The sequence below is a fragment of the Dipteris shenzhenensis genome, chromosome 18, assembly GCF_047967505.1.
Source record: "Dipteris shenzhenensis isolate YYH24624 ecotype China chromosome 18, Dip_SZ_1.0, whole genome shotgun sequence".
NCBI classification, from domain to species: domain Eukaryota; kingdom Viridiplantae; phylum Streptophyta; class Polypodiopsida; order Gleicheniales; family Dipteridaceae; genus Dipteris; species Dipteris shenzhenensis.
In genome coordinates this window covers 2,246,228-2,318,316 of record NC_141613.1, presented here as the reverse complement: position 1 = coordinate 2,318,316, position 72,089 = coordinate 2,246,228, and the positions used below count along the sequence as shown (strand labels likewise).

At 41.6% G+C, this 72,089-nt stretch overlaps 1 pseudogene; it reads left to right on the top strand.

Annotated features, from left to right (window-relative positions):
* The first annotated feature begins 15,525 nt into the window (after positions 1-15,525).
* Positions 15,526-68,308, top strand: LOC147890699 (subtilisin-like protease SBT4.3; annotated as a pseudogene).
* Positions 68,309-72,089: the final 3,781 nt, after the last annotated feature.

The window sequence follows — 72,089 nt, the reverse complement described above, 5'->3', positions numbered from 1 at the left end:
ACATGTGAGTTTAGGATTCCTTGTGCATGTTTTCAGGTCATGGTATGAGATTGGCACCACTGCCATTTTGCACTGGTGGCATTCTCCACAGAGATTGACACAATTCCATATGATCTCTACATAGCGGAGATAGTGATCACTACATAGAAGAATGCACATTACCACTAGCGGGGAATGTCAGTTGGATAATGGCAAAAGTGCCAATGCACATGTGAGTTTATGATTCCTTGTGCATGTTTTCAGGTCATCACTACATAGAAGATTGCACATGTGAGTTTAGGCTTTCCCAATGCCATTTCTTATGGCCTAATAAGAGATTGGCAGCATTGCCATTCTCCACTTGTAGAAATGTTTACCCTACTATCCTAGGAGGGGTATTCCAGTGATCATAGTAGAGTGGTGTCCTATTCCATTCCACATGTGAGTTTGATGATCTCAGTGTCATTATGTAGTTGCCAGCATGAGATTGGCATCACTGCCTTTCTCCGCTAGTGGCAATCTAGACAAACTGAACCTATAGATTGACATTCCACTAATTTTATTGGCTGCAGTAGGATAATGGCAAAAGTGCCAAAGCACATGTGAGTTTAGGATTCCTTGTGCATGTTTTCAGGTCATGGTATGAGATTGGCACCACTGCCATTTTGCACTGGTGGCATTCTCCACAGAGATTGACACAATTCCATATGATCTCTACACAACGGAGACAGTGATCACTACATAGAAGAATGCACATTAACACTAGCGGGGAATGTCAGTTGGATAATGGCAAAAGTGCCAATGCACATGTGAGTTTACGATTCCTTGTGCATGTTTTCAGGTCATCAATACATAGAAGATTGCACATGTGAGTTTAGGCTTTCCCAATGCCATTTCTTATGGCCTAATAAGAGATTGGCAGCACTGCCATTCTCCACTTGTACAAATGTTTACCCTACTATCCTAGGAGGGGTATCCAGTGATCATAGTAGAGTGGTGTCCTATTCCATTCCACATGTGAGTTTGATGATCTCAGTGTCATTATGTAGTTGCCAGCATGAGATTGGCATCAGTGCCATTCTCCGCTAGTGGCAATCTAGACAAACTAAACCTATAGATTGACATTCCACTAATTTTATTGGCTGCAGTAGGATAATGGCAAAAGTGCCAATGCACATGTGAGTTTAGGATTCCTTGTGCATGTTTTCAGGTCATGGTATGAGATTGGCACCACTGCCATTCTGCACTGGTGGAATTCTCCACAGAGATTGACACAATTCCATATGATCTCTACACAATGGAGACAATGATCACTACATAGAAGAATGCACATTAACACTAGCGGGGAATGTCAGTTGGATAATGGCAAAAGTGCCAATGCACATGTGAGTTTAGGATTCCTTGTGCATGTTTTCAGGTCATCACTACATAGAAGATTGCACATGTGAGTTTAGGCTTTCCCAATGCCATTTCTTATGGCCTAATAAGAGATTGGCACCACTGCCATTCTCCACTTGTACAAATGTTTACCCTACTATCCTAGGAGGGGTATTCCAGTGATCATAGGGGACACCACTCTCCTAAGAAATGGCATTGAGAAGCCTAAACTTACATGTGCAGAGATCATATGGATTTGTGTTAATATCTGTGGAGAATGCCACCTGTGGAGAATGGCGGTGGTGCCAATCTCATACCATGACCTGAAAACATGCAAATTTGCCATTATCCTACTGTGCATTCTTCTATACAGTGATCATCGTCTCTGCTGTGTAGAGATCATATGGAATCCTAAACTCACATTTGGATTGGAATCGGACACCACTCTCCTATGATCACTGGAATACCCCTCCTAGAATAGTAGGATAAGTGGAGAATGGCAGTGGTGCCAATCTCTTATTAGGACCTAATAAATGGCATTGAGAAGCCTAAACTCACATGTGCACTCTTCTATGTAGTGATCACTATCTCCACTGTGTAGAGATCATATGGATTTGTGTCAATCTCTATGGGGAATGCCACCAGTGGAGAATGGCTGTGGTGCCAATCTCATACCATGACCTGAAAACATGCACAAGGAATCCTAAACTCACATGTGGATTGGCACTTTTGCCATTATAGAATGCCACCAGTGGAGAATGGCAGTGGTGCACAAGGAATCCGAAACTCACATGTGTATTGGCACTTTTGCCATTATACTACTACAGCCAATAAAATTTGTGCCATTTTCTAGCAAGTAATAATTCAAGAAAATTGATAGCACATGTGAGTTTAGGCTTCTCAATGCCATTTCTTAGGGCCTAATAAGAGATTGGCACCACTGCCATTCGAGAAAGACAACGTTCCTTATCTCAAAATTCATACATTGGGAGGCAATGTGTATCAATTGGATCCTGCTTGTTTTGATCATGCGAGGATGAATGCTACTGGGGAGGACACGATGATATCTAGGGGTTGGATTAATGAGCCAGAAAATTATACCAATCAACAGATATTAGAAAGCTTTGATTTGGCAACAAAAGGGATAAAGCAAGATATAAAAAAGAGTAGAAAAGTTTCGAAAAGAACCAAGAAAAGTGATGTTGAGGGATCAAGCTCTCAAGTGTCTCAGAACACATTGAAAGAGAAGGCTAGAGAGACCGGTGAGGAGGAAACAACAAGTGAGAAGAAATAAGGTCAGATGGAAAAACAAGCATTGGGGATAAACTGGAGGCTAAAGAAAAAGAGACAACTTTAGGAGGAAAACAGGGAGGTATGGGAATAGTCACTGATGGAACTGGAAGTGGAGGTGATGCAACGGGGAGTGGTGAGACACATATAATAGGACATGGTGAGAAATCATCTGAAGCAACTATCATCCTGTATAAGAAAATCCAGCCAGATGTTGACTTTAAGGCACTACAACAAAAGAAATTGGAAAGGAAGGACACAAGTATGACAGGTTTGATGGAGTACGTAGAGTACTTCCCATTTGGTTTGGAGTTTGAGGTGTTGATCCCAGTGATGAATTGCTTTAGAGCACCAAGCCAATATGTGTACAGGACATTGACCCTCAGCTATGTCAGTGACTTGGTCAAGAGTTTTGCAATGAATGCACGACTTCCTGCAACATGTGCATATCTTATGCCTTACCACATAGGCACAAATACTTTGATGTGCAAGGAAGAGATAAAGGTGGAAAAGTTAAAGGAGTATAATTATTGGATTCTCGCAGGGTAGCATTCGATTTATGCTGCAAGGATATTTATAACTAAAGCACATGGAGAAGCCTTCAATCAACGAAAAGGTTTCTATACACAGAGGAAGGCGAGAATTGTTGTCAATGCACCAGTTGAAGCAAGTTGTAAGATATCATTAATGGCCAACATGGAGGCACAGACCGTTTTGAAAAATCAACCATATATCGATATCTTACAAACCTAAGGGCACAATGGATTACATTCGGACGACCAAAGAAACCAGCCCAAGGCCTTGTCAAAGGGCATAAAGATCGACAAAGTTGGGATGTGAGTTACAATAAACTTTGTTTTGTATGCATTTTTTATTTCAAGAATGTTTATGGCTTTGTAAAAGAAATGATAGTAGTGTCAATTCCCTGATGTGAGAATGGCATTAGTGCCATTCTTCTAGTTACCAAGTCATGCTTTTGACATGGTAATGGGAGAATCGCACTAGTGTCATTATTATCTCTATTACATGATTTGGATTAGAAGAATGTCTAAGATGAGTTTGATTTCTTTATATAGAATTTTGTAGGAGTTGCAAGCGTTTCGATGGGTGCAAACTTTGTTACCAAGGACACACACATGGTCACATATGATGATGACATCTACAAACAATGGATTAGGATTTTGACATTGGTGAAGCAGGGTGATCTTGAGGGTCGAAATCCCACAATAACATATATGAGGTGTCTGCTATGATTGGAAGACGAAGATGTACGTGCACTTCAAGCAGAGATTGAGTCTAAAGAAATAGTCTTGGTCAAGTCAAGCAAAGACAAGGACTCCATTGAAATGTCTCAACGGGCAATGGAGATTAAGCATGATAGAGCCCTGAAAGAAGCGCTCATCAAGGAGTTCAACTCACGTCACCCTTCGCCCCAACATCAAACATGGGATGCCCTTGCAACTTACTTCAAAATTGATTCAATTGTTTATCAGAGCTTCAAGGGTTCATGTGAGTCATGGGTCAAAGAGAAGCTGCAAGTTGGCAAGTCCACACCTGATTTCCCAAAAGCCGCGTCAATCTATGTTGATTGGGTGATTAGTTCAATAGAGGGTAACAAGTCTACATCGCAGTCTTGTTTTCCTTGGACAATTATTCAAGTGAACATGGAGATGGAGGGGGAGAGCTTTCTAACACGTCACTCCAAGGGACAACTTCCAATCAGCTTGTGTGTGCTTGACACCTTAGAGGGATCTGCCAAAGGCATGTGTTGGGATAAGGATGACTTCAAGAAGTTGCTCTGTGGCTTGATGGAGACCATTGTCACTCCGTCACAGTATGTATTGCTATCATTTATGACAATGATAGAGATGGTAAATCTCAAGGAAGCAATGATAGAGGCTCGATTTTGGCATAGAAGGTTTGTGGGTGTTATCCATGAATCGGATAGTTCACAAAAGGGTTTGTCTGAGACCTTCTGTTTTTTGTCATTTGTCAACTCACATGATGGGTTTGATGGATTTGAGCACATGTTAGAAAACACAAGGCCATACACAATAATTAAGGACAATATTCTTTATTCTGATGAGGGCGATGAGTATGAAAAAGAGGCGGTTGTGAAGCATGGCATCATCAAGGAGTGCATCAGGTGCTATTGTAGTAGGGAACATGAAGTTATTGTTGACGTCTTTTACTAATGGATGTGTGGCATTACAAGCATTGTCAAGCAAAAGAAAAGTGATCTCACTGGTGAAGACATCCCAACAGGCGACAGAGGTCGAGGCTATGTGTGTGGCACATGCATCAAATAATCCCCATATTAAGATTTGGTCTAGCATTGAGAGGCCTCTTGAGACACATAGAGCTGATTCACCTATCGATGAAGGAATTAAAGAGGGTGAGCATCACATTGAAGACTTGCGACCTTTAACTGAAGTAGATCTTGAAGTTATCCCAAAGATTACATTGGAAGATTTGGAGCAAGGTCTTTAGCTACTCATTTATGCCTTGTGTATTCAGTTTCAAAATAATATGACTTTTATGGATTTTCTCGATTGCACATACTCTCATTATATTAAAGATATTAAACATTAGGTATGATAAAATTGTGTGACATAATGACATGGGGAATGGTACTAGTGTCATTCTCCCTATGTCGGGTTGTACGTAAGAGGTACTATTAACATTTTATGTGACCTCATATGGAAAATGGCACTAGTGCCATTCTCTCTTTGTGGTTATGTAGAAATGGTAATACTGTTATGTTCCTTTCTTGAATCTATGCTAGTTGAAAGCATTACAGAGATTAAAAATTGTATAGTATTAACTATGCTACCAAAGTTTTGATTTGGGTGCTTTCTACAAATCTATTGGACCAAAGTAATACAGTATCTATGCTTTTAGATCATGCATTGTACATTTCTTTTGGGACATGGGGGGAGGCACTAGTAGTATTCTCTCCTCCCAATGAGGGTATAGAGAAAGGCACTAGTGGCATTCTCCATAACCTTATATGTAAAATGGCACTAGCACCACCCCAAGAGAAGAATGGCACTATTGCCATTCTCTCTATGAGTTCAGAGAGAAAGGTTGCACTATTTGCATTCTCAATCGACCTTTAGAGAGATTGGCACTTTTTCCATTCCCCAAAAATACAATGGAATCTGTGAACGATGATGTTTAATGTTCATACTTTATTGTTATTTATTAGTTTCATATGCTTTTGTGCTTCGACATTGTTGAATACACTCTAAAGAATCAAAATATTTCTATATTCCTCAACTTCCGCAGGGACCAATGATGCATGGAAGGATGTGGAGACATCAAATGTAGAGGACAACATACCACCCAAAATGGGGACTATCAATTATGTGATGGATACAGGCGGTATTGAAGAAAACATAACCCCAAAAATGGAGAAAATTGCAAGGAATATCACGAATCCTATACTTTTAGAAGAGAACATGGATGAATGTACTGTCTCAACATTGGGGACAAAACTAGATAATCTTATTGTTGATGCAAACATGTATGAAATCATAGCACCTGACAATTTGGATGAGTCAGAAGCCAGCAACTTCAAGGAGAATTTGGATGATCTATATCCACATACAATTTCTTTGGATATGCCACGATTAACAATCATATTAGACTTGAATGGCCTGTTATTAAGTTGCTGCCTATTCAAGTCTCCAATAGATCCGTCTATTATGCATGGCAAAAATAGTTATATGGTTGTTCGTCCTGGGTGCATAGAATTTCTTAAAATCTTGCTACAAAGATTTAATGTAGGTATTTGGTCAACTGCGATGGAATATAACGTACTTGATATGGTAGGAAAGCTGCAAAATTATGCAAATGAGAGCCTCCCTTTCTTTGTTATATGGTCTCAGCAAGTATGCTAAGACGAGGATAAATAGGCCTGACAAGGTTGGTGTTGAGGCAATGTTCAAACCCTTAGCAAAAATCTCAAAGGCATTCGGATGTGATGCTAGAAGGACAATCCTTGTTGATGACTCCCCATACAAGGCTTGCATTAGCCCTCCATCAAATTGCATATTTCCTTCAACGTTTGATATACAAGACAAGGATGATAATATTCTACTGAAAGAGTTGATGCCGTACTTACTACAACTCGATGAGACTAAAGATGTGCACAACATGAGTGAGACAAATCAGTATGGACAATTACCTATGATGGAGGGGCATAAGGATTTCAACCTTGTCCAGAAAGTAATTGATGAATGGAGGGAGGAAAATCATGCATGGTCAAGAATGGAATATAAAACAAGAAATCTTCTCTTGCAGATCAACTAAGAGAGAGGGATATAGGTGGTAGGGCAACCCATGGTGGTGATGGCCAGGTGCCTAAACTCAATGCATCCCAAATAAGACTTTTAAGGAATGCTCCGCAACTCTCTAGCATGAATGCTATGCAAGTTTCTCAATTGGCTATAGACCTAGGGTACAAAGGTCGCTATATCAAGAAATACATTGCTAAGGGCTACATAAATCGACTACAAAATGCGTATTTTTCATGAAGGTACATATGTCAAAGTGTTTTTTGATTTTATCTCAATATATATTACTATTGTTGTAGCTAATTGAATTTTTCTTTTGTGATGTAGATAGATATACGTTCAAATCAAGCTTGAGTAGGTACATACCAGAACGAGATCCATTTGGACCACCAAAGTTACCTGTCCCTATCAACGAAGTGTTCTGGATAAAAAATGTTGCTTTCGAGGTGCATGAGTCAACCATTACAGGTGCTGGCTTGGGCTTGTTTGTGCATGGCTCCATCAAGAGAGGGACTACTATTCTCCATTATGGAGGTGACAAGTACTCCTACAGAGACTGGAAGGAATTATGTACAGTTCATCCAAGGCTAAAGAAGTACTCTATCCAAGAGGACCCTACTGTCCCTATGAAGGATATGGTGCATATTGTTGGTGATGTTCAATATGGCAATGTGGCAGGATTTATTAACAGCAATAGAAATACCAATGTAAAGCCAAATGTTTGTTATGTATTTTCCCCTGCTGTTCCACCTTGGTATGACCCCATGATGAACATAGATATTGCAGAATATGGTCACATTTGTATTGAATCCATAGATGATATACATGCAGGAGAGGAGCTATTTGTAGACTATGAGTTTTGAATAACAACATTGTATTTCTTTATACAATCATTACTTATGGGAATTACTACTTTCTTACCAACTATGTAAATTCGTGCGTAATTATTGTGTGTGAATAATATGCAAACATGTTCATAACTACATTCATAATGTATTTTGAAGGAGTGTCTCTCGTGCCATTCTTTCTGATGCCATTCTCTTTGGGGCTAGAAATTGAGAGTTTCTTTGGAATCATGATTTATTTCACGGATTTCAATGGTGTATCAACAAGTTGTTATGTTTTCATCCTAAAGTGTACTTTTTTACTTTGCAATGAGTAATCAACATGACAATATGTAAAGTTATTGTTTTACAATAATGCTAGTCACTCTAAACATTGAAAGTGCACAATAAATGATTGTCATTGCCACCTAAATTACATCAAATGCTTGTCATTGCCCATTGATTTTCCATCAACTACATATCTTGCATACATTCTCCTCAACTACATATCTTGATTTTCCATCAACTACATATCCTACTAAGTTAAAGAGCCTGTGCATTTTCATTGCAATACTCATGGTTATTAATTACACTCTACATTTTTTAAACTGTGTTTTGGAGATTTTCAAATGAGAATGCTCACAACAAAAGCGAGTCTCAATATCAATGGAAATTCCAGAGACTCGCTATTATGAAGGTGTTTTTGAACATCACTATGGCTCACGAGATGAATCTAACTCAAATGGGTTTCAAAGTTTATTATTTTGTTGATGATAACGTAGTTTAGACATTGATATTCTATTTATTATTTGAGAATGTAGTTGATATTTCACACTTCATGAATGGCTATCTAGTCTATTTTCACATATTTCTCCTATTTTTTCATGGAGGGGAGCTACAATTTCTTCCAAAACTGCCATTCTGGGAATTGAATTTTTCCCGAATTGGGAATTGGAAATGGCATTGAGAAGCCTAAACTCACATGCTCATTCTTCTATGTAGTGATCACTGTCTCCGCTCTGTAGAGATCATATGGAATTATGTCAATCACTGTGGAGAATGCCACCAGTGGAGAATGGTAGTGGTGCCAATCTCATAACATGACCTACAAACATGCACAAGGAATCCTAAACTCACATGTGCATTCTTCTATGTAGAGATCACTGTCTCCGCTGTGTAGAGATTATATGGAATTGTGTCAATCTCTGAGTTCATCAAACTCACATGTGGATTGGAATCGGACACCACTCTCCTATGATCATTGGAATACCCCTCCTAGAATAGTAGGGTGAACATTTGTACAAGTGGATAATGGCAGTGGTGCCAATCCCTTATTAGGCCCTAAGAAATGGCATTGAGAAGCCTAAACTCACATGCTCATTCTTCTATGTAGTGATCACTGTCTCCGCTGTGTAGAGATCATATGGAATTGTGTTAATCTCTTATTAGGCCTAGGAATGTCAATCAATAGGTTTAGTTTGTCTAGACAACCACTAGTGGAGAATGGCAGTGATGCCAAACTCATGGTGGCACCTACATAATGATACTGAGATCATCAAACTCACATGTGGATTGGAATCAGACACCACTCTCCTATGATCATTGGAATACCCCTCCTAGAATAGTAGGGTAAACATTTGTACAAGAGAATGGTAGTGGTGCCAATCTCTTATTAGGCCCTAAGAAATGGCATTGAGAAGCCTAAACTCACATGTGCATTCTTCTATGTAGTGGTCACTGTCTCCGCTGTGTAGAGATCATATGGAATTATGTTAATCTCTGTGGAGAATGCCAACAATGGAGAATGGTAGTGGTGCCAATATCATACCATAACCTGAAAACATGTACAAGGAATCATAAACTCACATGTGGATTGGCAGTTTTGCCATTATAGAATGTCACCAGTGGAGAATGGCAGTGGTGCACAAGGAATCCTAAACTCACATGTGCATTCTTTTATGTAGTGATCACTATCTCCACTGTGTAGAGATCATATGGAATTGTGTCAATCTCTGAGATCATCAAACTCACATGTGGATTGGAATTGGACACCACTCTCCTATGATCACTGGAATACCCCTCCTGGAATAGTAGGGTAAACATTTGTACAAGTGAAGAATGGCAGTGGTGCCAATCTCTTATTAGGCCCTAAGAAATGTCATTGAGAAGCCTAAACTCCCATGTGCAGAGATCATATGGAATTGTGCCAATCTCTGTGGAGAATGCCACCAGTGGAGAATGGTAGTGGTGCCAATCTCATACCATGACCTGAAAACATGCACAAGGAATCCTAAACTCACATGTGCATTGGCACTTTTGCCATTATCCTACTACCACTCTCTGCTAGTGGTTGAGATTTTCTTTGGAATCATGATTTATTTCAGGGATTTCAATGGTGTATCAACAAGTTGTTATGTTTTCATCCTAAAGTGTACTTTTTTACTTTGCAATGAGTAATCAACATGACATGTAAAGTTATCGTTTTACAATAATGCTAGTCAGTCCAAACATTGAAAGTGCACAATAAATGATTGTCATTGCCACCTAAATTACATCAAATGCTTGTCATTGCCCATTGATTTTCCATCAACTACATATCTTGCATTCATTCTCCTCATTGACAACTACATAATATCTTGATTTTCCATCAACTACATATCTTACTAAGTTAAAGAGCCTGTGCGTTTTCATTGCAATACTCATGGTTATTAATTACACTCTACATTTTTTAAACGGTGTTTTGGAGATTTTCAAATGAGAATGCTCACAACAAAAGGGAGTCTCAATATCAACGGAAATTCCAAAGACTCGCTATTATGAAGGTGTTTTTGAACATCACTATGGCTCATGAGATGAATCTAACTCAAATGGGTTTCAAAGTTTATTATTTTTTTGATGATAACGTAGTTTAGACACTGATATTCTATTTATTATTTGAGAATGTAGTTGATATTTCACACTTCATGAATGGCTATCTAGTCTATTTTCACATATTTCTCCTGTTTTTTCATTGAGGGGAGCTACAATTTCTTCCAAAACTACCATTCTGGGAATCAGGTTTTTCCTGAATTATCTAATACGGTCTTGGATGGAGAGCAAGCTTACCAACATACTTGTGATGGGTATGCATCTGAAGAATATTGATTTGTAAAAACTCAATGATTAAAATCGCTCAACATTTAAGAATATTCATTCAACTTATATGGGAACTACAGTCTCTGCAACATAAAGGTTCATCATCCACAAAAGTAATGCATGCCAAAGGATAGACGGTTTTTTGATAGCCAAGCCCATGAAATCAGGATCCAAGTTATGAATGTGCCCTCTATCTTTAATTTGTTGGAGTGCGGCTTGTGCATCTCGTGCTTGTTGAGAATATGCTGCAAAGATGTGGCATTGCTCCGGCTCGTACACATTTTTGATGTCTTGCCTATGTCCGAACTATTGGAGAAATGCATGCAGGTGATTCAATTTCAACAAGGAGATGCTCATTCTCAATTTCATCACCTATCAATATTCAAACATAGCATCATGAACTATGATGCTTGGATATGCCAAATCTTCCCTTGCTGCACTTTTTGGTGTTGGTTAAGGGACCTCAGCATCATCTCCCCATCTACACCTTCATCTTCGGTGGCTTCACACACATTCATAAATAGTTCAAAGCTTGTCATAGAAACTACACAGATGCAAAACATGGCTAATGAATACATTATCCATGATATAACAACTATGAGCACAGATGGAACAAATTGGCATGGACTTTACTGACATGAAGCTGGGCTTCCTACATTAGCAGGTGGTGATGCAACCTTGGTAATAGCGATGGCAGTGGTTGTCCTTGGCTGCAATGACCATCATTTGCTACATGTCCGATGAAAGGAACCAAAGTCTACAAGCAAATCGAGTATGAACTTTGCATATAACATCTTTGCAAACTAGAGTGGCATGGCTCCACTATGAGGTTTCTTTGATTTGATCATGTAATGAATATAATATGCATTCTCCCTCATAGATTGGTGGTAATAATTTTAGATGGGCTACCATCCATGTGAGGCATCGCTGCAATCCTAGACTACTGCTATGTTATCGTTTGAGACCATGATGTTGATGTGGTCGTACTTCCAACTGTTCAGACCATGAAAGATACTTGCGTTAGCATTTACACAAGCCTAATCTTTCCTTGTTGGTAAGAGGGTAGCATCAACCACATCCATTATATGTTTCATTGCTATCTTTGCCCTCACGTTTTGGTCCTAAGACTCGTATGTAGCTTGTGTTGATTGTTGAGGTGAGGATGCCATGGCGAGTGAGAGAGCAAGTGAAGATCTATCACTACAAGACATAGGCCCTATTTCGATGAAAATATCAACGTTTTTTACTCTCTTTTTTTTGACGACCGTAAAGGTCGTTATTTACATCGCTATAAGGATCAGAAAAGAACGATCGCTATATAACCATTGCTATATAGCGACACTCATAAAGGTTGCTATATAGTGACACTGGTAAACGTCGCTATATAGCGACACAGGTAAATGTCGCTATATAGAGACAATTAATAGAACTTTAAAAAAAGCATTAGTGGGGCTAAACAGGGCCACAACAAAGACTGTTTTGCCCCACTAATGTTTTTTTTTTAGTAATTACAAAAAAAAGTTTTTTATTAGAAAAATTCCCTTGTGGAAAGGGTGATACAGAATCGCTCAAATGAACCGATTGAGCGACAAAAGCATATACATGTCGAAGATATACAACATTGTTTGTTACAAAATTACCCTTTCAAAAAAGGTGATACAAAATCGCTCAAATGAGCCGATATACAAAAGGATATACATGGCGAAGTATATGCAAACTACTACTACTACTACTACTGCTGCTCATTCGAATCATCATCGTCATCCTGCTAGCTTGATCCTTGGCCCTCGTGAGCTACACCTGATCCTTGGCCCTCGTGAGCTGCACTTGATCCCTGGCCCTCATCACCACTCATCTCCGTTGATGGGACAATCAAGCTTTGATTCTAAGAGTGAAACTATATTAATTGAAAATTAGATTGGAACTTAAAGAATAAAATAGTTACAAAAATGAGATTATAAGTAGGAGTAGACTTATACCGTGTGAGCAGCCACCTCAACCCAATCGACCGTTGCTCCCATTGCCTCCTGCTCAATAAACCATGGCTTTGTTCCTACACGAAATGCGCATCTCTTATCTGCATCTGTAGGAAGGCGACCCATTGCAACTTGCTGTGGACACAATTTATGAGAGTTAGATAAAGTGCATTAAATATGTATTAAAACAAATAGAACAATATATTAAATGAGAAGTAGACTTACCACGGTTGCCTCGAACGCCAACTGTCCACCTGCACCAAAGTGCAAAGTACCTATGGTGTCCAGCCATCTCCTTGCAGCCCTCCTCTAACCCTCGAACATTTCGGGATGGTCCCTGTTCTATTTCTTGAAAAACTTCTAATCAACTTTATCTACCCAGCTGGGTTTAGCCCTCCCCTTTGCAATGGAAGTACGCAAGGTTGATCTATGATGCTTCAAGACCAAACCCATGCACTCTCGCATGTAATTCTCATTGAACTCCCAATTTTGGGGGTTAGGGTATTTTGCTTTCAATTCATCAATGACCGCTTGCTTCTTTTGGTCATCTTGATACCGCTAATCAGTAGCTATGCCGCTCTTGAAGTGGTGGCTCATCAACCGCCTCATGGTGGCCATCACTGCTATGCGCTTTTTATCTTCTATTATCTCTCTAACACCCGTGATTTGATAGGATAGGTCCTCGATCGGGTAAGGAGGACTCATGGTAGTGGCGGAGTCAGAGCGAGTGGTGTTTATGTGACTGCTTCCGAAGTGAGGAGTAGCAGTAGGAGTAGGAGAGGGCAAGGGACCTGACTGGTACTGGGTCTCAAGACCAAGTGGAGACCTGTAGGGATGTGAGTGTGCTGACTTGTCTACATCTCTTGAGTCATCACAACATAAGTGACCCCTCCTACTCTTCCTTCCCTTACAATGGGCACGCCCAAGTGATGACCCCTCAGTCAAAGCAGGTAGAGGGGACGATTCGGCAATAGGTCTAGCCATCGGTGTAGGAGAGGGAATTGCTGGGGTCCTCTGGGATAGCACAGAAGAATCTCGCTGCCTCCTCATCGGTCATCTGTGCCACAAACTCGTCGGGACTCTCGACAAAGCCATGGGCTGCTAGCAAAGGAGATCCCCAAGGGGTAGTCAAAGTACTACGTCTGAGAGGAGTCGGGCCAGGAGTAGTCATAGGGGTAGCTACTAAGTTGTCACCTGAGGGGAATCAAAGTCCTCTAGAGAATAAAGATCATGATGTCTTCTCCTATGAGGGTTTTCGTACTCGTCGGACGTGCGACGTGATCTCATGTCTAACATAGACACAAACACAAAATTATAAAACAAAAAACAAGAGAATACATTGAGAAAGCATATGAGAATACTGACAAAACATGTGTGCCTCAGGATCTATGGAGCACTCTAAGGTGGATGGAACCTATGTGGAAACATGATGAAGAGAGTGCTCATGACATGTACCTCAAGTCAATTAGGTTCCAAGATAGATTAGCTTGGACTCATAAAGAGAATCTTGAGATAGTGCAAAGTGCTTGATTGATATTACTTCAAATGGGCCTCCCTTTTATAGGTGAGGGTACTTACATCCATTTGCTTGCTCACATGTGGGATATCTCCTCCATGCCATGTGGCAGCTTTCCCTTTATTCATACCTTTGCTCTACATGTGCTCATGGCACCACAACTCTCAACACCTCCCCTTGGTGCCATGATTCTTTGGCTACTGCAAGGTGGTCAGATGTGAGTTACATTCCATCACCTCCCCTTAGTGCATGTATTGCTACTTAAGGTGGTAAAGTGTGGTTTTTACATGTCAATACCTCCTTGGGTGCTTTCATAGCTACTCTCAGGTGGTTAGGTTTGATTTACAAAATATAGGCAAGGTTGGCAAAGTTTTTTCTTCTCAATACATGTTGTTCCTGTCATTCTGCTCATGGCTTGATGATGACTCCACGTAGTTGACTTGTTGGTTCTTCAATTTGCAATCTTCTTTCTTGTGTAGCTTCATGCATGATGCTTTGTTCTTCCATGTGCCTTGATGCTTTATGTGTGGATGCCATGCTTTCTACTTTGGTCATCTCATGCACTTGTGCTTTCGGCTTGCTTATGACAATGATGTGTACATTCATGCTTTGATTTGTCATTTGTTGCAAAGGTCTTACCAATTGATTACTTTCAATATTGGCAGTGTCTAATTGCATACAATGATTATGACTTGACAAGCACGTAGATCTTGAAAAGACGACCACTTTTCCTTTTTGGAGTGTGGCCAAATTCTTCCTGGATTGGAAGTTACGGCTTGTCGAATTTTTGTGAAGAAGAGGAGGCCTTGATGATGTGGCACAGGGATTCACATGTTGAATTCCATACTGTGCTTAGCAAGGGACTTTGTGCTTAGGTGGCACTGTGCCATGTGGCAATCTTTAAACCCAGCTTGGTTAACCCAAGGTTTACACAAATCTTACCATGGTTCAACTAACACAGGCAACTGAACCTAACCATAGTTAGCTTTGACCACCTTATCTGCCATGTGGCCAGAAGGTGACCTAGCCTCTAAACCATGGGTTAACCTTACCTAACCTTGGTTAGATGCTATCTGCCACGTGTCTCTTTTGTGAACCTTAGAGAAGGAAGGTTTGAGGTGACGACGGCGATGATGCGGCCTGCTGATTGGAGGAGACGTGCTACGATGTGGAGCTGTGGGAGGTCTCATTGCGCAAAGGTCGTGGAGGGGACGCTAGAGAGCTTTGTCACCTTCAAGGATGCTTCACTGTTGAGGTGCATCAGAGGTGCGCTGTCGAAGAGTTATCGGTTGCAGGCTAGTTGTTGAAGAGCCGTCGATTGGCTGGTCGATGCAGTAGTTGGAGAAGCTGTTTGAAGAAGGCTTGGCCTATTGGAGCAGCTGTTTGAGTTGTTCGGTCGTAGTTGGCAGGAGCTCGTTGGCTTGGTCGCCTGGGAGCTGCTCGCTGAAGTGGGTTTGCTGGTAGAGTTCTTTGTAGAGGTCGGTGGAAGAAGCTTGCTAGCTGCGCTGAAGGAGATTTGTCGTCAATGGAGGCGGTTGGAAGAGCGTCAGCTAGCTCATTGTAGAGACTTAGTTTGTTTGTTGTTGGAGCCTGGGCTAGAGCCGCATGGCCCGTTGTTGCATATGGAGAGCAAGATGGCCATAGGATATGCGGTGTGCAGGAGGCGTTGGAGGTCGTTGGGCTATAGAGTTGCTTGCTAATGAACTATGGCGCTGCTGAGAGTCGGTCGGCCATTGTAGATCTACTGCAGATGAGTCATAGAGCCGCACGAGCTTGTAGAAGTCTTTTGTTGCAGTAGGTTCTAAGCCCGTTGTAGAGGCTTGTTGTAGAGAGTCGCTTGCTTGTTGTGTGTCTTGCTTGTGTCGCCTTTTCTTCTGGGCTGGTGCTTGTGATGCACACGAGCACTATTTGGACAAAACATGGAATGGAACCAAGGATCTCTCTCACAATCTAGAAAGCATCACTATATCTCTCACAAAGGAAAGAGTATATGAACGGAAATATTCTAAAGAAACCTATGGAACGGAAATTTTTCTCACAAAGAACACTCAAGAACAACACTCTCCATCTAAAACTAAAACTAACCTAGGAGAAAAAAACATGAGCTCCTAAGGCATGCCTACAACTAATCTAGGAGACTAGACCTAAGCTCTGATACCATGACAAAACATGTGTGCCTCAGGATCTATGGAGCACTCTAAGGTGGATGGAACCTATGTGGAAACATGATGAAGAGAGTGCTCATGACATGTACCTCAAGTCAATTAGGTTCCAAGATAGATTAGCTTGGACTCATAAAGAGAATCTTGAGATAGTGCAAAGTGCTTGATCGATATTACTTCAAATGGACCTCCCTTTTATAGGTGAGGGTACTTACATCCATTTGCTTGCTCACATGTGGGATATCTCCTCCATGCCATGTGGCAGCTTTCCCTTTACTCATACCTTTGCTCTACATGTGCTCATGGCACCACAACTCTCAACAAATACATTGACAAAGCATAAGAGAATACATTGAGAAAGCATATGCTTATGCTTATGCATAAACATATGAGAATATGCTCATGCATAAGCATAAGCATAGGCATAGGCATAGGTATAGGCATATGCTTATGAAAAGAAGAGAAAAAAAGGGAAAAAGAAGAGAAGGAAAGGAGAAGGAGAAAGAGAAGGAGAAGGACATGCATATGAAAAGAGATTGAAAGAGGGGAAAGGGGGGGGGAAAGAGATAGGAAAAGAGGAAAAGAGGAGAAAGACAAGGAGAAGGAGAAGGAGAAGGAAAGAAAGCATATGCTTATGCTTGTGCATGAGCATAAAAGAAAAAAAAAGAAAGCTTAAGCATAGGCAAATACATATGCTTATGAAAAGAGATTGAAAGAGGGGAAAGAGGGGGGGAAAGAGAGAGGAAAAGAGGAAAAGAGGAGAAGGAGAAGGAGAAGGAGACATATGCTCATGCATAAGCATAAGCATAAGAGAAGGAAGAGGGAAAAAGAGCATAAGCATAAGAGAAAAGGAAAGAAAGCATATGCTTATGCTTATGCATGAGCAAATGAGCATAAAAGAATAAGAGAGAAAGCATAAGCTTGTGCTTGTATGAGCATATGAGCTCATCCATAAGCAAAAGCATAGGCAAAGAGGGGAAAGAGAGGGGGAAAAAGAGAGGAAAAGAGGAAAAGAGATTGAAAGAGGGGAAAATAGCATAAACATAAGAGAAGAAAGAGGGGAAAAGAGATTGAAAGAGGGGAAAAAGAAGAGGGGAAAAGAGCATTAACATAAGAGAAGGAAGAGGGGAAAAGAGATTGAAAGAGGGAAAAAAGAAGAGAAGGAAAGGAGAGAAAAAGAGATTGAAAGAGGGGAAAAAAGAAGAGGGGAAAAAGAAGAGAAGGAAAGGAGGGAAAAGGAGATTGAAAGAGGGGTAAAAAGAAGAGAGGAAAAGAGATTGAAAGAGGGAAAAAAGAAGAGAAGGAAAGGAGAGAAAAAGAGATTGAAAGAGATTGAAAGAGGGGGGGAAAGAGATTGAAAGAGGGGGAAAAAGAAGAGGGGAAAAGAGATTGAAAGAGGGGAAAAAGAAGAGAAGGAAGAGGGGAAGAGAGGGAAAGAACAGGGAATAGGGGAAGAGAGGGTTCCTACACCCATCACTACAGGCGCTAGTTGCAAGCCAATGCAAATAACAAAAATAACAAAAGGAAAAAAGAGGAAGCACTTTCTTACCTGGAATAGTCCCACTCAGTGTTTTGTGGACTGGCCCTACAAAAGAGAGAAAACATACCTAGTGATATCTATTTGCTTTTTTAATCCCAACATCTCAACAGCAGATTACTTTCAACAGCACGGTTGTAGAGGAAGGAGGAGTTTAGAGAAGCAACTGGGATTGGATTGAGGAGACAAGAATAAGCCTACAAACAAGAGAAAAGCATAAGCCTACAAATAAGGAGAAAGAGAAGGAAGAGAAATACCAAAAAAAGAAGAGGTGAGTCTTCTTTCTTTCACAAAATCTCGTTTTTGGTCCTTAACCTCTGAAAATCAAGCATGAAAACTAGCACATAGGCTTAGCAATACAAGGAAAAACATGCTTCAACACTTACAAAATGAAATCTCACAAAAAATGAACCTACATTGCTTAAAGAGACTCACCTTCTTGAAAAACTTCTTTTCACACAAGCAAAGAGGGAGAAGGGTGGAGAGGGAGCACAAGTGTTAGGAGAGGGGCTAGGTAGAGGTGAGGAGTGGAGAATAGGGAGGAGGAAAGCGACATCCTCGAATATAAGGTGGGAGGACAGATATTTGCTTTTCTCGCGATAGAGATGCTAAAGAAAGCATCGCGCGGGGTTTTGGGTTTAAGCCCCCAGCGTCGCTATATAGCGACGCAAGTTAGTCGCTATATAGCGACACTAGTTAGTCACTATATAGCGATGCTAGTTAGTCACTATATAGCGATGCTTATATCCTAAAAGCATCGCTATATAGTGACAAAATAGAGCAAAGCATCGCTATATAGTGACTAACCAGCATCGCTATATAGTGACTAACTAGTGTCGCTATATAGCGACTAACTTGCGTCGCTATATAGCGATGCTAGGGGCTTAAACCCAAAACCTCGGAACAGAGCAAAGCATCGCTATATAGCGATGGTTCAGGGCACTTATTATGAGGAGAGAAAAGGAGCTCATGGGTGGCTATTTTTTGGATCTTAATAGATTTCCTTGCAACTCATGTTGTGATTTTGGAAGTGTGTAGATGGAAGGGACAAGTGGAAGCTCATCAGATGATGTGCCAATGCCCGAGAGCACAGAGTGGCTTATGGACAGGTTGTATTGTCATTGCACTCATCGCAAGCGAGAAGTACGCCATCAATGTTGTATTATGATGCACCACTTGCAGATGTATGGGGAGGAGCCCGAACCAATACCCATCATTGGTGTTACACGTGGTGATGGATCATTGGTAAGTCAATGCTATTTGAGTTCGTGGATAATATTGGATACCATTATGACACGAAACCTTGAGACAAGATCTTATATTTACACGAAATCTTGAAACAATAAAGATGAGGAGGGTGACAAGGGTGCACATATACCTTCACACTTTGAGCAAGACTATAGTCTAGGAGATGATGACAAGGTATGGTGGACATGATGGATTCTATTTTTAGGGGCACTGCATCACATGTACACGTGATGTTAGAGTCTGAGGTCAAAATGTGAGAGCTGCAATCAACATAGCTGTACGAGGATGCTATTGTCTCTCAATTTTGAATCTACAAGTAAAGTATGGGTGGTCGGATACAAGTGTCTCGGCCTTAATGAGGTTAGTTCCTATATTAATTTGACTCATTATTTGGATATTTTTTATTTTGAGAATCATCATGTATGTTTGAGAATCATCATTATTCGAAGACTTTGTATCCCCACTTTTTCTCTTTTCACATTCTCTCTTTTTCTCTCTTATCTCCTCTCTTTTCTCCTTTTTCTCCTCTCTTTTCCTCTCTTTTCTCCTCTCTTTCCTCCCACGTGAAGCTTCAATAGCCTACTATTGAGCAAACAGATACAGACTTTTGTCACTCTAATTCAAAGAATGTAGGAGTCTGTAAATGTTTGCTCAATGTCAGGTTGTAGGATTCTAAGCTTGCTCAATGTCTTATAGGTATTCTAAGCTGTAGGATTAGTGTACCGAATCATCATTATTCGAAGCCTATGCATATTTGAATTGTGATAGGTTGCTCCTGAAGATGTTGCTTGCTCAGGGGGGTCACTATGTATAAACCCTCTATATCACGTGCGTTCAAGGCCTATATTTAAAGTCCCTTATCTGTAAAAAATTTCATGAATAAAATGTACCCCTTTTCTATACAAATCTGTAAATTTTTTCCAAAATTATTTTAAATAGTCCCTTATGAATATTTATTTCTGTAAATTTTAGAAATAAAAAAAATCCTTCTGTTGAACTCACGTGATAGGGTTACATATGATGAGTGACCCCCCCGAGGTTGCTTGCACCAAATACCATGCGCGCATCAAGGGATGAAGCGAAGAAGATGCTAACAATTCATGGGTATGGATTATGATACCATCCATGCTTGCCGTAATGACTTTATTCTCTTTCATCATGAGCATGGAGATTTGGCTAGTTGTCCAAAGTGTGGGGAACAATGATATAGAGATGACTTGTAGGGTGAGAAGATATCGGTAAAGATCTTGAGACACTTTCCCATCATTGTGAGAATACAACACATGTTCTGATGCAAATCCAGCATGTAGACAATTAGTGGCCGGACTTTGCGAGGGAGCCACACAACTTACATCTTCGGCTCGCCATGGATGGCGTGAATCCTTTTGGGTTATGCTCGACATCTTGGTTGACATGGCCCATAGACTTGGTGAATTACAATATCCCACCATGGCTAACAATAAAGAAGGGACACCTCATGCTTGCACTACGTGTGCCAGGGAAGTACAAGGCAAAAAATATGGACGTGTACATGGCACCTTTGATAGAGGAGTTATAGATCTTATGGAGAGAAGTGCGGGTCTTTGATATTTCCAAAGCTCCTAGACATACCAATGATATTTTGATCAGGGGTATCTTGATGTGGACCATGCATGACTACCCAGGATATGGAGAGTGCGCAAGTACATGGTTGTGTCTTTACATGTATAATATAGGATTATGCTTTTATGACTCATTTCGCATGCATGTCTTATACTAACACATTCATGCACGCGTGCAAGACTTGTTACAAGTGGGTACCATGCTTGTCTTGTTTGTGGACCGCGTTTGAAATCTCTTGCATGATACTCCTAACATATGAGGAAAAATGTTTATGAAGGTCATGCTTGATACCTTCCGCTGGACCATCTCGCACGTGGAGGTCAGCTTGATCCACCACCACCATATTTGAAGGCGAGTGACTGGATTTAGCCTTGGAGGGCAAATGGAGAGGAACCTCCTCATGGTTTGAAGAGGCTATCGATCTTGCACAAGCTTCCTTATTGGGGTCAGTTACAAATCAATCATCTCTTGGATCCCATGCATATCTTCAAGAATGTGGGGGCTACTATTTGGGCACACTTGGTTGGTTCCAAAGACTTGAGAGGAGTGTGAGAAGACTTGCATGCTATGAATAGGATGTCTCGTTTGTGGCCCCAAGTGCATGCTTCAAGAAAAGTTATCCTCCCAAAAGCAACATGGATCCTCTCTACGAGAGAGGAGGCAGCAGTCAAGGTGGACATTGCCTCTTTTCAAACACCGATAGGGTACATGCATTGCTTGAAAGGAGCATTTTCAAAGGACAATAAGCTTAGTGCAAGTCCCATGATTGGCATAAGGTCTTACAGGTATTCTAAGTTGTAGGATTAGTGTACTCATAATTGATGCGTCAGTGTAATTATGATTATGTTATATTGTTGACATGACTTCTTTGTTCCTTTGATAGTTCATCCTCCAATTATAATAAAAGGGTGCTTACAAGAAGATGTTAGAAATGATATATTCAAGATCAGTGGTATTGTGAGGTATGCTTACTATCAAATTGCATTGATTGCATTTTCTTCAACTTAAGCTAAATAATCTGTAGACTAATTATGAATATATCTTACATGGGCATGTGAAATAGGTGGATAATCTTCATATCGAGCATTGAGAAGGCTAGGGTGGAATCCATCGAAGCCGTATGCTTGCTTGAGAAGCACTTTCCCTAGAGTATTATGACAACTCAAGTGCACTTGCTTGTGCACATAGTTGATGAGGTGGCCATTGTAGGTACCGTTCATAGTTAGTTGAAGTTTTTTCTTGAGTGGTTTATGAAAGCTTTGAAGGGATTTATAAGACAAAGAGCTAGACGAGAAGTAAGCATGGCAGAGGGATGGCTTGTACAAGAGTCATTAGTATATATCATAGAGTTTCTTGCATCCACGGATGCCGATATGCCGCAAGCTTGGCATAACAACGATGATTATTGCATCGTTGGCAAGGTTCCCCAAGGAAAAGGGATTGAAAGAAAGATGAGTGAAGAGCAAATGGAGAAATTCAATAAGTTTTGTATCCTCAATAGCAAGGAGATGCAGAAGTGGATTGAGAGATATGAAGCGACCAAAGCAGAAAGCATAAATGCAAGGATGAGATTCAAAGTAATGTACAAGTGATTGCAACCATATTCACGGGATCTCGCCCTCCTCCCCACTCACATGTCCCTTGATTGGCTACAATTGGCTCTATGTAAAGGCGAACATGATGGAGAGACAATAAATGAGTGCAAGCGAGAGTTATCATCTGGATGTATGATGCATGTAAGTTTCTTACCTCTTGACACAATTAAGTAATTATTTGTGGCAATATACACTATAAAATAGTTGCATCTTCATATTGTTTTAATGATGCTATTTTACAGTACAAAAAGTACAGTGCATTATGGTCATATGGATGACATTTTCACGTGGAACACATTGATTCAAAGAGAGTCACGTATGATTGTGGAGTCATGGCTAACTTCACACAAGATACCCGAGCAAGTGCTTCAGATACCAATCTTCTCTCCTCACAATTGGATTATTGTGGAACCATACACGAAATCTATGAAGTTGATTTCAGACGATTTAGTATTTTCATTCTTGATGTAAAATGGTTTAGAACTATTTACAACGGTCCCCATGCGATAGTGAAAAAAGATAGTAGCGGTTTCTTTGCAATAGACTCCACCAAACTTTGGACCGATGAAAGTGATACTTTTGTTCTTCCCGAGCACTGTGAGCAGGTGCATACTAATGATCTAATTAATCGAAGCTTTCATTTTTAAAGATCCATTGATACATGTACTTAAGCATAATTTCATATATATAATTGATGGCATTTGGCACCCATCTTCAATATAGGCAGTTTTTCATCCGGATTGTTTTGATCCAAGATGGTGGTACATGATCCAAGTTGCACCACGAAGTAAGAAAATTTTTGAAGATAGAGATGTGGATATGAAGATGCCAGTACCAATGCCAGATCCAATTGATCCAGAGGGATCTAGCGAAGAAGATGAAGATCACAATATGAGCCAAGAGGAAGATGTGCATAATGACATCATATGAGAGGAACACTACAAGGCACAGGCACTTTTCTGATGAAAATATTGACCTTTTTTACACTAAAACGTTTTTTTTTTAATGGGCACAAAGGTCGGTATTTACGTTGCTATAAGTGTTGAAAAAGAACGGTTGCTATATAAGTGTCACTATATAGCGACACTGGTAAACATAATTATAAAGTGACACTAGTAAACGTCGCTATATAGCGACAATTAATAGAAGCTTTAAAAAAACATTAGTGGGGCTAAACAGGACCACAACAAGCCCTGTTTTGCCGCACGAATGTTTTTTTTAAAGTAATTACAAAAGAATGTTATTTGTTACAAAATTTCCTTTGTGAAAAGGGTGATACAAAATCGCTTAAATGAGTTGATGATGTCTGAGTATGAGGCTATGTACATGGTACCTTTGATAGAGGAGTTACAGATCTTATGGGTAGGAGTGTGGGTCTTTGATATAGATGAAGATCTAATTGATCCAATTGATCCCTCGGGGGGGTCACTCATCATATGTAACCCTATCACGTGAGTTCAACAGAAGGATTTTTTTTATTTCTAAAATTTACAGAAATAAATATACATAAGGGACTATTTAAAAAAGTTTTGGAAAAAATTTACAGATTTGTATAGAAAAGGGGTACATTTTATTAATGAAATTTTTTACAGATAAGGGACTTTAAATATAGGCCTTGAATGCACGTGATATAGAGAGTTTATACATAGTGACCCCCCCGAGATTGATCCAAATGGATTTAGACAAGAAGATGAAGATAACAATATGAGTCAAGAGGAAGATGTGCATAATGACATCATATGGGAGAAAGATGGAGTATTGAGGAAGAAGATGACGTAATTGATCCAATTGATCCAAATGGATTTAGACAAGAAGATGAAGATAACAATATGAGCCAAGAGGAAGATGTGCATAATGACATCATATGGGAGAAAGATGGAGCATTGAGGAAGAAGATGACGATCATCAAGAATCACCCGACTTTATTGAAGAAGATGATCAAGTCTATGGTGAACGTACGATGCTAGACTACAATGATGATATAGGAGATCAACTCAGTATAGAGTTGGAGATAGACTTGTTTGGCGCACTAAACGTGGCTCAGGATGGTCTCAAACGTGGACATGAATATATGAGCTTCAAACTTGATGTACATGCTCTTATACTTTTATTCTTTCAAAGTATCAAACATGTATGAAAATAAAATTTTTTTGTCATTGGGTAAAACTATCTTCAAAGGTTGGTATGGGGAAAAACACTCTTTGTAAAACATCGCTATATAATGATCTTATACAAGTCTGGCAAGTGTCGCTATATAGCGACACTTTTATAAATGTCACTATATAGCGACGTTTATAAAAGTGTCACTATATAGCGATGTTAATAAAAGTGTCACTATAAAGCGACACTTTTTAAGCCCACTTTGCATACTGATGATTAGCACCCCACGCGTGCTAAACGTCGATGCATAACCATCGAAAAAGGGCCTATGCCTTCTAGTGGAAGATGGAGATCACGATATTAAGGAAGAAGATGACGATCATCAAGAATCACCACACTTCATTCAAGAAGATGATCAAGTACTCTTAGGTGAACGTACGATGCTAGAGTACGATGATGATATAGGAGATCAAGTTGGTGCAGAGTTAGAGATAGACTTGTTTGGCGCGTTATGAAGCCGTTGATATAAATGCTCTTCATTGATTTTTTTCGTCTCAAACTTGGACCTGAATATATGAGCTTCAAGGACTTGATGTACATGCTCTTGTACTTTTATTCTCTCAAAGGATCAAACATGTATGAAAATTTAAAAAATTTTGTCATTGGGAAAAACTATCTTTTAAGGTCGGTATGGGAAAAAAAACTCTCTGTAAAACATCGCTATAGGAAACTGTCTCAGTGTTGCTACCAATTTGATAAGGGTCTCTATATAGTGACTTTAGGCAAGTGTCGCTATATAACGACGCTTGCCTAAAGTCGCTATATAGCGACCCTTAACAAAGCCCGCTTCCCATACCGATGATTAGCACCACATGCATGCTAAACATCGATACTTAAGCATCGCAATAGGGTTTGTGTGTAGTAGTGTATTAACCATGTCAATAACGAATGAGCGACACGTTGAAACATTTATTGATAACATACACATTTAAAAAACAAGATGTGAGAATTTCTTCGACAACCAAACCAGCTGTGACTCTTTCCACAAAAGGCAACAACCTACAATGTCTACTGTAAGGATAGTGTCTAATACATGCAACAATCTATGTTCCATAGTAAGCAAGCCTACTACTTAAAGCATTGACAACTATCCACAACTGACTAAGCTATCTTCTATGACCTTAGCAGCACCCCAAACAATACAACAAAACTAAACAGCTTTCATGCTCATGCAATCCTTCAACTGATGGCAGCCCTCCTACAAGCTCTATCACTCATGCTCCAATGCCATCTACCACACAATAATGCAGAGATAGTTTCTACAATGCATTAACCAATGACCACTGCAACCTCATGGGCTAAACGATGCCTCAAAGCATAGCTAAATGAGCTCCTCCATCACCACGTGATGCTCAATGCAACAAGCTATAATAGTGCCTCATCAATGCTCTAGCGTAGTAACCAAGTCTCACATGCAAAACACCACAAGTGGTTGAGATCAGATTCTCACACTGGTTGAATCTAATTATTTTAATTGTGGATTGACGATGATCGCTTAAATTGAACAAATAATGCTTGCAAACTCTTGCAAATTGTTACAATTGAGTTGAAGATACATGTTATAGGAGCATTTTTAAATCCATATGTACAATCCAAGGACACTACAAATTTGACAATCAAAATTGTGATCATATGGGTTAAGCTCAAAAAAGATGCAACCTATGTTCAACAACATGTCTTCATTTCCTCAGTGGGTCACATGTTCAAAAAAGAGGTAGCCTATGTTCAACAATATGTCTTCATTTCCTCAATGGGTCACATTGCCACATCCTTGTTTACATTGAAACTATGCATTTTGGTCAAAATTTCTTCCATGGTAGTTTTCTCCTTTGGATCAATCCTAAATAGTGAGTTCCTACAACCAACCAAGAGTTTTATTACAATGTCTCCTTTCATCGTGTGGTCACTAAGATCTCCTGTAGCATCTATGACAAAGTTGGAGATTTCTCTAAATAGTTAACCAATAGAAAAAGAATTTGACTCTATTGCCCATGCACGCCTGGGACTTATACGTGTATTTGTAATAGCATACAACTATGGTGCTTACCATGGAAAGAATTTAGAGGAGCATAGGCCAAGTCTTGCGAAGACCTGTTTTCAGTCCAGTGGAGGCTTCTTCCCCAATCAATAATCCCTACTCGGACAGACTCAACATCCCTTGTGAAGTCCAACATGTAATTGGTGGCCTGTAGATCAATGTGCACATATCTCTATTCCTGGACAACTCTCAAACCACTGGCAATAACAACAACCATGGATAAAGCATGGTGACTAAATAACCTTGCTCACAACTTGGTGTGGAGAGTTCTAGTCAAAGCGAGATTCTTAGGTATTCTTCTCTGAAATGTATGGTCTTAACCCATCTCACATATGTTCCACAATGTTGTGGGAGACACGTTAGCATATTGTGCACACTTCCACCATTTAAGGATAGAGTGATGACCCAAAGCTCTTAGGTGTGTGAGTGCCCCAATACCCAACAAATAACTCTATGGACCACAGTTTATCGATAGCTCGTTCTTTAGTGCTAGATGATCGTGGGCATCACCTCTATTTCTCCTCTTACTAGCATACCATGATGTTGGCCTAAAACCTGGAACACCCACAACTTGTATCTAGAATACCTTTAAAGCCTTCTCCTCCCTTGCCTACTGGTTCATGCAAGGTTAGCACTTGACATGGAAAGTGCACAGTGTGAGAGCACATGCTGGAAAATGTTGTACATAGTTCATCTGTGCTCTCCCTTTGTCTCAATCCTATCAAGTGTTTAATCATTAACTTACGGAAAAGCATCAAAACCTCAGTCTTCATTTGCTCTTGTGTTGCCATCAAGGATGGGTGTAGTGATTTAGTGCATGCAACAAACATTTTGTAAGTGCTCATACTACTTCAAAATAAAGAACATGATAATTACACATGCAAATTTGCAATGCTAACATAAAATAAACCACTTACAAGGGACATGCAACACAACTAATTATCATGTTTCAAAATAACTTTCATAGAAGTTTCGATCCTTAAAGTAATAAAATACTAAATATATTTTTCTTTCTAAGGCAATAGAATATTATGTCAAGTAATTCACAACTCATTGTATCATCCACTACTATAGCAGTTCACTACATAATCCATAATTATAGAGCGAATTTTGTAGAGTCACTATCAAATCTCTACCTATCAGCTTGTGGAGGATAGAATAGGAAACATATAACAATATCACATAACCAAGATGATCTAGATTAGTTTTGCCAATCTTCTTGGGAAGGGTTTTACGAGGATGAACCAACCAACAAAAGCGGGGTATGATTTGGATAAAACCTGGATCTACTAACACCTATGTATATAAATAATACATATATAATAAGATCAAAGCAAGGGGAACCAATTGGAAAATGCGAGCCATTACTTGGCTTCAATCTTTACTATGATATTACAAACATCAATCGAGGCGAGGCAATTTTGGCCGGCCAAAGCAGGTCATCTCCTAACATGACTGATACACAAACATGCATCTGTGTGTGTGTGTGTCTCCTTTTCTCACCACAGTGACTGGAGCCATGGTGGTGCTATCTAGATAATCAACTACAATTCATTGAGTGAAAATTAAGGAAAAGAGATTAGAATGTACATCTACATCCAATAACAAGTTGTATAAAATTTAACAATTCATACTAAGCAAAAATTGAATAGAGGATCTTACATTTATAAATCCTTAAAGGCCAAAAGTTTACATCTAGCGACCATAACCATTCAAATATAAAAGTTAGCAGTAGTGCATATTAAGAGCCTCAAATTGAAAAAAAAGAGATTACATACTGTGGCCACTCCACTCCACTCCCTCCCTCCCTCACACTCCACCCCCTCACTCCCTCACACTCCCTCACTCTCACTGTCACCGCGGTAGTGACCACAGCCACTTCACTCCCTCACACTCCTGGCCGTGGTCACTCCACTCCACTCCGTCACTCCTCACTCTCCCTCACACTCCACTCCCTCACTCCTCACTCTTGTTGCCGTGGCAACAGTCGTGGCCCCTCAATCCCTCACTTCTCAGTCTTGCTACCATGGTAACAGCCACGGCTACTCCACTCCCTCACTCCCTCACACTCTACTCCCTTACTCTCGCTACCATGGCAGTGGCCGTGGCCACTCCACTCCCTCACTCCTCACTCTCGCTTTGCTATGCGACAATGGCCACGACCACTCCAATCCCTCACTCCCCACACTCCATTGCCTCACTCCTCACTCTTGCTACCACCATAGGAGAGGCCATGGCCACTCCAAAATCCCTCAAAATCCACTCCCTCACACTCCAATTTCTCACTCCTCACACTCCACTCCCTTACACTACTCTTGCTGCCACGACAGTGGTTGGGGCCACTCTACTTCCTCACACTCCCTCCTTCACACACATCATTGCCTCACACTCTCACTCTCAATCCTCACTCTCACTGCTGCGTGGCAATGGCTATGGCCACTCCACTCTCTCACACCACTCCTCACTCTTGCTATTGTGACAACAGTAGTAGCCACTCACTCACTCTCTTCCTCACTTCACTCCACTCCCACCACTCCCTCACTCCTCACTCTCATTGCCATGGGCTGCGGCTATGCAACGACCATGGATAATCTCTCACTCCACTTCTTTCCTCTCTTTTTCTCTCTAAACTTTTCTCTCTCTCTGTCATTTGTTTTCCTAAATTTCTTTACAAGAAGATCATAAATTTTAAAGTGAACTTGAAAAATAATTACCTAGGAGAGTATTTGAGTGGAAAAGGATTTGAGTTTGGAGAAGAATGCTTTTCTTCCTCTTGCTGCTCCTCTTGCTCTTCCTTGGTGAAATAAGAGAATGAATGAGAGAAAGAAAGAATATACACAAAAAAGTTTTCTCCCATTAGAACTCCCCATTTTTCTCTCTTTGTCATTCGCCCCCAATGCCTTATCCTAATCTCTCATTTTCGTCTCCTCCCCTCCCAACTTTCCCATGTCCCTATTTTCTGCCCATGCTCCTCTCACCTCTCCCTTGTCCTCATCCCACTCTTCCCCCCCTACTTCCACTTCCACTTTTCAGTCATCCCTTCCTCTCCTATCCCACACCCTCCCATGTTCTTCTCTCCTTCCCTCTCTCATGTATTAAATTCTCTCTCTCTCTCTCTCTCTCTCTCTCTCTCTGTGTCTCTCTCATACATAGACACACACACACACATACATATATCTATGTGTGTATATATTACATACATATATCTCCTATTTTCAAAAAAGATTCTTCTAGCATGCGTGCATATATATATATATACGTATGTATATGTATATGTATATATAAGCACCTAAATAAATAAATGAATAAATATATATATGTTTGTGTGCTCCCACCCTATGTACTTGTGATAATTTGTAAAGTTTTCATCTTACTCAATTTAATTCCAAAGTATCATACTTGTCCAATATCATTTGAATGGTCCCTCTTGAATATCTAGTAGTTCTTTACTATTTGTCTTTCTATGTGCTTATCTTCCATCCCTATAATACTTTAGACACACCCTTATCTTATCTGGTGTAAGATCTATGCAAATTGTCATCACCATCGCATTACAGTATTAGAGTCCTAGAATGTTTCATCTTGTTTAGACCATTGGTGTCTAACATGGCTATGAAAAATATATGTTGTTGAGTCACACGTGTTCTAGTATGTTTGGGGTCTTCTTAAAACCTATTTATGGGACAAGATTTGGTAAAACGCTTGGGTTCAATGAGATGTAGAGTCATACCAAGTCTCGGTCCACTACGAGATATAAAGCCATGGATTTGACCTTACCAACTCAAAAATGTTTCACCCCAACGTGCGACAAAGAAATGTTATCCATTGTAAAACAAGATGATATGCTACTCCAAATTCAATACCTCCTAGGTAAAAAATCTATGCCATCATTTATTACAATCCTACCAAGTTTCATCTTGTTTAGATCATAGATGCCCAATATCATTATGAAAAATTGACATTGATGACGTACACATGTTCCAGTGTGTGCAACATAGTTCTAAGAAAAAAAAAGACATGTATAGACCTATTTATGGGACAAGATTTGAAACAATGCTTGGGCATGATGTGACATAGAGACATACCAAGTCTCATTCCATTAGGTATAAAGCCATGGATATGACCTTACTCTAACAAAAATATTTCTTGTCATAGTGTGGCAATGAAAGAGTTATCTAGTCTAAAACAATATGCTATGCTACTCCAAGTGCAATAAAGCCTAGCCATAATCTTTATGTCATCATGTATTATATTCCTACAAAGCTTTGTCTTCTTCTCACCATCGATGCCAAACATGGTTATGAAAAACCTTGAACGTTGGTGACCCTCATGTGTTGTAGTGTGCATGGCAGGGATTTGTAAAATAAAAAGGCATGTATAGACCTATTTACGGGTCAAGATTTGGTATGGGACTTGGGTAAAAGGTTATTGAGATTCATACCAACATTACGAGATATAGAGCAATGTGTTTGAACTTACCCTACAAAAAAATGTTTCAGTGCACAGTCTGGCAAAAAATGTTTTGTCTACCACAAACCAACATGCTACACTACTTGAAATGAAATAAAAACCTAGCCAAAGTATTTATACCATCATATATTAGAGTTGTACCAAGTTTCATCTTATTTCAACCATCAATTTCCAACATGGTTATTGAAAACCAACGTTGGTGACCCACACATGTTCTAGTTTGTGCAATAAGGTTATTTAAAACAAAAAGGCATGTATAGAACTATTCATGGCACAATATTTGATACAATGATTTGGTATAATATTAATGAGAATCATACCATGTCTCGGTCCATTATGAGGTATAGAGCCAAGTATATGACCTTACCCTAACAAAAACATTTCTCGTCGCAATGCGGCAAAGAAATGGTTATCTAGCCTAAAACAATATGCTATGCTACTCCAAATGAAATAGAGACTAGCCAAAATATTTATGTCACCATATAGTAGATTCCTAAAAATTTTTGTCTTCTTTTGGCCATCGATTCTACACATGATTATAAAAAACCAATGTTGGTGATCCTCATGTGTTGTAGTGTGCATGACAAGGAATTGTAAAATAGAGGCATGTATAGACCTATTTATGAGACAAGATTTGGTACGGTGCTTAGGTAGAATGTTATTGAGAGTCATACCAATTCTCAGTCCATTAAGAGACATAGAGAAAAGGATTTGAACTTATCCTATCAAAAATGTTTCAGCTCGCGATGTGGGAAAGAAGGGTTCTCTACTGTAAGTTCTATTATGCTACACTACTCAATATGTGGCAAAATAAGGGTTGTTTAATGAAAACCAATATGCTATGCCACACAAAATGATATAAAACCTAGACAAAATCGATATTCCATCATGTATTCACCAAGTTACATCTTGTTTCGACTACTATTGGTGTCCAATATGGTGATGAGAAACCAACGTTTGTGACCTACATGTGTTCTATGTGTGCGATGAGATTATTCAAACCAAATATTTATTATAGACCTATATATGGGACAAGATTTGCTATAGTGCTTGGTTACACTATTATTGAGAGTCATACCAATTCTCGGCCTATTATGAGATATAGAGAAAAGGATTTGAACTTACGCTATCTAAAATGTTTCAGCTCACAATATGAAAAGGGTTGTCTACTGTAAAACAAATTGCTATGCTAATTGAAATCAAATAAAACCTAGACAAAATCTCTATTCCATCATGTATCAAAATCCTACCAAGTTGCATCTTGTTTCAACTGTGTCCAACATGGTTATGAGAAACCAACATTTGTGACCCATATGTGTTCTTTGTGTGCGATGAGGTACTTTGAAACAAAAATCCATGTATAAACCTATTTATGGAATAAGATTTGATGGTGCTTCCGCATAATATAATGAGAAGCATACCAAGTCTCGGTCAATTACAAGATATAGAGGCATGGATACCTAACCCTAGCATAAATATTGCTCATCATAGTGTGATAAAGAAAGGCTTCTCTACCATAAAACAACATGCTATGCTACTCAAAATGCAATAAAGCTAGCCATAATATTTATACCATTATGTGTTAGATTCCTACAAAGCTTTGTCTTCTTCGGACCACCATCGATGTCAAACATGGTTATGAAAAACCAACATAATTTGGTGATCCCCACATGTTGTAGTGTGCATGATGGGATTTGTAATATAAAAAGATATGTATAGACCTGTTTATGGATGTCACGCACCGTTCTTTCACAATCACGATCAAAATTGTAGCAAGATAATAATCACGAATAAACAAGAAGAGAGATTCCAATATGAATCAAACTGATGAGTCTTTATAATAATTTTTGGAGAAGAATCACTCCGTGAAGGAGCTCGATACCACCCGTCCACCCCCGAGCTATCTCACTCGCATGAAGATGTTCAAATCAAATGATCAAATGATCAAATCTCAATCACACTCTCACTCTCACTCTCAATTATCTTGATCTTATTTTCTTCTTTGCACTGCCTCGATTTGCGTGCGTTGGGTTATCACTTTCGCAGCGCCTCGATATGCGTGCCTTTTCTTCATTCACACCACCTTGAGATGCATGCCTTCTCTTCTCTTTCGCATAGCCTCGATATGCGTGCATTGGATTGTGTGTTCTTCTCATGATCTCCTCTTCTTTATAGCCTTTCACGACTCCCAAAAAGCAGCCAAAAGCCCCCAAAATTGGACAAAAACAACTTTTCTCGAAAAGTGTGCATGTGCTTTTCACCATCTTTTAGCATGCGCCTTTGATAGCAAACATGTACGGAATCTCGACGTCTCTTTTAGCGTGCATGCATGAAAATGGCCTTGTTTGGAGCATCACCACGCCTACCTCGTAGATCTAATGGACAAGCTCAATAGCTCATCTCGAAAATCGGACCCTCTTCTTTCCCTTTGCAACACAAATTTTTCACGAGGACAAAGTTTATCTACTCAACAAGATCTAAAACTCTCTCATACAAAGTTTCTTCAAATTATTTCTCTAACCAACTCAAAATCAAGCCGCAAAATCCAGCTGACACCATAATGGACAAAAACCGAAATTTTTTGACCAACACCAAACTTTTCCAAAACCTTCAAAACATCAAAACCATCCTTTTTGAACACTATCTATGATATATATTCCAAAATATTTCATATACAAAATTGGAGCATCACAATGGATACCGATTTAGTAAGGGGCTTGAGCAAAATGTTATTGAGAGTCATCCCGATTCTCGGTCCATTACGAGTTTTAGGGCAATGGATTTGAACTTACCCTATCAAAAATGTTTCAGTCTGCACTCTGGTAAAAAAAGGATTGACTGAGAGATCTCAATAACAGAAGTGGAACGGAAGGTGTGAGAGGGAGAGCCAGAAGAGAGAGCCACACATGTTTTTAGTGGGTGCAGAACACCCTAATCTTCTTTGTCATCCATATATATATATATGTGTTTCAGTATTGTACATCATTGGGGTTAAGGTACAATGGCCTTTAACCCCCACAACCTTGCACTTAAAGGCCAATGTGTCTTTAATGAAGAACAACCAATGGACATTCTATCCAATGCCCATCAATACACGACAATACTCAAATCGCTAACTAGGTAGACTCTTCGTCAGCATATCTACAGGGTTATCATCGCATAAGTGAAATGCCTCTAATAAAGTTTACCTCATGAAGAGGTTGTTTGAGCTGCAGATGAATGAAGGGGTCTCCATTTCTTCTCACTTGAATGAACTCAATATTATTTTCAGCTAGCTTCAAGCTCAAAAGATAAATTTTGATGTGAAGACTAAGGCAATATTTCTCTTGTCTTCATTGCCATCCTCATGGGATACCTTCTATACAACTGTGAGTAACTCTACACCTGGTAGAGTACTAAATTTTGATGATGTTGTGGGTAGCTTGTTGGCCGAGGAGATTAGACGAAAGTCTATGGATGGCAACAAGAAGGATGCAGCCTTAAATGTGCAAAGGGGAAGATCACAGTTTAGGGGGAAGTTCCAAGAAAGAGGGAAGTCTCGTAGAAAATTCATGGCACAGAACATTGAGTGTTACCATTGTGGCAAGAAGGGCTAGACATGAAAAAGGACTGCTACAAGCTGAAAAGAGAACAAAAGGATAAGAAAAAGAATGCAAATTGGGGTGCAAATAAGAAGGAAGAGAGTCCAAGGGGAGGACAAAGGAAAAATGAAGATCGAGGAGGTCAATGCAATCACTGATAATAGTGACAATGACATTCTCTTCATGTCTAGTCTACCTGTTGACTTGCTTATCCACCCATAAACGAAGGAGAAAGAAAGAGATTCAAAGGCTTGATTTGGGTCATTCAGATGTATGTGGTCCCCTCGGGGGGGTCACTCATCATATGTAACCCTATCACGTGAGTTCAACAGAAGGATATTTTTTATTTCTAAAATTTACAGAAATAAATATACATAAGGGACTATTTAAAATAGTTTTGGAAAAAATTTATAGATTTGTATAGAAAAGGGGTACATTTTATTAATGAAAAAATTTACAGATAAGGGATTTTAAATATAGGCCTTGAACACACGTGATATAGGGGGTTTATACATAGTGACCCCCCTGAGGTGGTCCCATGACTACACGGTCACTAGCCGAGGCTGAATACTATGTGCATTCATTGATGATTCAACTAGGCAATTGTGGGCTTATGCTATAGCTCAAAAGAGTGATGTGTTCCAAGTATTTCAAAAATGGCTGGCTTTGGCTAAAAATAAGTCAGGTAGAATGCTTAAATTCCTACGAACTGATAATGCTAGAGTGTATATCTCTCATGACTTTTAGCATTTTTGTGATACACGTGGGATCAAGAGGGAGATCATGTCTCCTCATACTCCAGAGCAGAATCTAGTTGTTGCAGAAAAGATGAACCACACCATTTAGGAAAGATTGCAATGTATGCTTTCCAATGCAAGTCTTTCTGGTGGTTTTTGGGCTGAGGCAATGAAGACTGCAGTGCATGTGATCAATAGATCACCTAGTAAGAGTTTGGATGGTGGTATTCTTGAAGAGGCATGGAGTGGCAAGAAGCCCTCTTATTCTCATTTGCATAGATTTGGGTGTGAGGCATATGCACATGTGCCAAAAGAGCTTCGAAAGAAGTTAGATCCTAAGTCTAGAAAATGCATCTTTTTGGGATATGGTGAAAGTGGAGAGATGGGCTAACGTCTCTAGGATCCAGAAGCAAAGAAGATCATTTGAAGCCATGATGTGGTCTTCAATGAGAAGACGATGCATAAGACACCCATTAGGGATGTGGAAGTGAGGAGAACCACTTTCCAAGATGTGAATCCACCCGCATATGTTGATAGATAGAAAGCTATCCATGCACCAAATGTGCAAGAAATGGTGCCCCGAGGTACTCCCATATGTACACAATCAAGGACACACGATGGATCATCTATTCAAGGAAATAATGAGACCAATAAGGGTGATATGCAGGCGGGACAACAAGCTAAAATGCCTTTGAGATGTTCAACTAGAGTGTCTAGACCATCTGACATATTTGTTCTACGGGAATACTATGTGATGCTAATTGATTGTGGGGATCCTTCTTGCTATAGAGAGGCTATTATGTGCAAGGATCAATGCAAGTGGGAGTATGCTATGCAATCAGAGATGAAGTCACTCATGGAAAATAACACTTGGGACTCGGTTTCTTTGCCACATGGAAAGAAAGCATTGCCATGGAAATGGGTCTACAAGATGAAGGTAACAGGTGATGATGTGCCTAAGTACAAGGCCCGTTTAGTTACTAAAGTGTTCAAGCAAGAGAAGGGTGTGGAATGATGAGATCTTATCTCCAATTGTGAAGATGACCACACTTAGATGTGTACTTGGACTTGTGGTAGAAAATGATATGGAACTTATACAGATGGATGTCAAGACAGCCTTCTTGCATGGGGATTTGCATGAGGAAATTTACATGGTACAATCGGAAGGCTTTGAAGAAAAGGGCAAAGAGAATTTGGTTTGCAAGCTCAAAAAGATTCTCTATGGCCTTAAGCAAGCGCATAGAGAATGGTATCAAAAGTTTGATGCGTTCATTTGGGGTCCCAGGGTTTCAGAAGAGTGATATTGATCACTGCCTCTACACTAAAAGGGCTAAGGATAATAGCTTGATACTCCTGGCACTTTATGTGGATAATATGCTATTGGCTAGCAAGAACACTTATGAGCTAGATGAATTGAAGGCCAATTTGCATGAGGCATTTGACATGAAGGATTTGGGACCTGCAGGTCATATTCTTGGTGTGCGCATCACGCGTGACCGAAGTAGGAAACTCCTTTGGCTTTCACAGAAGGAGTATGTTACAAAAGTGTTGCAGTGTTTCAATATGGAGGGGGGGAAGGCACTAAGTACTCCATTGCCTCCATATGTGAAATTGAAGCAGGAAGATAGTCCCAAATCAAATGAGAAGATGGCCATGATGGCCAAGATTCTTGATGCATCAATGGTTGGGAATCTTATGTATCCTATGATAGCTACTAGATCGAATACTGCATTTGCAGTGGGAATTGTTAGCCGGTATATGGTGCATCCAAGAAAGAGGCAGTGGGAGGCAATTAAGTGCATCATGAGGTGCATGAAGGGTACCAAGTAGATGTGTATTTGCTTTGTCATAGGAGAGATGTATGTACTTGGGTACATAGATTCAGACTATACAGAGCATGTGGATACTAGGAGATCCACTTCTAGTTATGTGTTCACCTTTGCAAGTGGTGTAGTGTCGTGGATGTCTCGTGCATAGAAGTGTGTTGCTTTGTCTACCATAGAGGCCGAGTATGTTGCAACCATGAAGAGTTGCAAGGAGGCTATATGGCTTGATCAACTAGTGGGAGATTTGGGGATTCATACAGGTGTACTGACATTGCATAGTGATTCCATGAGTGCTATTTAGCTAGCATGAAATCTGGTCTTTCATTCAAAGACCAAACACATTGAGGTCATGTATCATTTCATCAGGGAGTTATTTGAGGACAAGTGCATAGATCTTATCAAGGTTCATATAAGTGGATATAATTTGTTCCACAAATCTTCAGTAGTCTAGTCATTTACTACTGTGAAATATACTGCCTCTACAAGATGAAGTCTAATAGTAGACTTTGCTAATGCATCCAACTCATTCCAATCATCCTCAGGCATATCTACATGCTTATTTCCAATCCCTACCAAGGGTTTAATCTGCTTCTTTTGAATAAGCACATCCCTTAACTATTCTTTCCACAAAGGAAAGTTTGTCCCATCAAACTTTTTAATGCTGGAAAACTCCTTTTTAGACATGGAAGAGGATGCCATGATGCAAATGAAACAAAATCCCAAATGCTAGTACCTATGAGAGCAAAATCACACCAAATACTAGGTGCACCCAAATGTGTATGCCAAAATGGAAGGTAATATCACCAAACCTGAAAGGCTCAAAGCATCAAAATGCATTTGACTCGTGCATATACTATGCATCCATATGACAAAATCTCACCCAAAAGAAAATGCCAACTACAATGCCAAAACAATGGCAATCCCAATGCCAATAAGTGTCGAAATGCCTCAAGCATAAATGTTGTACTTGAGCATATGAATCAAAAAAATCTCATCCAAGAGATCATAGCACAACCTGTGCATCCATTGCAATATGTCAAAGCTGTCCCTTAACATAAAATAGCATCTGTGTGCTGAATTTCCATCAATAAAGCATCCCACAAGGCAATTTGTTCCTATCAACGCATCCAACAAGGATCACAATGCATCCAAAAGGCCTGTAAAGCATCCAATGCAACCCAATGCAAACCACGAATGAGAACACATGGCTCAGACTGCAATTAGAGATATTCCTTAAGGTATATCCAAAAATCATGGCCCCATGGCGATGATCGCTAGTGAAAATAGAACCTGAGATGCCTCAAAACATGGGCCACGTCACTGCATAATCAGACTCAACAAGACAATCTGCAAATATCTCTCTTCTAATGCAACTCCAAAATCTCATCCAAGGATGGAGTAAGAGCTTGTAAACCCTTACATTTACTTGCAAAAATGAACATTAGGAAACTTAACCTTAGCCAAAATGCCACATGGCAATCAATGAGAAGGTCTTGGAAACTTTGAGAAATTTCTTGCAAAGAGATGACGACAGAAAAACAAAGAGAATCACAACTCCCTCGATTCTTCACGGAATGGCAAGGAGCTTTGTAGATGGATGTTTTAGGCAGTCTTGGATCCAACGAGATAGACAACTCTACAAATGGAGGCCCGGATGTTGAGATCCCAACCACACAAGAAATGACAAAATGAAGATGTTGGAGTAGATAGAGCTTCACCCACAACTTCAAAACTTCATGGAATCCAAATCAGCTTCACAGGTAGAAGTTTTGGACTGCTCAGAATGCACTAGGAGTGCTAGAACTGCAAATGGTGGCTTGGACTCGAGATCCAACACATGAAATCCACATAGGAACTTAAATTTATTCACTTTTTGTAGGAGCTATAACTTTTCACTAAAAACTTGGATGGCAGAGATGTAGAAACAAAAAATAAAGAACTCAAAGTCTTCTAGAATTTTGCTAAGATCCAGCTTCTAGAGAATGATATCTTCATCACAAGGCTCTGAAGTCTAAAATAGACCATTTTTTGCCTCCAAAACCACCCGCAAGCTTGCAAAGAACCACTCAAAGGACTTTCCAAAGGTTTCTACAAGGTCTTTGCACACCAGAATGTAGGTAAAGTCACCCAAAAAATATTCTCCTTCCTCCCATACAGCTGTAGCTATAGACTTCGGGCTCCAGGCTCACACCCGGGCTTAGCTAGAACACCCGCGCTCTGATACCAGTTGAGAGATCTCAACAAGGAAAGTGGAACGAAAGAAGGTAAGAGAGAGGGAGAGCCATAAGAGAGACCCACACAAGGTCTTTGTGGGTGTAGAACACCCTAATCTTCTATGTCATCCATATATATTTGTGTTTGAGTATTGTAAATCACCAGGGTTAAGGTACAGTGGCCTTTAACCCCCACATTGTCTACCATAAACCAATACGTAATGCTATCTGAAATGAAATAAAAACCAAGCCAAAATATTGATACCATCATATATTGGAGTCGTATAGATTTTCATATTCTTTCAACCATCGATGTCCAACATGGTTATTGAAAACCAACGTTGGTGACCCACACATGTTCTAGTGTGTGCGACAAGGTTCTTTAAAACAAAAGGACATGTATAGCCCTATTTATGGGAGAAGATTTGATACGATGCTTTGGTATAATATTAATGAGAATTATACCAAGTCTCACTCCATTCCGAGATATAGAGGCATAGATTTGACCTTTCCTTAAAAAAACATTTCTCATTGTAGTGTGGCAAAGAAAGGGTTATCTTGACTAATATTTATGCCATCATCTAGTAGATTCCTATAAAGTTTTGTCTTCTTCTGACCACCGATGTCCTACATGGTTATGAAAAACCAACGTTGGTGACCTTCATGTGTTGTGGTGTGCGAGACGAGGAATTGTGAAAGAAAACAGCATGTATAGACCTTTTTATGGGAAAAGATCTCGTATGGTGCTTGGGTAGAATGTTATTGAGAGTCATACCAATTTTGGGTCTATTATAAGATATAGAGAAAAGGATTTGAACTTATCCTCTCAAAAAATTAAAAGCTTGCGAGTGGCAAAAGAAGGGTTGTCTACTGTAAAACAAAATGCTATGCTACGCGAAATGAAATAAAACCTAGACAAAATATCTATTCCATCATGTATTAGAATCCTATCAAGTTTCATCTTGTTTCGACTATTATCGGTGTCCAACATTGTTATGAGAAACCAATGTTGGTGACCCACACATGTTCTATGTGTGTGATGAGGTTCTTTAAATCAAAAGGCCATGTATTGACCTATTTACGGGACAAGATTTGATACAATGCTTTTGTATAATATGAATGAGAAGCATACAAAGTCTCGGTCAATTACAAGATATAGAGCCATGGATTTAACCTTACCCTAGCATAAATATTTCTCATCAAAGTGTGACAAAGAAAGGGTTCTCTACCCTAAAACAATTTGCTATGCTACTCGAAATGCAATAAATCCTAGCCATAATCTTTATGCCATATTAGATTCCTACAAAGATTTGTCTTATTCTGACCAATGATGCCAAACACGATTATGAAAAACCAACGTTGGTGACCCTTGGGTGTTGTAGTGTGCGTGATGGGGATTTGGAATTTTAAAAGACATGTATCAACCTATTTATGGGTAAATATTTGGTATGGGTCTTAAGTAAAATGTTATTAATATTCAAACCAATTCTCAGTCCATTACGAGATATAGAGCAATGGATTTGAACTTCCCCTATAAAAAATGTTGCAATCAGTAGTGTGGCAAAAAAGGGTTGTCTACCATAAACCAATATGCTACACTTCTTGAAATTAAATAAAAACCTAGCCAAAATAATTATAACATCATATAAATAGAGTCATAACAAGTTTTGTCTTCTTTTGATCATCAATGTCCAACATGGTTATTGAAAACCAAGGTTGGTGACCCACATGTGTTCTAGTGTGAGTGATGAGGTTCTTTAAAACAAAAAGTCATGTACATACCTATTTATGAGACAAGAATATATGATACAATGCTTTGGTATATGATTATGAGAATCATACCAAGTATCAGTCCATTACGAGATATCAAACCATCGATTTGACTTTACCCTAACAAAAATATTTCTCATCATAGTGCAATAAAGAAAGGGCTATCTAGCCTAAACCAATATGCTATGCTACTCCAAATGCAATAGAGCCTAGCCATAATCTTTATGTCGTCATATATAAGATTCCTATAAATGTTTTTCATCTTCTGACCATTGATGCCACACATCTCGGGGGGGTCACTCATCATATGTAACCCTATCACGTGAGTTCAACAGAAGGATTTTTTTTATTTCTAAAATTTACAGAAATAAATATACATAAGGGACTATTTAAAATAGTTTTGGAAAAAATTTACAGATTTGTATAGAAAAGGGGTACATTTTATTAATGAAATTTTTTACAGATAAGGGATTTTAAATATAGGCCTTGAACGCACGTGATATAGAGGGTTTATACATAGTGACCCCCCCGAGCCACACATGGTTATGAAAAAATCCACGTTGGTGACCCTCACGTGTTGTAGTGTGCGTGATGGGGATTTGTAAAATAAAAAGGCATGTATAGACCTATTTATGGAACAAGATTTGGTATGGTACATGGGTAGAAAGTTATTGAGAGTCATACCAATTCTTGGTCCATTACGAGATATAGAGAAAAGGATGTTTTGAACTTACCATATAAAAAATGTTTCAACTCGCGGCATTGCAAAAGAAGGGTTGTTTGCCGTCTGTAAACCAAAACACTACGCTACTCGAAATGAAATAAAAACTAGACAAAATCTCTATTCCATCATGTATTATAATCCTATAAAGTTGCATCTTAGATATCACCAATACACAACATATCTGTAAGCTGGTCATAATCTCTAGAGGAACTGAATCCCGCATCCTGATCATCATGTACCTCCTCCCAAGGCTGGAAGGGAGAAAGCACTCAACGTGCCCATGGATCGTCCCATGGTATCATGGAGCACCCTCCCCAATCATCATAAATGCATGCAGAGCAGAAACATGCAAACTGTCGAGAGAAGATCACGGGGTGAGACTCACCTATGCTCCTGATGGAATGGAAATCAAGAGTGCCAGACACTGAATGACAATCAAAAGGCCTAGACTGATCAAGACTCCCAATGTCCAAGCACCAAAAATACCGGCTCACCACCCTATCGTCATGCAACTGAAACAAGGAGATAGCACTAGTGGATAAGTGCTGACTGCACCACCGCACCACATCATGTGCATCCTTGAAGCGATCGGCACTGTGACGCAACTGGTATCGATGCAAAGCACACTTCACACAAGCACCTGCACCATCGTGCTCTCCCTTACCGTGCCCTGTCTCGAAGTAGCTCCATGTGATCGGAATGCCTATCTCACGGTGCCATCTGCAGAACCAATAAAACTGTCTAGCAGATTTGATTTGACCACCACAGCCGTCTGACCAGATCTACCACTGCTGCCATGTGACACCATGATCCCTCAAGAAACTATCATGCAAAGTGAAGCAATGCTGCACAAAATGGGCATCATGCGATCGATCATCACTAATGTTGAAGTGATACTCTCGCACAATGACGCGTGAGTCCATGGTGCTATCAATGCCATCCACATGAGCCTGTGCATGACGATAGCTAATGTGCACAAATATAGCAACCTGCAATATGGCATTGAAAAAAAATATGACTATTGAAATAATTCAATATAATGAGGCCATAAAAAAACTAATAACTCAATCACATGTCACCTGTTCAAAGAAATAATACTCCGATTGGATCTCATGTTGTGGTGCAAAGGTATAATTCTCTGCAAAGTCCACCACTAAGACAACCACCCCTATAGGAAATGTTCTCAAACATGCACGGAACTAACGATCCTCCCACTTCGCAGTGTGCGAGTGGTGTATGTAGCGATACAGCTTCCCTCGAAAACTGTCAATGAATACAACACGTGGTGTCTCCTTCCCCACAAGCTGCAACCTCCTTGACTGTGTACCACCATCTAATGTCAAGGTACTGTACTCATACTACTGCCAATGAACCATCTGCACATCACAAGTATCTAGTGCAACTCGTGGCACTCTAGCAAAGTCACCACACAAAGTACACCTGCCTTCCACACAATCAAGGGAGTGGAATAAAGCATCACCATCTCGTGTACACAATATGGAATGAATGAAGTTGCGAGGGTTAGTAGGAACCACTCCCCTATGACCATCAAGGGAACGAAATACGTCGTACATCAATCCAAAATCCACATGGTAGCGACAACAGCATGTGTCACACTCCTGAGAGCATCGCACAAACCATGGCCTGCATGGCTCAAATGACCTCTGCCCAATCCTGAACTCCGGGTGCGCCTCTACAAACTGGGTGTACAACTCAGTATGGGTAGACTCTAAAAAACATGCACCATGCTGAATGTACACACCGCGCGACACCCTCTTCCGCAATGCCTTCTTGAACACCGGGGATGCTCTGCAATGCTCCTCCCAAAACTGTTGTATGGATGCTCTGCAATGCTCCTCCCAAAACTGTTGTATGAAGGACCTAGTGGAATCATCCAACAATCGATCACTGCGAGGTGCACGACCACTCAAAACCCAAAGAGCATCAGTCTCACTATCCTCTAGACTCTGCCTCCTAATCATGCCTGCTCGCAATGTGCGTGGTGCAATCTGAAGAAGATGTGAAGCGGTACGCACATGGCCTATCATATGAGGTCTACTAATGGCAGCCACAATAGCACAACGTGCTGCCAAGGCATCACTGGAGTTCCTATCTTTAATAGAAGCATAGAAACGTCGAACACTGCTAAGGACCTCGCTACATACAGCCCTATCTCTACGTGCACCAAGACCAGCAAGCCTCCTACACTCTACCAAGTCAGGGTGATCAATCAAGGACGTGAGAAGAGAAGACTGTGAAGTTGGCGTGAGGTCACTAAAAAAAGACCACAATCTTGCTAGTACGACGATGGATAGTGGACTTCGGCAAGTCACGTCGTGAAGCAACACTGCTGCTGCAAGGTGGGGTAAGGGGATCAATGGGAGATGGTAGGGTGGAGGGGGGAAGGGAGGCACCAAGGGGAAGGGGGGAGGGGGAGGGGGAGGGGGGAGGGTGGAGGGGGAAGAGGTAGAGGTGGAGGCCAAAATGTAGGTGGCTAGGGGAAGGACGGAGGCTGGAGGTAGGGGAGCGGATGAGGATGGGGGGACAATGGAGGTGGGGGTGGGGGTGGGGGTGGAGGTGGGGTGGAGGTGGGATGTAGAGGTGGAGGTGGATGGGTGGTGGCAACGCGAGCTCTAGCTCTAGAGGCTCTCTTGCACTCACGAGCCTTCCGCATGCGCTCCTCGTCAATGAGATTTGGGGGGGGTGTTCCTACATTTTTCACGTCTACTAGCTCCAACAGGAGGTTCCTCTCCATTCGCCCTCCAAGCTTGAATCTAGTCACTTGGCTCTTCCTTCTCTTTTTCCCTCTTCCTTTTCTTATGCTTATGCTTATGCATGAGCATATGTCTCCTTATTCTCTTTTCCTCTCTCCTTCTCCTTCTCCTTTCCTTCTCTTCTTTTTTCTTCACTCTTTCTCTTCTTTTCATAAGCATATGCCTATGCATATCCTTCTCGTTTCTTTCTCTTCTTTTTCCTCTCTTTTTCTCTTCTTTTCATGAGCATATGCTTATGCATGTCCATCTCCTTCTCCTTTTCCTTCTCCTTCTCCTTCTCTCTTCTTTCTCTTATGCTTATGCTTATGCATGAGCATATGTCTCCTTCTCCTCTTCTCCTCTGTCCCTCTGCCTCTCCTTCTCCTTCTCCTTCTCCTTCTTCTTTCCTTCTCTTCTTTTTTCCTCTCTTTTTGTCTTCTTTTCATAAGCATATGCCTATGCCTATGCTTATGTTTGTTTTTTGTTTTCGTGTTTGTGTCTACGTTAGACATGGGATCACGTCACACGTCCGACGAGTATGGATAGCCTTGTAGGAGGAGACATCACAATCTCTATTCTCTAAAGGACTTTGATTCCTCTTAGGTGACACCTCAAGGGCCTACCCCTATGACTCCTCTCAGACATAGCACTGCGACTACCCCTCCGACTCCTCTTAGATGTAGCACTGTGACTACCCCTCAGGGAACTCCTTTACTAGTAGTCCATGGCTTTGTCGGGAGTCCCGACGAGTTTGTAGCATAGATGACCGATGAGGAGATAGTGAGATTCTTCTCTCTCCTATCTTAGAGGACCTTAGCAATTCCCTCTCCTACACTGATAGCTGGACCTACTGCCCAACCATCCCCTCATGCCCCTTTGACCAAGGGGTCATCACCTGGGCATGCCCATCGTAAGGGAAGGAAGAGTAGGAGAGGCCGCTTATGTTGTGCTGACTTGGGAGATGTAGACGAGTCAACACACTGACATCCCTACTGGTCTCCACTTGGTCCTGAGACCCAATACAAGTCAGGCCCCTTGCCCTCTCCCACTCCCACTGCTACTCCTCGCTCCGAAAGTGCTTGCACAAACACCAGTCGCTTTGACTCTTCCACTACCATGAGTCCTCCTTACCAAATCGAGGACCTCTCCTATCAAATCATGGCTGTCGGAGAGATAATAGAAGATAGAAAGGGCAAAGTAGTGATGGCGACTGTGAGGCGGTTGATGAGCCACCACTTTAAGAGTGGCATTGCTACTGGTTGGTGGTATCAAGATGACCAAAAGAAGCAGGTGGTCATTGATGAATTAAAAGAAAAATATCATAACCCGCCAAATTGGGAGTTCAATGAGAATTACATGCGAGAGCGCATGGGTTTGGTCTTGAAGCATCGTAGATCAACCTTGCGTACTTCCATCACAAAGGGGAGGACTAAACCTAGCTGGGCAGACAAAGCTGATTGGAATTTCTGCTTCTTTTGAATAAGCACATCCCTTATTTGTTCTTTCCACAAAGAAAAGTTTTTCCCATCAAACTTTTTAATGCTGAAAAGCTCCTTTTCAGACATGGAAGAGGATGCCATGATGCAAATGAAACAAAATCCCAAATGCTAGTGCCTACAAGAGAGAATCACACCAAATACCAGGTGCACCCAAATGTGTATGCCACAATAGCTTGAAATATCACCAAAACTCAAAGCTCAAAGCATCTGACTCATGTGCATATACTATGCATCCATATGAGCAAATTTGGCCCAAAAGAAAATGCCAACTGCAATGGCAATCCAAAATGCCAATAAGTGCCAAATGACTCAAGCATAAACACCATCCACTGGCATATGCATTAATAATATCTCATCCAAGAGAGCATAGCACTATCAGTGCATCACCTGCAATGTGTCAAAGCTGTCCCTCAGCATAAAATAGCATCCACGTGCAAAGCGTCCATAAAAAATAGCATCCCATAAGGCAATTTGGGCCTATCAACGCATCCAATAAGGACCGCAATGCATCCAAATGGCCTATAAATCATCCACTGCAACCCAATGCATACCACGAATGAGCGCACACTGCTCAAACTGCAACCAGAGTGATCTGCATAAGGTATGCTCAAGAAATCATAGTCCCACGGTAATGACCGCTACTGAAATAGAACCTGAGATGCCTCAAAACATGGGCACCATTGCATAATCGGACTCAGCAAGAAAACATGCAAATATCTCTCCTCTACCAGAACTCCAAAATCCCAACCAATGAGTGAGAAATGGGAGTCAACACTTATCCACTGCCATGTGGCATAAATCTAAGGTTTCAAAACCTTAGAATGAAAAATGCATAATAGAGAGACGAAATCGAATACACAGAGATCTATAACTCTGAAAATCCTCCACTGAATCATGCAAGAACTGACAGGTAGGGGTTTTTGGGCGTCAGGAACGCAATGGGACAGACGGTTTTGGAAACCGTGGTCTCAATCACTGGGTCCAACACACGGACTGAAAAAAGTTTTTGGAAATAGAGCTGTTTTTAAACTCCACTGGAGTGTGAATGATGAGCAACATAGAAGTTTTAGGACCTCCTGAGTCCATCGAAACTGACAGATCTGCAAATGGTTGCTCCAAACTTGAGTTCGAACACCCGAGCAAAAAACGCAGAAACTGACACAATGAGTTAGAAATCCAATGAAATGATCCCAGATTCAAGAATGAAGGTGTTTCCAAGCTCCTGAAGTGAAGTGGATACCAAAAGCAAGCAATAGTTGCCTCTACAAGTCAATACGGAGTCTCTGTCGTCGAACGGAACAGGGAAAAGCTCAAAAAACGACTTTTTCTTTGAAAACACTTAACAGGATCTCAAAACCACTTCGCAAAACCAAAGTGACTTTTCCAAAGGTTCCTCCAAGCTCTCTGCACACTCGAATGCAAGTAAAGTCACCCACAAAGCTTCCCACAGAGGTGCTGAGCTTCAAGCATTCACGCATCTCAGCTAGATCACCCGGGCTCTAATACCAGTTGAGAGTGCTCTCAATGGAAGAAGGAGAGAGAGAGAGAGAGAGACAGAGAGCCACACAAGTTTTGGTGGGTGCAGAACCACCCTAATCTTCTTTTTCATTCATTTATATATGTGTTTAAGTATTGTACATAACTGGGGTAAAGGCACAGTGACCTTTAACCCCCACATTGAGCAGCAAGGCGTGAGTTCTATCTTTCAGATTTTGTGGCTTCACGTACCATTGGGAGGCCAATACATTAATTCCACCTCTTTGTGAGGCCCTAAGGGGGGTCACTATGTATAAACCCTCTATATCACATGCGTTCAAGGCCTATTTGTAAATCCCTTATCTATAGAAAATTTCTTGATAAAATGTATCCTTTTTTATACAAATTTGTAATATTTTCTAAGATTACTTTAAATAGTTCCTTTTGTAAGTTAATTTTTGAATATGGGCAAATATTTGGGACCCGCAGCTAGCAGATTGGATAAGCATGGAGCACATTCAACATAAATACTCCATGATAGATGGTGAAAGAGACTTAGAGCAAGAAATCCTAGAAAGAATTCCCAATTCTTGGCCCTCCAACACAGTTTCTTATCCCAGATGGAAGACAAACCAATGGTGTCTAGGCAAGACCTCGCTAAGGAAACTGTTAGCCAAGCAGATCTAAGAACATCTACTAGAGGCTCCCCCAAATCAATGGAGCTCAATACACTACTACACACGGGCCTTATTCTGACGGCTAAGCACTGACATTTAGCGCACGTGGGGCGCTTATCGTCGGTATGCAAAGCGAGCTTAAAAAGTGTCGCTATATAGTCACACTTGATCATCTTCTTCACACTACAAGGCATAGGCCATTTTCCGACGAAAATACCGATGCTTTTTACATTAAAATTTTTTTTTCACGGGTGTAAACATCGCTTATATAAGAGTCGCTAAAAGTGTCGGAAAAGAACCGTCGCTATATAGTGATGATGACAAACGTCGCTATATAGCGACACTGTTAATCGTTGCTATATAGCGACACTGGTAAGCATCGCTATATAGCGACGATTAACAAAACTTAAAAAAAAGAGTTAGTGGGGTTAAACAGGGCTTGCTATGGCCCTGTTTAGCCCCACTAATCCTTTTTCTTTTTGGTAATTACAAAACAAAGTTTTTTTATAACAAAATTTCCCTTGCGAAAAGGGTGATACAAAATCGCTCAAATGAAATGATCAAGCAATAAAAGCATATACATATCGGACATATACAACATTGTTTGTAACAAAATTACCCTTTCGAAAGGGCGATACAAAATTGCTCAAATGAGCGGACATACAAAATGACATACAGGGCGAAGAAAATGCTACTACCACTACTACTACTACTACTACTCATCCGAATCCGAATCGTCCTCGTCTTGTTGGCTTGTTCCTTGGTCCTTGTCAGCTGGTTCTTCTCCCTCATCCTCATCACATGTGTCTGATCCTTGGCCCTGTTGATCGCTCGCCTCCGATGATGGGACGCTTGAGCTTTGACCCTAAGAGTGAACCATATAAATCAAAAATTAGATTGGAACTTAAAGAATAAAACAATTTAAAAAGTGAGATTACAAGTAGGAGTAAACTTATACCGTACGAGCAGCCACCTCAGCCCAATCGACCGTCGCTCCCATTGCCTCTTGCTCAATAAACCACGGCTTTGTTCCTATCTGAAATGCGCGTTGCCTCTCTGCATCTGTAGGAAGACGACCCATCGTAGCTTACTGTGGATCCAATTTACGAGAGTTAGAGTTAGCTAAAGTGCATGTAATATGTAGTAAAACAAATAGAACAATACATTAAATGAGAAAAAGTAGACTTACCACAGTTGCCTCGAACACCAACCGTCCGCCTGCACCAAAGTGCGAAGTACCTACGACGTCCAGCCATCTCTTCGCAGCCCTCCTCTGACCCTCGAACAATTCGGGATGGTCCGTATTCTACTTCTTGAAGAACTTCCAATCAGCTTTGTCTGCCCAGCTGGGTTTAGCCAACCCCTTTGTGATGGAAGTATGCAAGGTTGATCTACGATGCTTCAAGACCAAACCCATGCGCTCTCGCATATAATCCTCATTAAACTCCCAATTTGGCGGGTTAGGGTATTTTTGTTTTAACTCATCAATGACCGCCTGCTTCTTTTGGCCATCTTGATATCGCCAATCAGTATTTATGCCGCTCTTGAAGTGATGGCTCATCAACCTCCTCATGGTGGCCATCACTTCTTTGCCCTTTCTATCTTCTATTATCTCTCTGGCAGCTATGATTTGATAGGAGAGATCCCCTGATGAGTAAGGAGGACTGACGGTAGTAGAGTCAGAAGGAGTGGAAGCTGCACGAGTGCTTCCACAGCAAGGAGTAGCAGTGGGAGTAGGAGAGGGAAAGGGACCTGACTGATACTGTGTCTTCGGACCAAGTGGAGACCTATAGGAACGCGAGTGTGCTGACTCGTCTTTTTTTTTTTTCCAAAAAATCAGTGCTGATTATATTACTTTGAAAAAAAAGAATACATGGGGTCAGTTTTGCAGCTGACGGGGCTGCGTTCACAAATCACACGCAGCCCTAAGAGGAAACAAAAAAGGTCTCTCTCACGGAGGGATCAGGCGAGTGTGAATAAACAGCCAGAGAGGCGACGAGTAGCGCCACTGAAGGCCCTGAGATGTATGCTCAAAGAAGAGGCCCTATGTGTCCCAATCTCAGAGGAAACGTCTCCGCTTCTCCCGTTCGGCCCGGGAGTCCCCCTGGATCTGGTCCCACTAACCTCTGAGCGTGTGGATAATCTCGCTCCAGATGTCAGCCATGACCTGGGCAGTCGAGGGGGAGGTACCTCTGAGGATCTGCGCGTAACGCGAGGTCCAAATGTGCCATCCAACGATGCTGCTAATAATCTCCCAGACTAGCTGCCTCACCTGAGATCCTGTGTCCACCTCTGCCAAGTGCTGCGAGATGCCCTCAAGCGGCCCCCAAGTCCCCTGTGTGATGAGGAACATAGGGTCCTACGAGCCTGCCTCGAACAACTGGCGATAGCCAGGTGTGGTGCTACACCAGCAGAACGCGCCCCAAGTGATCAAACCTAACTCCGGTGCTGCACGAGTAATGATCCCGAAGGCCCACCTCCACACTTCCTGGGCGTGAGTGCAGCTCCATAGGTAGTGCTTTGGTGACTCCTCGTCCTCATGACAAATCTGACAGAGTCCTTCCTGACCAACCTGCCACAACCAGCTTCCCACTGGAAGTCCCTTGTGGGCGAGTAGCCAAAGGAAGTAGGAAATCTTCCGCGGCCGCCAACTCTCCCACAAAGACCTTCCAGGAGGCCTGCAGAAATAGCCTGGAAATACCCTGAGCATACCAACTGGGCTGCTGGGTGCACGGTTTGCTCTGCATCCTCCCGAGAACGCTCCTACTGAGTTTCGTACTATAAGCGAAGAAAGGGGTTGGCCCCTGGTCTGCCACAACCTCTGGCCATCTCCACTCTCCTGGGTCCCAGTCAAGCTCTGAAAGGGCCTGCCCCTCCCAAAGCTAGAGACGCCACAACTGCAGCTGATCTTGCTCTACTCTAGGATCGACCTGCCAAACCTTCCCCACGAGGCCTACGACACGAACCCTCTACCACGAGAGAAGGGGGTCGATGAGCGCACCCTCTCTCCTGAGTCGGCCGTCCCCCAAAACGGCGAAGAAGGAGACAGAGGTGTCATCTAGCTGACCTACAACAACTAGTGGGATGCCACAGGGGGTGAACTGTCCAAGCCAACAGGCATCATCAGGCATGAGGGTCTGAATCTCTGGTGGTACCATCCATTCGACAGGAATCGCTCCATCTATCTCTGTACACCTCACCTGAGCTCCACGAACGCCCCCGGCCACGGCTGCTAGTGCAGCAGTCTCCAAGTGTCTGTAAGAGTCCCTCCAAACTCAGAGGGATCGAGCGGGCCCCCACATCTAGCCATCCCACGAGATATGCGACCTCTCCTCCAGCTGAAGACCCGAGACATCTCTGACCTGACCATTCCAGATGAGGGAGTGGCGGTCGATCTCCTCCTGACTGCTAGGAGGTGACTGGATGAGGCTGAGATGAAGTCGCCTCCAAACCGTGAGCGGGGAACGGGGGCGGGTAAGCGGTGCAGAGGTGAAGATCCACCTGAGGGACGGTAGCCACTCTCCTCCTCAGTGCGGGGTGCAAGAACTAATCCCCTACTGAAGTAGCATCTTCCACGTCTGCCCCCCGAGGGTCAAACCGCGAATAACTAACTGGCCCAGCAGGGCCTGACTCTGGAGCTCTGGATCAATGACCCCCAAGCCACCCTCCGCCTGCAGAAGAATGACTGTCTGCCAAGCTACCCTGGCTCTGGTATCTCTGAGACCATCCCCTCCGGACCACAGGAAATTCTGAACCATCCTCCTGAGCTGTGCCACGTAAGATCGCGAGAAGCACCAACAAGAGGCCACATACCAGGCCGTGGCCAGGAGAACCTGATTGACCACAAGGGCACGACCTGCAAGAGAGAGCTTAGCAGTGCTCCAAAAACCCAGCTTTCGTCGTATGGAATCTAGCAATAGGAGAAACTGCTGAGCTGGCGTGATGTCCAGGCCGACCTGAAAACTGAGATATCTAGTAGTCTACCCCTGCAGGATCCATCTGAAACCCAAAAACCTCCCCCACTGTGAGCAGGCCCCAGGGTCTGTGAGAAAACCAACTGATTTGTTCTAGTTGATTTTCGCACCGGCTGCCGAACAGAAGACCTCTCAGGCTAGCCTCACCCTCTCTAGCGTCATCTCATCATCCTGAACATACAGCGCCGTGTCATCTGCATACTCCGAGTCCAGGAGCTCAGTGTCCTCCCTGATGGGAAGGCGAACACCCCGAATCCCTGTCGATCTCGCACGAAGATAGTGCGTCATTGCCTCGACGAAGAAGAGAAACAGGTAAGGAGCAAGTGGGTAACCCTGACGCACTGATCTCTCCAATCGAAATCGCTTTCCCATCCTGCCGCCAATGATGACCCTGCTGGAAGCTATCCTGTATAACGCTGAGATACCCTGAATCCATCCCACTCGGAATCCAAATCTCTCCAAAGGACCCTCCAGGAAGGACCAGTCCACTCGATTGTAAGCCTTCTCAAAGTCGAGAAGTAGGATGGCTAAGTGAAACCCGCTGTGCTGAGCCCACTCCATCGCCTCTGTGAAGGTGAAGACATTATCCAGAATACTGCAATCCTAGACAAAGCCTATCTGAGTGTCATGGATGAGGTCAGGAAGTAGTGGCCGAACTCTGGCACTGATCATTTTGGCAAGGATTTTATAGGCAGTGGTGAGGAGAGTGATCGGGCGCCACTCACGGATCTCCTGTCGATCTCCCCCCTTCGAGATGAGGCAGATCAATCCCGAAGAGAGGCTCTCTGGCATATGTCTACTGCTAAAAATCTTCTAGAGAGCTGCAAGGAGGGGCTGATGGATCTAATCCCAGAATGAAGTGAAGAAAGCTCTAGAGAGCCCATCCTCACTAGGGCATTTCTGCCCATCGATAGCCATCAAAGCCTCCTGCATCTCGACGATGGTAAACAGTGCCATTAGTGTCGTCTGCATGCTGGGCTGAACAAGGGTCGGAGTGTGCCTCCACACCTCCTCGCGGGAATGTCCGGTATGGGGGGCAAGCTACTCCTACTGGAAAAGAGTCCTGTATAAGTCGGTAGCCAACCCCATGACCTCCTCCTGGTCGAAAATGATGTGGCCCTCCGTTGTCCTAAAACTCCGGATCTGGTCACCTGCCGCCCTCTGACCATGATCCTAAAGAACTCTCTGCTCATCCTGTCGCCCTTCCTAGCCTAGTAGGAAAGGGAGGCGTGATAAGAAAACTCCGAGCAACGCTAGAGAGTCTCCTCTAGAAGGGCTCTGGCTTGAAGGGCCTGGATTCGAAGCTCCTCCGAACTCAGAGCTACCTACTGGAGCCGCTGAATGGAGGCGAGGTCCCTACGAAGAGCTCTCTCTCTGCCCCACCACTCTTGACGAACCTAAAGGGCTACTAGCTGGCAAATCTGGCTGGACTCCTGCAGGGCCTAAGCCACCGACTCTGCCAGATCCATGCACTCGCCCCAATCTCTGTCCCAAAGGCTACCAATACGACTGCGCACCTCTTCCCTAGAAAAGATGGAATCAGGAATTTTGCACGAATGGGGGGCAAGGGACTGAGCTGCCGAGTCTAGTGTCAAGAGCACTGGCGCGTGGTTGGAGAGCATCGTCCTTGGCACTACACCCACCTGACCACCTCTGCTGATGGCCCAATCACTGACATAAAATCTGTCCAATCTCTCCAGGAGTCTGCCCCCTTCCCTGCAGAAACCCCACGAGAAGTCCAAGCTCCCTTGCCATCGGTGGAAGGCAGGGTCTCTCCGGCTGTCCCTCCCTCCTGTCGCAAAGAGAAAGGAGTCCCAAGCGGTCTGCTCTGCTTGAGCTATACCTGTAAACTCTGGTCCTCTGCCCTGCTGGTCCTCCAAGGTCTCAAGATTGTTGAAGTCACCTCCAACAATCCACAAATCCATGTCTGGGAGAAGCTCTGTAAGTGTCCTCCAGGAAGTGGCTCTGCGTCAGAGAACTGTGGGTGCATAAATGTTGAGGACTCCTATTCTGGAGCCCTCCAACTCTAGGCCAACCCACAGCGCACGGCCTGGGACCAACGTACCATGGTCAAAAACTCCCTGGGCAACGCAGACGGACGTGTAGACACCGCCACTCCTCCCTTGTTCGCCGATCAAGGGCTCCCAATAAGTGTGAGAGCGCCCAGGGAGGATCTTCCCGCAACTACTGGTATGAGCCACTGAAAGCCTATGCTCCTGGAGTAGGAGCATATCCAAGCAACCAATCACTACTGGTTGAAGTTCCTGTCTCAAGATAAGCTTCCTAGGACCACGGGTGCCAGAAGAATGAAACCCGTTCACATTCCAGGAAACAAAGTGTAAGCTCATGGTGAGGACTGGTAGGCTGCGAACAACTGTCTGTTCACGGCCAAGGTCGATGAAGAGGGTGGTAGATCGGAATGAAGGCGCAGATGCTTCTGTGAGGGTTTTGAGGGGGAGGTGGGGTCATCCTACCCGTTCTTCAAAACTTTTAGCAAAGGCGTCAGGCCTTTGGTGCCATGGACGAACGCTTTCTCGAGCCAGCTTGAGATCTCTGAGGTTGTCATCCCGTAGAAGGCGCGAAGTTTCTGTGCTGTCCAGACTCTGACATCCTGGGGAGGGGCCAAGGCAGGGGGGCCTGAGGATCACAATCAATCTGAAACGCTTGGCGACGCATCGCCACCACATGTGCACGTCACCCTCGGACCACTGGGTCTCGAGAAGCTATCCACCCGTCGGGCCTATCTAGGAGCAAATTTGAGCGTGTGTCTGCTCTCTGAGAGCATCCCAGACCGAGTCGTCTATCCAACTCTCGGTGTCGTCGCTAAGAAAAGTGAAGGCAAAGCTAGGTCCATCCCTCGGGGCCAAGGCTACGATCTTCCCATCCGCCCCTTTGCGGAGCAGGAAGATACTGATGTCGAGGCAAGCTGGGAAGGTCTCGAGGTCGGCCACATCCAAGTAATCCCAGGGTCGGACCTGTAGAAGTCGCGAGGGAGCTCTCTCTCTTGGAGCTGAGGCCCGCCAGAATCTGCGACTGAGGGGGTCGGGCTAGCAGATAAGGAAGGCTGCTCCTGGGGTGGTGTAGTCTCGGGGTGCCCTGCCTGGGGTGAGGAGGGGGGAGGAGGCTGCGGGGTAGGAGACACTGACTCCACTGAAGTGACTAGCAGGGGGGATGGCGGTGGGAGAGTAGGGGCTGCACGCGGTTGAGATACCATCGGTGAAGCTGACACTGCGGGAGAGCTGAGAGGGGAGGGGGGGGCGGGATGGGGCTGGGGCTAGGGCTGGGGCTGAAGGGGAAGAGGCGGGGGTTGAGGCTGAGGGGCACAAGAAGGGGACTGCGACTGGGGTAAGGGCTGGGGCTGGGTGAGGGGGGGCTAGGGACACGGAGAGAGGGGGACCTGAAGCTATGGGGGGACGAAGAAGAAGCTCTCCCTAGACCTTGGGGTGGCTGCCTATCAGGTCTCTGAGGCACTACTATAGGCTGGGTAACCTCTGCCTCCTTGCCTTTGTCAGAAGTCTTCTTATTCTTTCCCCTTTTCCTTTTGACCTCGGTCCAGCCCTAAGCATGAGCTCATGCTTATGCTTATGCATGAGCTTATGCGGAAATACAGAATAAGAGGGAAAGGAAAGAGAGAAGTGGGAAAGAGAGAAGGGGGAAAGAGAGGATAAGAGAAGGGGAAAAAAAGATTATGCATGAGCATATGTCTCATTTTCTTATGCTCATGCTTATGCTTAAGCATAAGCATAAGCATAAGCATGAGCTTATGCTTATGCATGAGCATGAGCTTATGCGGAAATAGAGAATAAGAGCGAAAGGAAAGAGAGAAGGGGGAAAGAGAGAATAAGAGAAGGGGGAAAAAAAGACATATGCTCATGCTTATGCATGAGCATATGTCTACTTCACTTATGCTCATGCATAAGCACAAGCATGAGCATATGTCTCATTTTCTTATGCTCATGCTTATGCCGCATAAGCTCATGCTCATGCATAAGCATAAGCATGAGCTTATGCTTATGCTTATGCATAAACTTATGCGGAAATAGAGAATAAGAGGGAAAGGAAAGAGAGAAGGGGGAAAGAGAGAATAAGAGAAGGGGGGGGAAAGAGACATATAGTCTTGCTTATGCATGAGCATATATCTACTCTGCTTATGCTCATGCATAAGCATAAGCATGAGCATATGTCTCATTTTCTTATGCTCGTGCTTATGCTTAAGCATAAGCATAAGCATAAGCATAAGCTCATGCTTATGCTTATGCGGAAAGAGAGAATAAGAGGGAAAGGAAAGAGAGAAGGGGGAAAGAGAGAATAAGAGAAGGGGGAAAAAAGAGACATATGCTCATGCTTATGCATGAGCATATGTCTACTTCGCTTATGCTCATGCATAAGCATAAGCATGAGCATATATCTCATTTTCTTATGCTTATGCTTATGCCGCATAAGCTCATGCTCATGCATAAGCATAAGCCCATGCCTATGCTTATGCATGAGCTTATGCGGAAATAGAGAATAAGAGGGAAAGGAAAGAGAGAAGGGGGAAAGAGAGAAGGTGGAAAGAGAGAATAAGAGAAGGGGGGAAAAAAGAGACATATGCTCATGCTTATGCATGAGCATATGTCTACTCCACTTATGCTCATGCATAAGCATAAGCATGAGCATATGTCTCATTTTCTTATGCTCATGCTTATGCCACATAAGCATAAGCATAAGCTCATGCTTATGCTTTAAGCATAAGCATAGGCTCATGCTTATGCTTATGCATGAGCTTATGCGGAAATAGAGAATAAGATGGAAAGGAAAGAGAGAAGGGGGAAAGAGAGAATAAGAGAAGGGGAGAAAAAAGAGATATATGCTCATGCTTATGCTAATGCTTAAGCATAAGCTCATGCTTATGCTTATCCATGAGCATAAGAGAATGGGGAAATAGAGAATAAGAGGGAAAGGAAAGAGAGAAGGGGGAAAGAGGAGGAAATAGATTGAAGGAGGGAAGAAGGAAAGAGATTCAGGGGAAGAGACGATTCCTACACCCATCATTGCAACTAGCGTCTTAAGCGCTAGCTGCAGGCCAATGCAAATAACAAAAATAATAAATGGAAAAAAGAGGAAGCACTTACCTAAAATAGTACGTCCCGCTCGGTGTTGTGGACTGGCCCTACAAAAGAGAGGAAAGAACCCATTTTTTAAATAAGATGGTAGAGGAAGGAGGAGATTACAAAAGTAACTTCTTGAAAGGAGGAGATTGAGGAGACAAGGAAAGGAGGAGATTGAGGAGACAAGGAGAAAGAGAAGGAAGACAAATAAAGAAAAAAGAGGTGAGTCTTCTTTCTTTCTTGAAATCTCGTTTTTTGTTTCAATCCTTTGAAAACAAGCATGAAAACTAGCTTATAGGTTTAGCAATACAAAGAGAAGCACTCACAAAACTAAAGCTAACAAATAAACAACCTACATTGTTGAAACAAACTCACCTCTGAAGAACTTCCTTTTAAGAAACCAAAGAGGGAAAAGGGTAGAGAGGGGTACAAGAGCTAGGAGAAGGGTGAGGAGTGGAGAATAGAGTGGGAGGTTGTCGGACATAGGTGGGAGGTCGTCAAAAATAGGTGGGAGGAGAGATTGGCTTGCTTACTTGAGAGATTAGAGAAGAGGATAAAGAAAGCGCCGCACGACGGGAGTCTCGGGTTTTAACCCACAGTGTCGCTATATAGCGATGCTTAACCATCGCTATATAGCGATGGAAAAGAGAAAAAAGATCGCTATATAGCGACGCTTACAGTCACTTTTTTGTTGTAGCATGAAAAAAAGCTCATAGATGCTATTTTATAACTGTTAATATCTCTTCTTCATGCTTATGTTGTGATTTTATAAGTGTAGATGGAAGGGACGAGTGGAAGCTCGTCCAATGATGCGCCAATGCCTGGGAGCACGAAGTGGCTTACGGAGAGGTTATACTATCATTGCACTCATTGCAAGCGAGAAGTACGACATCAATGTTGTATTATCATGCGCCACTTGCAGATGTATGGGGAGGAGCCAGAACCAGTACCCACCGTTGGTGTTGCACCTGTTGATGGACCATCGGTAAGTCAAAGCTATTTAAGTTTGCAGTCTTATTGTATACCAGGAAATACAAGATCTTATATTTACACGAAATCTTAAAATAGGCTGAGGAGGGTGACGAGGGTATGCGTATACCTTCTCACTTTTAGCAAGACTATAGTCTCCTGGATGATGACGAGGGTATGGTCGACATGATGGATTCCATTTTTAGGGGCACTATATCCCATGTACACGTGCTGTCAGAGTCTGAGGTCAAAATGCGAGAGTTGCAATCAACACAATTGTATGAGGGTGCTAGGATGTCTAAACTACGTGCTTGTCTCTCAATCTTGAATCTACAAGTAAAGTATGGGTGGTCGGATACAAGTGTCTCGGCCTTAATGAGGTTAGCTCTTGCATTAATTTGACTCATTATTTGGATATTGTTTGCTTTGAGAATCATCATTTGGATAGTGTATACTGAATCATCATTATTCAAAGCCTATGTATGTTTTGAATTGTCATAGGTTGCTCCAGAAGATGTTGTCTACACCAAATACCATGCCCGCATCAAGAGATGAAGCGAAAAAGATGCTAACAACAGTGGGTATGGATTATGATACCATCCATGCTTGCCGTAATGATTGTATTCTCTTTCGTCGTGAGCATGGAGATTTGGCTAGTTGTCCAAAGTGTGGGGAACAACGATATAGAGATGACTTGCAAGGTGAGCGGATACCGGTAAAGGTCTTGAGACACTTTCCCATCATTGTAAGAATACAACACATGTTCCGATGCAAATCCATAGCGGAGTTGATGACATGGCATGCATCTCATCGGTCCACTGATGACACATTGAGGATTCCCGCAGATTGTGTAGCTTGGAAGCACATAGATAATCAGTGGCCGGACATTGCGAGGGAGCCACACAACTTACATCTTGGGCTAGCCATGGACGGCCTGAATCCTTTTGGGTTACGCTTGACATCTTGGTCGACATGGCCCATAGTCATGGTGAATTACAATATCCCACCATGGCTAACAATAAAAAAGGGACACCTCATGCTTGCACACTCAAGTCCACTTGCTTGTGCACACAGTTGATGAGGTGGCTATAGCAGGTACCGTTCATAGTCGATGGATGTTTTTTCTCGAGCGGTTTATGAAAACTTTAAAGGGATTTGTAAGACAAAGAGCAAGACCAGAAGCAAGCATGGCAGAGGGATGGCTTGTGCAAGAGTCATTAGTATATATCACAGAATTTCTTGCATCCACGGATCCCAATATGCTGCAAGCTTGGCATAACAAGGATGATGATCGCATCGTTGGCAAGGTTCCTCAAGGAAAAGGGATTGAAAGAAAGATGAGCGAAGAGCAAATGGAGAAATTCAATAAGTTTTGTATCCTCAATAGCCATGAGATGCAGAAGTGGATTGAGAGATATGAAGTGGCCAAAGCAGAAAGAATAAATGCAAGGACGAGATTCAGAGTAATGTACAGGTGATCACAACCATATCCATGGGATCTAGCTCTTCTCCCTACTCACATGTCACTTGATTGGCTACAACTAGCTCTACGTAAAGCCGAACGTGATGGATAGACAATAAACGAGTGTGAGCGAGAGTTATCATCTGGATGTATGGTGCATGTAAGTTTCTTACCTCTTGACGTAATTAAGTAATTATTTGTGGCAATATATGCTATAAAATAGATGCATATTCATTGTTTTAATGATGCTCTTTTACAGTACAAAAAATACAATGCATTATGGTCATATAAATGACATTTTCGCGTGGAAGGCATCGATTCAAAGAGAGTCATGTATGATTGTGGAGTCATGGCTAACTTCACACAAGATAGCCGAGCAAGTGCTTTGGATACCAATCTTCTCTCCTCACAGTTGGATTATTGTGGAACCATACGCGACATCTATGAAGTTGATTTCAAACGATTTCATATTTTCATTCTTGATGTAAAATGGTTTAGAACTATTTACAACGGTCCCCATGTGACAGTGAGAAAAGATAGTAGCGGTCTCTTTGCAATAGACTCCACCAAACATTGGACCGATGAAAGTGATACTTTTGTTCTTCCCGAGCAATGTGAGTAGGTGCATACTAATGATTTAATTAATCGAAGCTTTCGTTTTTAAAGTCCATTGATACATGTACTTGAGCATAATTTCATATATATATTTGATCACGTTTGGCACCCATCTTCAATATAGGTGGTTTTTCATCCAGATCGTTCTGATCCAAGATGGTGGTACGTGATCCAAGTTGCACCACGAAGTAAGAAAATTTTTGAAGATCGAGATGTGGATATGGAGATGCCACTACCAATGCTGGATCCAATTGATGAATCTAACGAAGAAGATGTAGATCACCATATGAGCCAAGAGGAAGATGCGCATAATGACATCGCATAGGAGGAAGATGGAGATCATGATATTGAGGAAGAAGACAATGATCATCAAGAATCACCACACTTTATTGAAGAAGATGATCAAATACTTTTAGGTGAACGTACGATGCTAGAGTACGATGATGATATAGGAGATCAACTCGGTATAGTGTTGGAGATAGACTTGTTTGGCACCTTAGACTTGGCTCAAGATGAAACAGTTGATGTAAATGCTCTTAATTGATTTTTCTCATCTCAAACTTCGACATGAATATATGAGCTTCAAAGGCTTGATGTACATGCTCTCATTTTTTTATTCTCTATGAGATCAAACATGTATGAAAATTTAAAAAAATTTGTCATTGGAAAAAACTAACTTTTAAGGCTTATTTAAAAAAAAAACCTCTCTGGAAAACGTCGCTATAAAATAGTATAACAGTGTCGCTATATAGCGACATTTAAAAGTCGCTATATAGTGACGCTTTAGGAAACCCGCTTTTCATACCGATGATTAGCGCTAAGCGGGCACTAAACGTCGGTACGTAAACGTCGAAATAGGATCCGTGTGTAGTAGTGTCAATAAAGTCGGGTGATTCTTGATGATCATCATCTTCTTCCTCAATATCATGATCTCCATCTTCCTCCTGTATGATGTCATTATGCACATCTCTCTCTTGGCTCATATTGTGATCTTCTTCTTCTTCTCTAAATCCATCTAAATCAATTGGATCTGGCATTCGTAGTGGCATCTCCATATCCACATCTCTATCTTCAAAAATTTGCTTACTTCGTGGTGCAACTTGGATCACGTACCACCATCTTGGATCAAAACGATCCGGATGAAAAACCACCTATATTGAAGTGCCAAATGCCATCAATTATATGAAACTATGCTTAAGCACATGTACCAATTGATATTTAAAAACAAAAGACTCAATTAATTAAATCATTAGTATGCACCTGCTCACAATACTCAAGAAGAACAAAGACCATCGTAAATAGTTCTAAACCATTTTACATCAAGAATGAAAATACTCAATCGTATAAAATCAAATTTATAGATTTTGTGTATGGTCCCACAATAATCGAACTGCGAGAAGAGAAGATTGGTATCCAAAGCACTTGCTCGGCTATCTTGTGTGAAGTTAGCCATGACTTCACAATCATACGTGACTCTCTTTCAATCGATGTGTTCCACACAAAAATGTCATTGGTATTTCTAGGAGCTCTGGAAATATCAGACCCGCACTCATGTCCATAAGATCTGTAACTCCTCTATTAAAGGTACCATGTACATGGCCTTAGACTCGAACATCACGTGCTTTGCCCCTAAAAATAGAATCCATCATGTCCACCATACCCTCCTCATCATTTGGCACATCCGGGAGACTATACTCCTTCTCAAAGTGTGAAGGTATACGCACACCACCCTCCTCATCTTGTCTCAAGGTTTTGTGTAAATATAAGAACTTGTCTCAAGATTTCGTGTCGTGTACGTAGACAAAATTAATCACAAACTCAAATAGCATTAACTTTTCGATGATCCATCACCACGTGCACCACCAATGGTGGGTACTGGTTTGGGCTCCTCCCCATACATCCTCAAGTGGCGCATGACAATATGGCATTGATGTCATACTTCTCACTTGCAATGAGTGCAATGACAATACAACCTCTCCATAAGCCATACTCCTTCTTAAAGTGTGAAGGTATATGCACACAACCCTCGCCATCCTCCTCATCCTATCTCAAGATCTCATGTCGTGTATGCAGGCAATATTAATCACAAACTCAAATAGCATTGACTTTTTGATGATCCATCACCACGTGCACCACCAATGGTGGATACTGGTTTGGGCTCCTCCCCATACATCCTTAAGTGGCGCATGACAATACGGCGTTAATGTTGTACTTCTCGCTTGCAATGAGTGCAATGACAATACAACCTCTCCGTAAGCCACTCTGCACGCTTGAGCATTGGCGCATCATCTGACAAGCTTCCACTCATCCCTTCCATATGCACACCTCCAAAATCACAACACAAAATGCAAGGAAATCCATTAAGATCCAAAAAATAGCCACCCATGAGCTCCTTCCCTCTCTTCTTAGATCAAGTGCCCTGAATCGTCGCTATATAGCGATGCTTTGCCCTGTTTCGTCACTATATAGTGACGCTTTTAGGGTATGAGTATATAGCGACACTTTTAGGATATAAGTGTCGCTATATCGCGACCTTTAGGATATAAGTGTTGCTATACAGTGACCTTTAGGGTATAAGTGTCTCTATATAGTGACACTTATACCCTAAAGGTTGCTATATAGCGACACTTTTAGGGTATAAGTGTCGCCATATAACGATTGACTAGTGTTGCTATATAGCGATGCTTAAAACTCGAAACCCCGCACAATGCCATCTTTCACAATTGTATTGCAAGAAAAGTAAAAATCTCTCCTCCCACATTATATTCAGCGATTTCGCTTTCCTCCTCTATTCCCCACTCTCCTCACCCCTACCAAGCCCCTCTCCCATTGACACTTATGCTCCCTCTCCACCCTCCTTCCTCTCTACTTGTGTGAAAGGAAGTTTTTCAAGAAGGTGTGTCTCTTTAAGCAATGTATGTTCATTTTTTGTAAGATTTCATTTTGTGAGTGTTGAAGCATGTTTCTCCTTGCATTGCTAAGCCTATATAAAGCCTTATTCAAACTATCATCTAGCTCAAAGCATAGTTAGCAGTGATAGTTTTGTTCATAATCAAAATGTCAGCATTGATATTTGAAGCAAAGGGATGTGCATTCACTACAAATAGCGAGTCCTACATCCTTAGGTAGTGTGTAGTGCATCAATTTTAGTTCCACATTGGTATTCAAAGTCCTAATATCTTCGACTTATGAGGTATAATTAAGTAGACTAGTGTGAAATGACAAGTCCGCACAATTTTTAGTCATGAATAGATAAGAAGAACCTCATATTTTAAATTAGAGGTTGTGTGAACTAGCTCTAAGATGGTTAAGTAACCATTAGGTGGCCTACTAGGTTCTCGAGGAGGTCACTCATCATATGTAACCCTATCACGTGAGTTCAACAGAAGGATATTTTTTATTTCTAAAATTTACAGAAATAAATATACAGAAGGGACTATTTAAAATAGTTTTGAGAAAAATTTATAGATTTGTATAGAAAAGGGGTACATTTTATTAATTTTACAAATAAGGGATTTTAGAAATAGGCCTTGAACGCATGTGGTATAGAGGGTTTATACATAGTGACCCCCCAAGACTAGGTTGCCTTTTTATAAAAAAATTAAAAGTATAATATTGTTGCCAAAATCATTACATAGATGAGAAGATAGACAAAATGTAATAGACAAAGGGATTAAACCTTACTAAAGACAAGTAAATACGAAACTGAAAAGCCTAAATATTTCTCTTGCTAAAAATCCTTAAGACATTCATTACCAACTCCACAACTTCCTCAAGAGTGTTTTGGTCCTGAACGTTCTCTGAAAGATCATGTTGTTTCACGTTTTCCATATGCACTGAAGAACATTTGTCTGAATTGACTTCTAAACCTCATGAAAAGCATCATAATTTATGTTGCTAGTTTGCTAATTTATTTTCATCATGTATTAGAGGCTTTTCAACTTTGCCAAAAAAGAGATGTCATGGAACTATCAAAGCAAAGCATGTAGAGGGTCACTTTGAAACCACCTTTAATTCATGCATGAGCGAGGACAACAAATTGAAGAGAGCTTGTTGGAGTCTATAACGACAAGCCCGCACATGATATCTTAGGTAAAGAGACCGCTTTGTCCCTCGTGGAAATTTGAAAAGACCTTTTAGTGCCTTCACATTCTTTTCATTGTTCCTTGGCATGCCCTAGTGCTCTTTAAAGTCGAATTGGCGACTATTCGAGGAAAATTACTTTTGTTGACGTAATGTTCTGGAATTGATTGCGGTGTTAGAACGTAAGCATTGAGACATTACGTGTTGTAGAAGAAGAACACACGGGATATACATCAGTGTTTGAGCTATATAAAGCAGTGAGAAGGGGAACTAGAATCCGTGGTTTCGGTGAGCTCGTTAAGCATACCCTACCTCTCTCATTCAGTGAGGAAATCGCTCGTCAATCGATCATTTACAGCTGCAATAAAAGCTTCGACGGTTCTCAGCCACTTGCCCTAACGTGTCGATATTCATAAAGCAGCCATGATAAGCCACTCGTGCCTGACAAATGTGTGATCTCGTGCTGCAGCTATGCCTGGGGTAGTGTCGGTGTTCGAAAGCATAAATTTGGGCTTGCACACAACCAGATCTTGGACTCTCCTGGGACTGTCCTCACAGAGTCCACGAAACCTAAAGTCGGAATTGAATATTGTAATGGGAGTGATGGACACAGGCACGTTGTGAATTCAAGCCTGCTTAGGAATTGTCAGCGTCATCACTGTGTTTATGTTGTATTAATCTTTAGCAAGAGTGATCATTAGACTTAGGTTAGGCAACGCTCTTGTGAGTTTACAGTGTTCTCGAAGAACATTTTTCTTTTCGGATCTCAAAACTTAGAACTTTGAAATCACAGGTTTTTCTTCAACATTTGCCAATTATTTTGCCCAAATATAACTAAAATGTTAAAAATCTTGCAAACTATAAAAATTGCAGATATATATTTAAAGGTTAAAACTAAAATTTTGCAGGTCCATTGTAAGGGTTTGCAGGTTTTATGAGAACACTCTGTGTTTAGAAGCTTGCCGACCTAACAACTGAAGTACCCTGGATCTCTACCCGCAGGTATATGGCCTGAATCGGAGAGCTTCAGCGACAGTGGACTGGTTCATGATCAGCTTGATCAAGCTGCGCCGGGATGCTACCATGGCTGCCCGTAACGTTGCCAACTTACTACCATGACTGTTGGGGTGTAGTAAAATATTTCAAGGCCCAGGCTTGTGATGTCGGTGCCTTGTGATGGTGAATGTGATTGTCTTTAAGATTGCACAAATGCCTACTACTTCAGACTCCAGACCACATGTCTACTGACGTCGAATTTGACTCTCCAGGAAAGTGACACTGGATAGTAGCGCTGCTGCCTTCGTTGCAACTCAGAACGCCTTTGCCGCGTCCCAAGGGCCGAGCTTAGTTGAGATCAAGGACAACTACCTGTCACCCATAGACTACAACGGACATGGCAGCCATACTGCCTCTACCGCAGCTGGCAATGCTATAAGAGGCGCAAATCTGTCTGGTCTTGCGAGGGGAGAGTCGCAGGGAGGCGTGCCAGGAGGAAGAATTGCTTCGTATAAAGTGTGTTGGGACGAAGGATATTGTAATGACGGTGATATCTTGGATGCATTTGATACGGCCATTTACAAGGGTGTCGATGTGCTCTCTATCTCATTTGGAGGTCCCAGTGTCGAGGACTCGTTTGCAGACAGTATCGCTCTGGGGTCCTTTTATGCTATCCAGAAGGGAATCGTGGTTGTTTGCTTAGCGGGAACAATGGGCCGGATATAGGCGAAGCTACCAACGTAGCTCCTTGGGTAATTACAGAAGCGGCAAGCAGCATCGATCGACAGTTTTATTCAACCGTTGTGCTCGGAAGCAACGTTACGCTGAAGGTGATATCTCTAATCTCTTTGCCGATTCTTTTGTTTTGAATTCATTGGCCATCAATGAAGATTTCACTCTGAGACAATCTCCTTAATTTCTTGGCAGGTTAGGGCAATCAACACTGAAGTACCCGAAGGACATTATCCGCTTGTATACGGCGCCGATGCCGGCTTGAACAATCTCAGCAGGTATCACTACTAGACGTCACGTATGTCACCACTTATGACAGTTTTATAGTTTCCATCGATGGATCTCACTAAACTACTCTAAGTGCCACCACTTTTCTCCCAGAAACTGCAGCAGCGGCTCTCTCGACCCAGCGAAGGTGAAGGGAAAAATAATCGCGTGTGAGTCTGGAAGACATCCTGAACAGAGCACAACCGTTTCTTTAGCTGGAGGTGTTGGCATGATAATCATAGATGATTCTGCTACGTAGATTGGGGCGTTCACATTCGGTGTCCCAACGAGTGTGATTGGAATGGAAGATGGAGACACGTTACAAACTTACGCGCGATCTAACAGGTAGACGTGGGTAGCATTTCGCAGTCTGCTTTTGCTCCGCTCCAGCCTCAAGCTGTTTCTTCGCGACTAATATACAGCTATGGCCGTTGTCAAACAGCAATCCAATTGTCCAGATCTTACCTACTACGGATCCCTTGGACCAACCCTCAGCTCTTCTTGCATCTTTCTCATCTCGAGGTCCCAGTCGAGTTAATTATCCGGTTTTCAAGGTAATAACAATTTAAAGCACATTTCTTGATTTTCCAATTTCTGGAATCTGCGGGACTTGCCTTTTCATGGTTCTCTATGACCATTTTATGAGTTCTGCCTGCAGCCGGACTTAACAGCTCCCGGGGTTAGCATATTGGCATCCTGGTCACATGCTCATTCTATTACTAATGAGCCTCAAGATCATCGTTTGAATGTGAGCTATAACATTGCTTCGGGAACCTCTATTGCATGCCCACATGTAGCCGGAGCTGCCGCCTACGTAAAGTCATTCCACCCATCTTGGAGCCCAGCAGCAATCAAGTCTGCGCTTATGACGACAGGTAGGAGCCATACAATAATTCCTTAGTCCTGGTTTTGCGAGTCCTGTCTTCAAAGCTAGAAGACAGTATCAGAACTGAAATCTCTGAAGGTGAGATAATCTCGTCGAGCTAGATTGTCCGTGCGTTGGTATCTACATTCAGATTATTGTTTTGGCAAGCTTCGTGAGCTTAACTTAATTTACTGGAATGGTATTGCAGCAATGCCGCTGGATGTAGGGCACGCATCCAATGAGGATGGAGAATTTGGCTTTGGATCTGGGCAGATCCAACCAACAAAAGCCATACATCCCGGGCTAGTTTATGACATAGCTTGGGAAGATTATGCTGAATGGTTATGCGGTCAGGGCTACGACCCCAGAAAGATGAGGCTAATAACTGGGAGCAATAAGACATGCAGCAAAACAGAAGAGACGAAGAGGGATTTAAACTACCCAGCAGTATCATTGCCGGTGGAAGGAGGGTCCGAAGTACCAAGTGACAGATGGTGGGAGTTTACGAGAACGATAACAAATGTGGGGGCAGCGAGATCTGTGTACAAGGCAGAGGTGGAAGTGCCAGAGGGAATGAAAGTGGTGGTGAATCCAACAATGATATCTTTCTCCAAGTTGAATGAGAAGAAGACGTTCGTGATCGAGGTGCAGGCTCCAGGGCTCAAAACTAGCACTAGTCCTAATATTGGAAACCGCCTCTCTGCATCCCTTGTGTGGAAGGATACAGATGAGGTTTTCTCTGTGAGGATCCCCATGAGGTCTGGCCCAGAAGCCTCAACATTCCGCCCATAGGGTTTCAGGTTTAGCGTGCTAGCAATTCGTGAACCTCTTTGCCTTGGTTCTTCTAGCCCCCCTTCCCGACTATCTCCTTATGCGTGCTATTTCCTGAATGTCATTCTTTGGTTTGTGCTCGATACATCCAGCCATTCCAACCCTTTATAGAGTGTCATTCATAACCTTAGTCACATATTAATGTGTGCTTTTGTCGGCTGGCTTCTTTCCTAATGTTTGAGTATTCAAAAAGGGTGTACATTGTTCTTTTGCATTCATAGTAATTGATCTTGTCTATTTCCTATCTATTTTCAAGGACTATTTTCAATCTTTTATTTCTCTTGTGAGAGAAAGACTCTCTCTCTCTCTCTCTCTCTCTCTCTCTCTCTCCCCCACACACACACACCTCTTTTAGGACCCAAACTTGTATAGGATAAATTTAGGTACTATATATCTCTTTTGGTTTGCATGGTTTAATTGTCATAATCAAATTGTCTTATCTCTCTCTCTCTCTCTCTCTCACACACACACACCTCTTTTAGGACCCAAACTTGTATAGGATAAATTTAGGTACTATATATCTCTTTTGGTTTGCATGGTTTAATTGTCATAATCAAATTGTCTTACAATATGACATTGCCTTGCTACGTGCGGGGCATGTTGCTTCTGGTGATGGCAATATTGTAGCAATTCATCAATTGCTTAGCCCAGTGGATGATCTGTTTTGATTCAACTTAGTCATTCCAAGAAACGCAACTTTGTTCAACTTGAATAAATCCCAGCCTTCATTAGCAATCACACAAGCACACCGTATGCTTTCCAATCGAATTCACATGTCGTATTACAGTTTTCTTAATCCGTCATCTGCTAAAAACAAAGGTTCAATGGATTCTTATCCAATGTGAATGGGAAAAGATGCAATTCCATGCTAAAAAGAGAGCAATATTAATATCTTCATTAAATCACCTTCAATGTTAGTTATGAGAACATTTTCATGGTTGCTCCAAAGCTAATCCACCTTTACCGTCTTCAAGGATGGCCTACACGACTTGCACAATTTCAAAGTCACTCTCCTTCCTAGTATTGTTGAGCAAATTGCGAATGAAAATGAGTCAATGTATATCTTGCACTATTCTCCATGCACAAAGGTTGCCAAGAAAAAAGGCATCGTATACTCTACACTGAAGTTGAGTGCCTCAGTGTCAACATTATTTGTGCAGGGATGTTTTTATCGAAGCTATGCTTATATATTAATATAAAATCTTTCTGAAAGTTTTCAAGCTAATTTTTTTAGTTTCACAAAATTGGTAGAATGTAGTACTTTTTTATATATTTTCTTTTGAAATATGATAGATAGCTCCCAGACCCCATGAGGTTTGGCCCAGAAGCCTCAACATTCCACCCATAGGCTTTCAAGCTTAGCATGCTAGCAATTGAACCTCTTTGCCTTGGTTCTTCTAGCCCCTGTAGAAGTTGAGAAAAGATAGAGAATAGACATAGAGAAGTATCTGAACGTTGTATTTTCATTATGATGAATTGATTGTTTTGTACATTGTTTGTGTCGATTTGGAGTGTCTTTTGATTCACGCTTTTGCGTTTGATTTATCATCTTATTTTGTCTCTTTATGTTTTAGCATTAATTCAATTTCAATACTCCCCCTTAATGCCAAAACTGTTTAACTAAAATAATCTACTGTTTTAAGTCTTAAATTAGAGCAACATGCTTCATGTTGAGGAGTAGGTAGTGGCTTTGTGAGCAAGTCCGCCCACATCAGTTCCGTTGGTGTATGTTCTAGCTTCAGTTTCTTTTCTTCGATCAATTCCCTGATAAAATGGTATTTCAAGTCAACATGCTTAGTTTTCTCAGAATGTTTAGGATTACTTGCAAGATAAATACAAGAGAGATTGTCGTAATATAATGATAAGGAGAGTTTCAAAAGTAGTTGTAGTTCATCAAGTAGGATTTGAATCCAAAGTCCTTCCTTTGTTGCCATTGCTACTGCTACGAACTCAGTTTCTACTGATGATAATGTTACAGCAGTTTGTTTCTTTGATTGCCACGTGACTGCAACACTTGCAAGCACAAATGTAAAGCCAGTAGTAGAACATCATGTATCTATCCCCCCCCCCCAATCAGAGTTAGATCATCCTATGAGAGGGTGAGTTGACGAGGAGGGTTACGACGTGTATATTAAGTAGCGAATGACACGAAGAAGTGCCTTCCAGTGTTTATGTCCAAGGTTGTGCATGAAGCGTGAGAGAAAGTTAATGCTATATTGGCATATGTCTGGGCGGGTGTAGGTGACTAAATAACGCAATTTACCTATTAATTGCCTATAGGGAAACTGTTGCATGAACTGCTTATCACGGTCAGAGGTTGGACAATTAGTAAGTGAGAGATGGAAATTCCAAAAACTTGAATGTACAAAAGAAACCAACAAAAGACTATTTTAGTATTTGACTTTGATTATAATAAGATGAAGGATGCAACATCCCATGAAAACAAAGTGACAAATAAATTTGATAAGGAGAAGTGTACAAATGTAAAGAAGACACGGACAGACATATGCATAAAAAGAAAGCGAGTCCATACAGATGTAGAAAAGCAATCAAAGAGAATAAGAGTACTAAATGAAGATGTTATGCTAAAAGCAATGCGATTTACGTGTTGCAACCGAAGTTGTATGCATTCCATTAACTTGCTTGACATCAAGGGATGTAGAGAACAGGTGTGGCAAAGAAGAGGGAGCAAAAGAAATGAATATCTACTCATCAGGCTCTCTTGCTTTCTGGTAAATGATATGAAAAAGCCTAATTTCGAACAACAAATAAAGCCTCGTATAAATGGAAAAAGTATTTGCAATAATGCATATCGCATTACTACAAGATTATCACATGGCACATACTGGGATTTGGCAAACAAAGCAAAGTATGGAGTGAAGTTTAACATTCATGGAAACACAGGAAGGCCCAAAACAAGAGCCTTAACAGTCTCAGCAATAGCAATTTAAAAAGACTACATTCATGAAAATGCTTTACGTCAACCCCATCTATCTGAAATGCATCTTCCGATAGGTTTGACAAAAAAAGAAGTGTTTAAGTTTATTGGAGAAACACAAAGGAAAAGAGAGCATGCTCTAACTTCTTTTCACGATCTGTATACTCTTTGGAAGAAGAGCTTTGTACATGTAAAAATCCCAAAAAGGGAAAAAATGTGAAAGTGCAGTGATTGTGATGATCTAAAGCAAGCACTTGAGAGTGCAACGTCTCTAGAACAAAGAGAATCATACAAAAAAAAAGAGAATTTCATCATGGACTAGTTTGGCATTCTAGACTAAAATATGCATTTTGGAAGGAGCAAGCTATTTCTCATCCAAATGAGTACATGTGTGTTATTGTAGATGGTATGGATCAGAACACAACAACATTACCTCGATTCATAAATACTCCACTTAAGCTACAAGGAAAATACTTTTTGAAGACACATCTATGTGGAGTCTTAGTGCATGTGGATTGATTCCTTGCATCTACATGATAGCAATCAAGTTGTAACATTAGTTATGAAGGCAATTCACAATGTACATGTAGAAAAAGGTCACCTACTAGCGAATTTGAGAATACAGGCAGACAATTGCGGATGAGAGAATAAGAATGTACTCTTTTTTGCATTTTTCTCAATGCTAAATCTTCAATGAGATTGAAGTTGGGTTTTTGTTGGTTGGACACACACATAAGGATATCGATCTGGTTTTTGGCACAGTCTCAAGAGAGCTAAAACACAAGGACATGGAGACACTGGATG